This window comes from Pongo pygmaeus, chromosome X, assembly GCF_028885625.2.
Source record: "Pongo pygmaeus isolate AG05252 chromosome X, NHGRI_mPonPyg2-v2.0_pri, whole genome shotgun sequence".
In the NCBI taxonomy this organism is placed as follows: Eukaryota; Metazoa; Chordata; class Mammalia; order Primates; family Hominidae; genus Pongo; species Pongo pygmaeus.
In genome coordinates, this window is record NC_072396.2 from 125582644 (window position 1) to 125654732 (window position 72089).

A 72089-nucleotide genomic window follows, 5' to 3' on the forward strand; every position below is an offset into this window, starting at 1 on the left:
TTTTTTCTGGCGTACATCAAGATTGAGACAGGAAGGTATACTTGCTGTTTGCCTCTTTGGAGTGAGCTATTCTATGGTTTACTCTTTTGCAGAAGATGTAACTCTTTGAGGTCCTGGTTTTGTTCCGGGGTCAGTTATCGGACTTTCGCCTTTGAGCACCCTGGGCTTTGCCGTTCATGCCCTCTGCCTTGCATAGCCATCAAAATAGTCTCAAGATGAACAGGAATCAGCATATGTCTTAATAGTAACTGAGACTTTAGTCTTCTCTTCTTTAGTAAGTTAGTTCTCTGAAGGTTCTTATACTTTCTTTTTAGTTCATAGAAATGTGTGTTTTTAACCAGTACTTTTAGTCATTTTGTAGCAAGGTTTTTTAGTATTTGTGGGATTCATTTTATAAATGAACACACAAACGAATATTGTCAAATCTATAGGTATTTACTCTGTGAGGAATATGAAATTAATCTAATAACCCATAACCTCTCTCCTCATGAGTTTTTCTAATTTATCTGGGAAGGAGTTACAAGTAACCAGAGAATATTCTGAAGTCACATAATAGAATACTGAATTTGAATTTAAATGCTAAGAGAAATTTCATTGTGGATTGGAGAAACCAAAAATAAATTCTTGGAGTAGTTTTAAAGAATTTGGATAGGCAGAAAAGAGAATACTTCCTTCCATCTTGTAGAGACAATTTCATATATTAAACATATTGAGTAATTTTCTGGTTCTAATCTACATTACTGTAAGACATAAAGAAAGATAAATGTATTACTGATGTCTGTGCCATAAGAAACATTGGGAAATAACATCTGAGTATTTTATCTACAGGCTAGAGAGAGCATATAGTTGCATTAATTATTTTCACTTTTAGACAGTATAGCTAAAACAGTTCTGATATGGCTTGGCTCTGTGTCCCCACCAAAACCTCATGTCGAATTGTAATCTCCACATGTTGATGGAGGGGCCTGGTAGTGTGTCCGGAATTGGTGGGCTCCTAGTCTCACTGACTTCAAGAATGAAGCCGCGGACCCTCGCGTTGAGTGTTACAGCTCTTAAGGTGGCGCGTCTGGAGTTTGTTCCTTCTGATGTTCGGATGTGTTCAGAGTTTCTGCCTTCTGGTGGGTTCGTGGTCTCACTGGCTCAGGAGTGAAGTTGCAGACCTTCACGGTGAGTGTTACAGCTCTTAAGGCAGTGCGTCTGGAGTTGTTCATTCCTCCCAGTGGGCTCGTGGTCTCGCTGGCTTCAGGAGTGAAGCTGCAGACCTTCGCGGTGAGTGTTACAGCTCATAAAAGCAGTGTGGACCCAAAGAGTGAGCAGTAGCAAGATTTATTACAAAGAGCGAAAGAACAAAGCTTCCACAGTGTGGAAGGGGACCCGAGCGGGTTACCACTGCTGGCTCGGGCAGCCTGCTTTTATTCTCTTATCTGCCCTCCCCCCCCCCCCCATCCTGCTGATTGGTACAGCCGAGTGGTCTGTTTTGACAGGGCACTGATTGGTGCGTTTACAATCCCTGAGCGAGGCACAAAGGTTCTCCACGTCCCGACCAGATTAGCTAGATACAGAGTGTCCACACAAAGGTTCTCCAAGGCCCCACCAGAGTAGCTAGATACAGAGTGTCGATTGGTGCATTCACAAACCCTGAGCTAGACACGGGTGCTGATTGGTGTGTTTACAAACCTTGAGCTGGATACAGAGTGCCGATTGGTGTATTTACAATCCCTGAGCTAGACATAAAGGTTCTGCAAGGCCCCACCAGAGTAGCTAGATTCAGAGTGTTGATTGGTGTATTCACAAACCCTGAGATAGACACAGCGTGCTGATTGGTGTGTTTACAATCCCTGGGGTAGACATAAAGGTTCTCCACGTCCCCACCAGACTCAGGAGCCCAGCTGGCTTCACCCAGTGGATCCCGCACCGGGGCTGCAGGTGGAGCTGTCTGCCAGTCCCGCGCCGTGCGCTCGCACTTCTCAGCCCTTGGGTGGTCGATGGGACTGGGCGCCGTGGAGCAGGGGGCAGCACTCAGCGGGGAGGCTCGGGCCGCACAGGAGCCCATGGAGGGGGTGGGAGGCTCAGGCATGGTGGGCTGCAGGTCCCGAGCCCTGCTCCGTGGGAAGGCAGCTGAGGCCCGGTGAGAAATCGAGCTCAGCGCCTGTGGGCTGGCACTGCTGGGGGACCCGGTACACCCTCCGCAGCCGCTGGCCCGGGTGCTAAGCCCCTCATTGCCCGGGGCCGGCGGGGCCGGCAGGGCCAGCCGGCTGCTCCGAGTGCAGGGCCCGCCAAGCCCACGCCCACCTGGAACTCCAGCTGGCCCGCAAGCACTGCATGCAGCCCTGGTTCCCGCTCGTGCCTTTCCCTCCACACCTCCCAGCAAGCTGAGGGAGCTGGCTTCAGCCTTGGCCAGCCCAGAAAGGGGCTCCCACAGTGCAGCGGTGGGCTGAAGGGCTCTTCAAGTGCCACCAAAGTGGGAGCCCAGGCAGAGGAGGCACCAAGAGCGAGCGAGGGCTGTGAGGACTGCCAGCACGCTGTCACCTCTCAATCCCACCTCTAAACAGGAGACCTCAACTGCTGTTGGGAATTTGACCGATGACCGCTCTAGCTACTTCCTGCTGGATAGGGGTGAAGAAGGGGCCCTGCAGTTGTAGTGTCCTTCAGAGGGGAACTCTCTAGGCCAGGGGAAGTGCCAGCAGGTCGGTCCAGGGGTCCTTGGTAGAAGTTGTTAGTTGAACTCATTTGGGGTTCCATTTGTAAGACCATCTGTAGCATGATGGCCTCGATTCTAGAGGAAACAAATTGGACAAGAAGGTTAAAAATACAGGGTCCAAAGGCGAGTAACAGCAAGATGGCTGCCACAGGACCTAGAAAGGGGAGAAGCCATCTTGCCCAACTCCAGAGATTGGTATAAGAACTTGAAAGGCGTTGTCTGATTTCAGAAGCCTTTTCCTGTAAATGCTGGGTGGCATCTCGCACTATCCCCTACTGGTTAGTGTAAAAACAACACTCTTCCCCTAAGAAGGTGCAGAGTCCTCCTTTCTCAGCAGTGAGGAGGTCTAGGCCTCCGTGGTTTTGGAGAGTCACTGCTGCCAAAGAGTCTATTTGGGATTGTAAAGTAAGGATAGATTTCGTTATTTCTTGCAAACTGTCTGAGAGGCAGATATGGGTTGAAGATCCACATAAGTAGAATATGCCTTGGCTGGGTAGATAGACATTTACCCTGGCTTTTAAAGGAATAGGGTACACTGTTTTTTCTTTACTACTTCCAAGGAGACCAAAAGATTAGAAAAAGCTATGGAGCTGAAATCTATAAACTAGTTTCCTGAATTGATTAATTAATTTATTCAAAACATATTTACTGGGTGCTTGCTATTTGCTAGGCACTCTTCTAGATATTGTGGAAGACAAAGTTTCTGTCCACCAAAAATAAATCAAACACAGAATATAAGCACTTACTTATAAATGATAAGTGCTAAGAAGAAAAATAAAGCAAGGTATAAGACAGAGTTATGAAGGGTATAGTGGTGGCTATTTTAGTTAGGGTAGTCAAGGACAATCGGTACAGATAACATATCTAAGCATAGACCCGAATGAATGTAGGAAGCAAGGCATCTATATGACTATCTGGGAAAAGAGTATTCCAGTCAGAGAAAACAAGTACAAAAGTCCACTGTGTTTTAAAGATTATTCAAATCAGTTCACTTAGTTGTTCATGAAGGTATAGCATTATTTCCTCTTCAATCCATCTATAGCTGTTCTTTCCAGTCAGCTTAGTTTTAAGACTAATAGATGGAAATATCAGCTAACTCTTTCTAAACAAACTTGCAAGATAATTAGAATTTTAAGAAAATGCACGGGAAATGACTCTTTTAAGTTAATTTTAGTATAATGGTGATAGTTTTACTTATGCAGTTTTGAGTAACACATAATTAACAGGATATGATTTCTGTAAAAGTGCTGAGTAATCAAGAGCTGTTTATTGCTTTATAAACTCTCAAATGATGGAAATTATTTCTTTTAATAAAAAAATGAGGATGTATAATGGCCTATAAAAAGAGGTTAATATGAGCTAGAGCACAATTCAAATCTGTTCTTCAGAATTGATGGTAATAGTTTTATTTCAAAGAGAAGTGGACAATATGACATTCCAGTGACAGAAGCACGTTGATGTTATGGAAGATTTACAGAAAATGTCATCACTGGGATTAGGCAATGTGCTATGGTGTTAACTTCACACTGGATAGCAGATGGCAGTGAGCTTCCATATACAGCACAGTTTGGAGTTTGAATTTCAGGGTGTTTAGAGGCTATCCTTTTTTTTTTTTAATCTGATTCTGTTCACAAGGATGTCCATGTCCAATATTTATAGCATTTCATTATTCTCTATCAGATTTTTCTTTTTTCAGCTTTTATTTTAGAATTGGGGGTACACATGCAGGTTTGTAACCTGGGTATATTGTGTGATGCTGAGGTTTGGAGTTTGAATGAATCCATCACCCAGGTAGTGATCGTAGTAACTGATAGTAGTTCATCAGCCATTGCCTACCTCCATTTCTCTCCCCATGATTAATTCCAAGTGTCTGTTGTTCCCATCTTTGTGTCCATGTGTACCCAGTATTTGGCTTCCACTTATAAGTGATAACACGCAGCATTTAGTTTTCTGTTTCCACATTAGTTTGATTATAATAATATCCAGCAGCCACATCCATGTTGCTGTAAAGGACACAATTTCATTCGTTTTTATGGCTGTGTGGTATTCCATGGTGTATATATACCACATTTTCCTTATCCTGTCCACCATTGATGGGCACCTGGGTTGATTCTATGTCTTTGCTATTGTGAATAGTGCTGCAATGAACATACAGGTACATGTGTCTTTTTGGTAGAATGATTTATGTCCCCTTGGGTATATACCAGTAATAGGATTTCTGGGTCAAATGGTATTTCACCTACAAATAATAGTTATTTGAGAAATCTCCAAACTGCTTTTCATAGTGACTGGACTAACTTACATTGCCAAAAACAGTGTATGAGTGTTTGCTTTTCTGTGCAGTCTCACCAACATCTGTATTTTTTGACTTTTTAACAAAAGACATTTGTTAAATGACTGATGTGAGATGGTATCTCATTAGGATTTTGATTTGTGTTTCTCTGGGGATTAGTGATGATGATCACTTTTTTATATGTTTGTTGGCCGCTTATATGACTTCTTTTGAGAAGTGTATTTTTATGTCATTTTCCCATTTTTAATGGGGTTATTTGTTTTTTGTTTATTAATTTAAGTTCTTTATAGGTTCTGAATATTAGATTTTTTTTGCTATTTGCAAACTTTGCTGGATGCATAGTTTGCAAATATCTTCTCCCATTTTGTAGGTTGTCTGCTTACTCTCTTTCTAACTAAGCATCTCAGGTTTGAAATTCATTTTAAAACTCTTTTTCTTTAGTCTTAGATGATAGCCTTGAAATATGCTTTGAAACTTTTTCTCCCTTTTTCATTATACAGTACCTTGCACCATGCACACCCATCTAATTATATGGTTGCTTAGGAATTCCAGGGGCTAATCTTGGAACAAACCAGAAACAGAGTCCCTGTGGAGTCCTCCCACTTAAGGGGAGTCACATTTAGTCCACCACCATCAGGCCAAAGTCAAGAAAACACCAACAAGACCTCTGGACAAGTAATTACCCAAGATAACCATCAGAACAAGAGACACAGACCTTGCACTCTGTTCCACTCCTGCGTATCTCTTATACCAAGTTTCTCTTTAAAAACCCTGTAATAAAATTTAAAACTTAAGATGATACTTTAGAAGGGTGGTTCACCATCTTCTGGTTTGCTGGCTCTCCAATTAAAGCTTGCTTCTCCTCCCACCAAACGTTGCCTCTCATGTTTGGCTTTTGAGTGGCCTTGATAGTTTCTCTTGCTGTGCAGAAACTTTTTAATTAGGTCCCACTTGTCAATTTTTGTTTTGTTGCAATTACTTTGGGTGACTTAGCTATAAATTATTTGCCAAGGCTGATATTGACAAAGATATTTCATTCCTAGGATTTCTTCTAGGATTTTTATAGTTTGAGGCCTTACATTTAAATATTTAATCCATCTTGAGTGAATTTCTTTTAATGATCATAGGTAGTGGTCCAGTTTCATTTTTCTGGAAACCCACAGCCAACATAACACTGAACAGGCAAAAGCACTCCCCTTGAGAACTGGAATAAGACAAGGGTGTCCACTGTCACCACTCCCATTCAACATAGTGATAGAAGTCCTAGTCAGAGCAATCAGGCAGGAGAAAAATAAAATGCATTCAAATAGCAAAGGAAGATGTCAAACTATCTCTCTTTGCTGACGATATGATTCTATACTTAGAAAACCCTAATTACTCTGCTAACGGGCTCCTAGAAGGGATAAACAACTTCAGTAAAGTTTCAAGATACAAAATCAATGTACAAAAATTAATAGCATTTCTATACACCAATTAACATTCAAGCTGAGAACCAAATCAATAATGCAATCCCATTTATAATGGCCACAATAATAATAAAATACCTAGGAATACAGCTAACCAAGGAGGTGAAAATTCTCTATAAAAAGAAGTACAAAACACTGCTGAAATAAATCAGAGATGACACACATAAATGGAAAAACATCATGCTCATGGATTGGAGGAATCAATATTGTCAAAACAGCCATACTGTGCAAAGCAAAGTACATATTCAACGTTATTTCTATGAAACTACTAACACCATTTTTCACAAATAGAAAAAAAACTATTCTAAAATTAATATGGAACCAAAAAAAGAGCCTGAATAGCCAAAACAATACTAAGAAGAAGAAGAAAAAACTGGAGGCATCACATTACCTGACAACAAACTATACTTTATTCTGTATCTTTTAAATCTTGTGTTCTTAGCTTGTTCCATATTTTGCCCGTTTTGCTTTGAAGTGTTTCAGCTTTCTGTACTTCTGTATGCGTTCTCTTCATTAAGTCTAAAATTTGCTTAAGGGTTAGGAGTACATAAACCCAGATAATTTATAGTACTACTTTGTTATGTCTTTTAACTAATCTAAAACAAGGCTTCTCCATCAACCGGTAATACTCATGCTAAACAAATTAAAGAATAAATAGAAAGTGGTAAGCTCAGATATTTTTCTTGGAGCTTGTTCATAATGGAATAGAAATATATATTGGCAAGTATGCTGTGGAGTCAATATTGCAAAATGGAAAAAAGCACAGATTTCAAAGTCAGTGATTTTAATTCAAATCCAGTCATTGCCATTTTAAAGCTTTGTACCTGAAGCAAGTATAATCAGTTAGGATTCATTTAGCTGCCAGTGACAGGCAGCCACTTCAAAAATGGTTTACATAAAATGATAATTTATTGCATTATTTATTTCTGTTGTTCATAAAATTATATATATTTAAGATGTACAACATCGTGTTTTGATATACATGTACGTAAGGATGATTATTATAGTCAAGCAAATGAACATATTTCCTCACATAGTTACCTTTTTATCATGCTAGCTTCTGAAAACTATTCTTTTAGAGCATTTCCAGTATATAATACAGTGTTACTAACTATAGTGATCATGCTGTATACTAGATCTTTAGAATTATGCATCCTACATAACTTCAACTTTGTACCCTTTGATCAACATCTCCCCATTTTCCCCACCTCCCTGCCTCTAGTAACCACTCTTCTGTTCTGTTTCTATGTATTTGATACTTTTAGATTTTACATATGTAAGTGAAACCATGCAGTATTTGTCTTTCTATGTCTGTCATAGTTCACTTAGAAAAATGTCCTACATTTTAATCCATGCTGAGGTAAATGGCAGGATTTCCTTCTTTTTTAAGACTGAGTAATATTCTACTGTGCACATATGTGTGTATACATTTATGTAAAAATTTTTAACCAATCATTTGTTGATGGACACTTAGGTTATTTTCACATCTCATCTATTGTGAACAATGCTGCAGTAAACATGAAGCACAGATAGTCATTCAAGGTACTGATTTATTTTGGATATACCCGGAAGTGGCATTGCTAGATCACATAGTTTTGTTGTTGTTGTTGTTTTTTATTTGAGATACTCTCATTCTATGTTCCATAAAGGCTGTACCAATTTACATTTCTACCAACAGTGTACAAGGGTTGCCTTTTCTCCACACCCTTGCCAACATTTGTTATATTTTGTGATTTGATAATCTCTCTCCTGACTTGGGTGAGATGATATTGCACTGTGGCTTTGATTTTCACTTCCCTGGTGATTAATAATGGTAAACAGCCTTATATATAGCTGTTGGCAATCTGTATGTCCTCTGTAGAAAAAAATGACTATTTAGATCTTTTGTCCATTGTTTATTTGCTCTGATTAGTTTTTTAGTTTTTAAGTTTTGTGAGTATATAATAGGTGTGTATATTTATGGGTTACATGAGGTGTTTTGATACAGACATCCAATGCATAATAAACACATCAGGGTAAATGGGGTATCCATCACCACCTCAAGTATTTATCCCGTGTTACAGATGATCCAATTATACTCTTTTAGTTGTTTTTAAATGTGCCTTTAAGTTACTTTTGATGATAGTCACTCTGTTATGCTAGCAACCACTAGGCCCTATTCCTTCTTTCTAACTATATTTTGTACCCATTAACCATTCCAACTTCCCCAGCAACACTCCACTACCATTCCCAGCCTCTGGGAACCATCCTTTTACTCTCTATCTCCATGTGTTCAATTGTTTTGATTTCTAGCTTCCACAAATAAATGAGAACATGCGAAGTTTCTCTATGTTTGTATTATTTAACTTAACAAAGTGATATTAAGTTTCATTCATATTGTTGCAAATGATAGGATCTGATTCTTTCTTGTAGCTGAATACATTTGTCCAGACCAATATCCATTGTGTATATATACCACATTTTCGATTTTTCTATCTCTTTTAAAAATTATTTTTAATTTTTGTGAGTAAATAGGTGTATATATTTCTGGGTTACATGAGGTGTTTTGATACAGGCATACAATACATAATAAACACATTATGGAAAATAGGGTATATATCTTTCAAGTTTTTATCCTTTCCGTTACAAACAATCCACTTATGCCCTTTTAGTTGTTCTAAAATGTATACTTACGTTATGATTGACTATAGTCACTCTTTTGTGCTATCAAATATTAAGTATTCATTCTTTCTATTTTCATTGTGCCCATTAACCATCCCCACCTCCCCTCATCCCTCTTCTACACTTCCCAGCCCCTGATAACCATCTTTCTACTCTCTATCTTAATGAGTTCAATTGTTTTGATTTTTTAGATCCCACAAATAAGTGAGAACATGCAATGTTTCTCTTTCTGTGCCTGGCTTATTTCACTTAACATAATGATCCCCAGTTCCATCCACGTTGTTGCAAATGGCAGGATCTCATTCTTTTTGTGGCCAAACAGTACTCCATTGTGTATAAGTAAAACTTTTTTTATCCATTTTTCTGTTGATGGACACTTAGGTTGCTTCCAAATCTTGGCTGTTGTGAACAGTGCTGCAACAAACACGGGAGTGGAAGCACCTCTTCAATGTACTGATTTCCTTTGTTTTGGACATATGCCCAGCAGTGGGATTACTGGATTATATAGTAGTTCTATTACTAGGTTTTGAGGAACCTCCAAACTGTTCTCCATAGTTGTGGTACTAATTTACATTCCCAACAACAGTGAGAGAGGGTTCCGTTTTCTCTACATCCTCACCAGCATTTGTTATTGCCTGTCTTTTGCATATAATCCATTTTAACTGGGGTGAGATAATATCTCATTGTAGTTTTGATTTGCATTTCTCTGATGATCAATGATGTTGAGCACCTTTTCATATACCTGTTAGCGATTTGTATGTCTTTTGAGAAATGTCTATTCAAATATTTTGTCCATTTCTTAATTGAGTTATTAGAATTTTTCCTGTAGTTTTGTTTGAGCTCCTTGTATATTCTGGTTATTAATCGCTTGTCAGATGTGTAATTTGCAAATCTTTTCTCACCTTCCTTTGGTTATCTCTTCACTTTGTTGATTGTTTCCTTTTCTGTACAGAAGCATTTTAACTTGATGTAGTCCAATTTGTTCATTTTTGCTTTTCGTTGACTGTTCTTGTTGGGCATTACTCAAGAAATATTTGCCCAGACCAATGTCCTGGAGATGTTCCCTAATGTTTTCTTGTAGTAATTTCATAGGTTAGGGTCTTAGATTTAAGTTTTTAACCCATTTTGATTTGATTTTTGTATATGGCTAGAGGTAGGGGTCTAGTTTCATTCTCCTGTATATGGATATCCAGTTTTCCCAGCAACATTTATTGAAGAGACCGTCTTTCCCCCAGTGTATATTCTTTGCCCCTTTGTTGAAGATGAGTTCCCTATAGGTATGTGGACTTGTTTCTGGGTTCTTTATTCTATTTTATTGGTTGACGTGTCTGTTTTTAAGCTAGTAGTAACATGCTGTTTTGGTTACTATAGCTCTGTAGTATTATTTGAGGTCAGATAATATGATTCCTTCAGTTTTGTTCTGTTTGCTTATGATAGCCTTGGCTATTGTGGGCCTTTTGTGGCTTCATATAAATTTTATAATTGCTTTTTAAAAAAATTTATGTAAAGAATATCATTAATATTTTGATAAGGATTGCATTAAATGTTTAGATTGCTTTGGGAAGTATAGACATTTTAACGATATTTATTTTTCCAATCCATGAACACGGAATATCTTTCTATTTTTTGTCTTCTTCAATTTCTAGCATCGGTATTTTACACTATTTTTTGTAGAGATCTTTAACTTATTTGGTAAATTTAATTTTGAGGTATTTTATTATATTTGTACCTACTGTAAATGAGATTGTATTGATTTCTTTTTCAGGTTGTTTGTTGCTGGTTTATAGAAATGCTACTGATCTTTGTATATTCAGTTTGTATCCTGGCACTTTACTGAATTTATCAGTTCCAATAGTTTTCTTGTGGATTTTTCCGGTTTTTTTTTTTTTTCAAATATAAGATCGTATCATCTGCAAACAAAGACAACTTGACTTCTTCTTTTCCAGTTTGGATGCCATTTATTTCTTTCACTTGTCTGATTGCTCTAGCTAGGGCTTCCAGTGCCCTGTTGAATAACAGCGGGAATGTGGGCATCCTCCCGAACCTTAGCTAAAAGGCCTTCAGTATTTTCCCATTCAGTAGACTAGCTATGAGTCTCTCATATGTGCCTTTTATTATGTTGAGATATTATATTTCTTCTATACTCAGTTTTTTTGGGGGGGGTTTATCATGAAGAGATGTTGAATTTTATCAAATGCTTTTTCAGCATCAATTGAAATGATCATTTGGTTTTTCTTTTTCACTCTGTTTATATGATTTATCACATTGATTGATTTGCGTATGTTGAATCAACCTTGCCTCCCGGGAATATATCCCACTTGCGTCATGATGAATGATCTTTGTAATGTGTTCTTGAATTCGGTTTGCTAGTATTTTGTTGAGGATTTTTGCATCAATATTCATCAGTCATATTGGCCTGTAGTTTTCTCTTTTTTGATATGTCTTTTGCTGATTTTGATATCATGATAATACTGGCCTCATCAAATGAGTTTGAATATCCCCTCCTGCTGTATTTTTTCAGCATAGTTTGAATAGGATTACTTCTTGGTATTACTTCTTTTTCTTATTTAAATATTTGGTAGAATTCAGCAGTGAAGCCATTGAGTCCCAGGCTTTCCTTTTTTGGGAGACTTTTCATTACAGCATTGATCTAGTTACCTGTTATTGGTCTGCTCTGGTTTTGGATTTCTTCATGGCTCAACCTTGGTAGTTTGTATGTGTCTGGAAATTTATCCATTTATTGTAGATTTTCCAATTTGTTGGCATATAGTTGCCCATAGTAGCCACTAATGATCCATTGAATTTCTGCAATATCAGTTGTAATGTCTCCTTTTTCATCTCTAAATGTATTTGAGTCTTCTTTCTTTTGTTCTTATTTTGACATAGGTTTGTAAATTTCATCTTTTCCAAAAACCACCTTTTTGTTTCATTGATCTTTTGTATTATTTTCCTCATTTAAAACTCATTTATTTCTGTTCTGATCTTTATTATTTATTTTTCTGTACTAATTTTGTGTTTCATTTTCTCCTACTTTTTTAGTTTTCAAGATGCATTATTAGGTTGCTTACCTGAAGTTTTTCTTCTTTTTTGGTGTAGGCACTTACGGCTATAAAATTCCCTTTTAGTACTGCTTTTGCTTTATCCTATAGATTTTGTTTTATTCTATTTCCATTAATATAAGAACATCTTGTTTTATTTTCATATGTTTGTATAGTTTTCAGGAATCTTTTGTTATTGATTTCTAGTTTTATTCCATTATAGTCAGAGAAGATGCTTGATATTATTTAAATTTTTTGAGTGTTTTCATACTTGTTTTGTGACCTAATATATGGCTTATTTTTGAGAATGATCCATGTGCTGAGGAAAAGAATGTGTTTTCTGCTACCATTGGATGAAATGTTCTGTAAATATTTATTAGGTCCATTTGGTCTGTAGTGCAGATTAAGTCTGATATTTCTTTGTTGATTTTGTGTCTGGAAGATCTGTTCAGTGCAGAAAGTGGGGTATTGAAGTTTCCAGCTGTTACGGTATTGGGGAGGTCTATTGCTCTATTAACTCTAATAATATTTGCTTTATATATCTAGGTTCTTAAGTGTTGGGTGCACGTCTGTTTACAATTGTTATATATTCTTGATGAATTGGCCTCTTTATCATTACGTAGTGACCTTCTTTGTCTCTTCTTACAGTTTTTGTGTTGAAATCTATTTTGCCTGACATAAGCGTAGCTACTCCTTCTCTTTTTTGGTTTCCATTGGCATGAGATATCTATTCCAATACTTTTATTTTCAGCCTATGTGTGTATTTACAGCTGATGTGTGTTTCTTGTAGAGAATAGATTATTGGGTTTTTTTTTCTCCATTCGGTCAGTCTGTGTCTTTTGATTGAAGAGTTTAGTCCACTTACATTCAGTGTTATTGAGAAGTAAGTACTTGCTCCTGCCATGTCATTACTTGTTTTCTGGTTGTTTTGTGGACTTCTCCTTATAATTTCTTCTTTCCCCTTTTTCTTTTAGTGAAGGTGATTTTCTCTGTTTGTATGATTTAAGTTGTTGGTTATTATATTTTGTGTATCGTATGTTTTCTGATTTGAGGTTACTATAAGAATTGCAAATACCATCTTATATCTAATTATTCTCAGCTGTTAACACTACTTGCATAAACAAATAAGCAAAAAGAAAAGTAATGACAGTTCTACACTTTACCTTGGTCCCCTAGTTTTTAGCTTTTTTTTCTAACTATATCTTATTGTACTATGTCTTGAAAAGTTGTTGTAGTTATTATGTTTATTGTCTCGTTGTTTAGTCTTTCTACTTAGGATAAGAGTAATTTACACACCACAGTTACAGTGTTATAATATTTTGTGTTTTTCTGTGTATTTACTACTATCAATGAGTTTTGTACCTTCAGATGATTTCTTACTGCTCCTAAACATCCTTTTCTTTCTGAATGAAGTACTTCTTTTAGCATTTCTTGTAGGACAAGAAATGTTGATTATTATATTGATAAAGTCCCTCAGCTTTTGTATGTCTGGGAAGGTCATTATTTCTCATTCATGTTTGAGGAATACTTTCCCCAGATATACTATTCTGGGGTAAAAGTATTTTTCCTTCATCATCTAAAGATGTCATGCTCCTCTCTTTTCTTGCTGCTTTTAGGTACTTTTTTGTTTGTCCTTGATCTTTGGGAGTTTCATTATTAAATGCCTTGATGTAGTCTTCTTTGGTTTCAATCTGCTTGGTGTTCTATAACCTTCTTTTACTTGGATATTAATATCTTTCTCTAGGTTTGGGATGTTTTCTGTTATTATCCCTTTGAGTAAACTTTCTATCCCTATCTCTTTCTCTATCTGCTCTCTAAGGCCAATACCCTTTAGATTGGCCTTTTTGAGGCTATTTTCTTGATCCCGGAAACAAGCTTCATTGTATTTTATTCCCTTTTTTTGCCTCCTCTGACTGCGTATTTCTAAATAGTCTGTTTTCAAGCTCATTAATTCCTCTTTCTACTTGACCAATTCTGCTATTGAATACTTTGATCCATTCTTCAGTATGCCAATTGTGTTCATCACCTCCAGAATTTCTGCTTGATTCGTTTTAATTATTTCAATCTCTTTGTTAAATATATGTGATATAATTCTGAGTTCCCTGTGTTTTTTGATTTCCTTGAGTTTCCTCAAAACAGCTATTTTGAATTATCTACCTGAAAGTTCTCATGTCTCTATTTCTCCCAGATTGGTCCCTGGTGCCTTATTGAGTTCATTTTGTAAGGTCCTGTTTTTCTGGATAATCTTAAAGGTTATGCATATTCATCTGTGTCTAAACATTGAGGAGTTTGGTGTTTATTTTAATCTTTGTATTCTGGGCTTATTTGCACCTGTCCTTATTGGGAAGGCTTTCCAGATAGTCCAAAGATCTTGTGTGTTTTAATCTAAGCCATATCTGCTTTAGGGGCACCCAAGCTCAGTAATGCTGTAGTTTCTGCAGACTCAGAGGTATCAGTTTGATGGTCTTGGAAAAGATGCAGAAGAATTTTTTGAATTACCAGGCAGAGACCCATGTTGTCTTTCTTTACTCTCTCCCAAACAAATGAAGTATCTCTCTCTGTGTTCAGTTGCCTGAAGCTGGTGGTGGAGTAATACATGTACCACTGTGACCACCAATATTATGACGGTGCTCAGTCAGACATTAAGCCAGCACAGCACTTGGTCTCACCCATGGTCCATGCAGCCACTACCTGGCTACTGCCTATGTTTGCTCAAGGCTCTGGGGCTTTACAGTCAGCAGATGGTGAACCAATCCAGAGTTGTGACCTTCCCTTCAGTGTGTCAAGTTCTATCAGGCCCCAGTCAGGTACAAAGGTGTTTTGTGGGAAACAGGCACTGTCGTCAAAAACCTTAGAATTCTACATGGTGTTCTATTGTACTGCAGCTGAGCTGGCACTCGAACTACAAGACACAGCCCTTCCCATTTATCCTTTTCCACAGGCAGAGCAGCTTCGCGTCATGGTCACCAGCACTACAGGCCCACAGAGAGTAGTTTCAGGCTACTGCTGATGTTCCCTTAAGTCTCAAGGGCTCTTTACTCAGCTTGTGGTGAATGCTACTTGTCCTGAAACTCACCTTTCAGGACAGTGGGCTTCCCTCTGACACAGGGCAGGTGCAGAAATACCACTCCAGAGCCAATGCCTGGAATTGGGGGCTCCAAGAGCTTGCTTGGTTCTCTATCCTCCTGTGGCTTAGCTGGTATCAAAGGTGCAAGATCAATTCCCCTTTACTTTTCCTTCTGCTATTCTGCAGCAGCAGAAGTCTCTTCTCTTAGCCACCAAAGGTGAGAATGTACTGTGTCTCACTTGAAGCTAGCTTGTCTCACAGTCTCATCCAAGGCCCATAGCGTACTACTTGGGTATCGCTGCTGGTTCTTTGAGCCCCAAGGACACTTTGGTCTGCAGGTGATGGGTCCTGCTGGGACTGGGTTCTTCCCTTCAAGGCAGTGGGTTCCTTTCTGGCCCCGGATGAGTCTAGACTTGTCATCTGGGAGCTAGGGCCTCGAAAGGGGTTCTGATGACTTTGACTTGTGCCCTATCCTGCCGTGGATGAGCTGGTATCTAAGATGCAAGGCAAAGTTATCTTATTCTTCCCTCTTCTTTCCTCAAGAAGAGGGAAGGGGTCTCTTTTGGTGGCATGAGCTGTGCAGCCTGTGGTTGGGGATTTGGTGGTGCTTTTACTCCCTTAGCTCCTGGCTGTTGTCTCGGTAGGTCACGTGCCCACTACAGCCACTAGCTATGAGCCCAATTCAGCAGTAGAATACACCTAGCAGACCTAGCAGTTGTAGGCTTTTTTTTTTTTTTTCTCTAGACTACCTTTCAAGCTTATTTAGGCCCCAGAGCTCTTTAGCCTGCAGTAGTGAGGCATGCTGGAACTCAAGTTCTAACCACTGGGATGTGCGATTCACCTCTGGATAGAGGAGTTGGTTTAAATGCTCCCTTAATGGGTGGGGATCAGCTGAGTTCAGCGTGGTTTTGTTTTCTGCTGTGACAGGGTAGCACTGAGTTCAATGCAATGTCTCACAATCCCTGTGTTCTCTCTCTACCATGTGGACAGATTCTCTCTCTATGCCACACAACCTTTATCAAAGTATGGGGGAAGGATTGCATTTGTAACTCAAGACTGTCTTTCCTAACCAATTCCAGTCTCTTTCAGTGATAAAAAGTTATAACCAGGTACTATGGTTGCTCACCTAAATTTTTTTTTATTGTTTTATTTTTATGAAGGTGCTTTCTTTGTGTAGATAGTTGTTAAATTTTTGTAACAATTTGTAACAGAAGTCTCCATTGATTGCTGGAGGCACAATCAGTGAAGCCTTCTATTCAGCCATCTTGCTCCACTACTCTCTCTTTTGTCCATCTTTACATTGAGGTATTTAATTTGTGTTTTTAATTTTAATGTTTTAGAAGAATTAATTTGAGTTATTCTTTGACTATTAACTGAGTTCCTAAAATATTTTGGGAAATAGCTTCTTATCAGATATATGACTAATAAATATTTTCTTCCAATTAATAGCTTGCTTTTTCATTTTGTTGACTGTTTCTGTAGCTGTGCAGAAGCTTTTTAGTTGGATATAGTCCCACATTTTTATTTTTGCTTCTGTTGCCTGAACTTTTTATGCCTTATCTTAAAAAAAATTATTGCTGATGCTAATGTCAAGAAGCTTTTCCCTTATGTTTTCTTCTAGGAGTTTTATGAATTTACGTCTTATATTTTAAGTTTTAATCCATTTTGAGTTTTTTTTGTGTGTGTGTGTGTGTGTGTGTGTGTGTATGGTGTAAGATAGGGGTCCAAATTCATTGTTTTGCATGTGGATATCCAGTTTTCCTAATATTATTTATTGAAGGGACTATTCCAATATTACATTCTAGATGTAGTGCTCTTGTCAAAATTTAGTTCATACTATATGCTTGGGTTTATTTCTGGATTCCCTCTTGCTCCCATTGGTCTATGTATCTGTTTTTATGCTGGTGCCGTATCATTTTTATTACTGTACCTTTGTAATATAATTCAAAATCAGGAAGTGTAATGATGCCTCCAGCTTTCTCTTTTCTATGCAGATTGCTTTAGCCATTTGGGGTCTTTTGTGGTTTCATATAAACTTTAGGATTGTTTTTACCATTTCTGTAAAAAATGCCATTGGAATTTTTATAGGAATTGCATTGAATCTATATGGCAGTATGGTCATTTTAACAAATTTAATTCTTCCCATTCATGAACATGGAATTTTTTCCCATTTGTATGTGTCTTCTTCAATTTCTTTCATCAATGTTTTGTAGTTTTCAGTGTACAGATTTTTCATCTTTTTTGTTAAATTTATTCCTAGTATTTTACTCTTTTTGATGCTTTTTAAAATTAGATCATTTTTTGCACTTCCTTTCCAGATAGACCGTTGTTGATAGAAAGAAACACAATTAGTTTTTGCATATTGAGTTTGTATCCTGCCACTTTATTGAATTCATTTATTATTTCTAACAATTTTTTGTTTGTGTCTCATATGGTTTTGCTGTGTCTCCACCCAAATCTTATCTTGACTTGTAGTTCCCATAATCCCCGCCTGTCGTTGGAGGGACTTGGTGGGAGGTAATTGAATCATGAAGACGGTTACCCCCGTGCTGCTGCTCTCATGATAGTGAGTGAGTTCTCACAAGGTCTAATGGTTTTATAAGAGGCTTTTTCCCCTTTTGCTTGGCACTTCTCCTTGCTGCTGCCATGTGAAAAGGACACATTTAGTTCCTCTTCTGTCATAATTGTAAGTTTCCTGAGGTTTCCACAGCCCTGCAGAACTGCGAGTCAATTAAACCTCTTTCCTTTATAAATTCCCATTCTTGGGTATGTCTTTATAAGCAGTGTGAAAGTGTCTTTAGAGGTTTTTTTTTTACATATAGGATTATGTTATCTGAAAACATAATGTTATTTGTTTCTTTCTAATTTGCATTCTTTTTTTACTTGTCTGAGTTCACTTGCTGGTATTTGCAGTACTATGTTGAATGAAAATGGTAAGAGTGGGCATACTTTCCTTTACCAGATCCTAGAGGAAACATTTCAGTTTTCCTCCACTGATTATAATGTTAGCTGGCATTTTAATAAATGGCCTGTATTATATTGAGAAAATTCCCATTTATACCTATTTTATTGAGAGGTTATTTTTTTAATCATGAATGGATGTTGTACTTTAGCAAATGCTCTTTCTGCATCTATTGAGATGATTGTGTGTTTTTTGTCTTTTATTCTAGTAATGTGGCGTATTACATTTTTTGATTTGTATATGTTAAAATAACTTTGCATACCATGGATAAATCCCACTTGGTCATGATATAATATTTTCATGTGTTATTAAATTTGGTTTTTGAGTATTTTACTGAGGAGTTTTACATATATGTTTACCAGATGTATTAGCCTGTAATTTTTATTTTATTATTTTTAATTTTTGTCTGGCTGTGGCATTGGAATGATTCTGCCTTTATAAAATGAGTTGGAAGTATTCACTCTACTTCTGCTTTTTGGAATATTTTAAGAAGGATTGGTATTAATTCTTCTTTTATTCTTTGATTGAATTCAGCCATGAAACAATAGTGTCCTGGACTTTTCAGTGGATTTTTCAGCAGGAAACTTGTAGGTCAGAAGGGAGTGGGTATCCACTGTTGTTTTAACACTTTTGAATTTTAACTTTACAGTGGAATTAAAAATAATTTATCCACCACCATTATAGTAATACAATATTCTGGTTTTGTCTATATAGTTTCGTTTACCAATAAGTTTCCTACTTTCTTATACTCTCTTCTTGCTATTTACTATCCATTCATTTTAAATTAATGAATTCCCTTTAGAATTTATTGTAGGGCAAGACTACTGGTAATAAACTCCCTAAAAATTTGTTTGTCTGATAAAATCTTTATTTCCCAATCGTGTTTGAAGGACAGGTTTGCTGGGTGTAGTATTTTTGGTTGAAAGTTTTTTTTATTCCAGCACTTTGAATACCAAAAGTTTATTACCACTAGTCTTGCCTTACAAGAAATTATAAAGGGTATTCATTAATTTGAAATGAAAGGATAGTAAATAGCAAGAAGAGAGTATAAGAAAGTATGAAACTTACTGGTAAAGGAAACTATATAGACAAAACCAGAATATTGTATTATTCGAATGGTGGTGGATAAATTACTTTTAATTCTACTATAAATTTAAAATACAAAAGTGTTAAAACAACTGTAAGTTAATTATTTAAATGGATATATAATATAAATATGTGTAAGTTGTGACATCTACAGCAAATAAAGTTGGGGGAGGAGATGTAAAAGTAAAGAGTTCTTCTATGCAAGTGAAGTTGCTATCAGCTCAGACGATTTCTGTAAGATATTTTATGTATGCTCTTTTGTAACCACGAAGACAATACCTATAGAAGTTACAAAAATGAAAAAGAGAAAGGATTAAAAGCCTATCAACACAATAAAACAAAGAAGCATAAAAAAATTAAAACAGGAAAAAAAAGCAAAAGACCTATAAGACAAACATAAAAATATAAACAAAATGGCAATAGTAAATCCATCCCTGTCATTTGTTACAACTATAAGTTAATTATTTTAATGGATATATAATATAAATATGTGTAAGTTGTGACATCTACAGCAAATAAAGTGGGGGGAGGAGATGTAAAGAGTTCTATGCAAGTGAAGTTGCTATCAGCTCAAACTATTTCTATAAGATATTTTATGTATGCTCTTTTGTGACCACGAAGACAATACCTATAGAAGTTATAAAAAAGAAAAAGAGAAAGGATTAAAAGCCTATCAACACAATAAAACAAAGAAGCATAAAAAAAAAGCAAAAGACGTATAAGACAAACATAAAAATATAAACAAAATGGCAATAGTAAATCCATCCCTGTCATTTGTTACATTAAATGTTAATGGACTAAACTCCCCACTAAAAAGATAGAGAGGCTGAACAGGTTAAAAAATAAAAAAGAAGAATATCCAACTGTATGCTCTTTATAATAAACTCACTTTAGATTTGAGGACATACATAAGCTGAAACTGCAGGGAATGAAAAATTTATTCCATGTGATTGGCAACCAAAATTAAGCAGGGGTGGCTATACTTTTATCAAAATAGAATGTAAGTTAAAAATTTTCTCTAGATAGAATAAAGCTCTTTACATAATAATAAAAGGGTAAAATTAACAGGAAGTTATACCAATTATATATGCACTCAATATCAGATTACTTAAAGCAAATATTGACAAATCTAAAAGGAGAAATGATAACACAATAATAGTAGAAAAATTTAATTACCTCACTATCAATAATGAATAGAACTTCTAGACAGAAAATTAATAAATAGTGGACTTCAGCAATACTGTAGACTAAATAGACCTGACAGACATATACAGAACTTTTCATCCAACCGCAGAAGAACATACATTTTTCTGAAGCATACATGGAGAATTCTCCAGAATGGATCATGTGTTAGTTCACTAAACAAATCATAAACAAATTTAAAATATCAAAATTATGCCAAGTATATTTTTTGACCATGATGGAATAAAACTAGATACCATTAACATTAAAAAAGGGAAAACTCACAAATATGTGGAAACGAAATAACATAATCTTGAACAATTACTGAGTAAAAGAAGTAGTCAAAAGAGAATCTAAAAAATATCTCAAGGCAAATGAAAACAATTTACTAAAACTTGTGGTATGAAGTACTGACAGTTCCAAGAGGGAAGTTTATAGCAATAAATGCCTACATTAAAAAAGAAGTTTTCAAATTACTATCTTTATACCTCACTAAACTAGAAAAACAAGAACAGGCTAAACCCGATGTTAGCAGAAGGAAAGACATAATTATCAGAGCAGAGATAAATGGAGAACAGAAAAGCTATAGAAAAAAATTAGACTATGAATTGCTTTTTTGAAAAAAAACTCAAAATTGACAAATCCTTAGACTAAGAGAAAAGAGAAAAGACTCAAATAAAATTAGAAATGATAGATTCAACAGTAGAATGGGTGCCTCAGAATTAAAACTAATTATAAGGGACTATTATAAATAATTATATGCCAACATATTGAATAACTTAGAAGAAATGGATAAATTCCTAAAAACATACAATCGACCAATACTGAGTCAAGAATAAATAGAAAATCTGAACAGACCAATAACACGTATGTAGATTTAAGTAGTAATTAGAAACCTCCCAACAAGACAAGCCCAGGATTGGATTGATTTATTGCTTTATTTATATGAGAAATGTATGAGTAGGACTGGCTGCAAACATAGTCTGAGCCAGAGATTAAACTGTGGTAATCGATTGCTTCTGTTTCTTCCTGCATTATTTCAATTCCTCATTCTAATTCATTGACTGTGCCACTTTTGGAAGATTTCATTTTCTAGCTGACATTTTCCATGGGGTTTCTGGTAGCTAGCTCTCTAGGCTTATAACCTCAGAGTTTACAGTTCCAGCAGAAGAGAGTTCTCATTGCCACAGGTTCTGCAAAATGTCCTGGAATTGTCTTTTTGGCTTAATTGGACGAAATGTTCATCTCTGAACAGGTGTCAAAGCCCATACACGTGGCATATGCTGATCAGCCAAGCCTGGGTCACATGTCCTTGCCTGGAGCTGGGGTAGTCTAGCATGTGAAGCGGTGGTTCTCTGTAGGACAAAAGATTGTTATCAAATGTAGAATGGGTCTTGAACAGGTAGAAGAAGCATATTTCCTTACATCACATATAAACCAAGTGCCCAAATACTTTGTAAAGAAATGAATCTTTGGGAGCCTCAAGGTTTTTTCCTAAATGTATGATAATCTATCTATGATAGTCTATTATCACTATGCCTACTTTGAAAGGTAAAGAATACATGGAATACTGACTAAAGTGTTCAGTGCATTTCCTGACACACTATCTTGGTATTATCTGCTTTTGCATCAGATTGGATTTAGAAGACTGGCAACAATTAAACTACCAAGCCCATTATTTAGCCCATTTAATGGTTAAATAATGCAAGTTGGCTGGGCACGGTGGCTGACGCCTGTAATCCCAACATTTTGGGCGGCCGAGGCAGGCAGATCACTTGAGGTCAGGAGATCGAAATCAGCCTGGCCAACATGGTGAAACCTTGTCTCTACTAAAAATACAAAAATTAGCCTGGCATGGTGGTGCACGCCTATAGTCCCAGCTACTCAGGAGGCTGAGACAGGAGAATCGCTTGAACCCAGGAGGCAGAGGTTGCAGTGAGTGGAGATCACGTCACTGCACTCCAGCCTGGGCAACAGAGCAAGAGTCCGTCTCTAAATAAATAAATAAATAAATAAATAAATAAATAAATAAAAACAAGGTTAAGAAGTAGTTCATTCTTCCTCAGTTGATTCAAACTTGTCCGAATAGACAATTTTCTTGGTTTATAAATGTATTACATAATTTTAAATTCAGCGTGCCCTTGTAGAAGGCACTTAGTTGTCAAAGACACATCTGTATGTCCTTTCTCCAAGAGCTTTCATTTATTTTATTTTCAGAATATCTACTAAAGGAAATAAAATTGCTTATAGACTTAACATGGTCTTCATCAAATGTTTCCAATGCTGTGCTTTTGCACTAAAAGTTCAAATAACTGGTCAAAGAAATATGCCTATGCTGATAATTCTTATTGGTGCTCATTTCTAAACATCTGATGTCAAAACATCTCCTAAGAATAAATATGATCTGATCTAAATAAATTAGATACGCTAAAATTATGCTACATATTAATATGTTATAATTTTGCTACAGTGAGCATGATATAAATAGGCTCATTGTTTTACCTTTTCGATCAATGTAAATACAGGATACATGCTGTTTTCTCTGAACTACATTTATATATATATAATCTATATTTTTCTTTACTACCTACTGAGTAAAAATGTCATTCTTAACCTGTTTTCAGTAAGGTATGAGCTTGGAGTTGTTATTACAGGTTTGAAGATAGACTGTGCTGATGTATTTTGACACTCTTTTACCTACTGTTTGATTTTTTAATCAAGAGAACACATTTTCGAGACGGGTGCTGGTGGTAAAATGTAGGTTGTAGTGACACAAGAAATTTCAGAATAGTATACCCAAATAAAATGTGAATTCTTATTCATAGGATAATTGGCACTTTTCTATAACCAGCTAAACTAATACCAGAGTTTGAATGCTATAGACCCTCCTACATATCCTTTTGTTGCCTGCATAGTCTCTTGTAGCCTCTCTTAACCCATTTTTTTTTTGTTGCTATAAAGGAATACATGAGTGAGTAATTTATAAAAGAAGAGGTTTATTTGTCTCACAGTTCTGCAGGTTGTACAAGAAGTATGGCACTAGCATCTGCTTCTGGTGAGGGCTTCAGGCTGCCTGCAGTCATGGCAGAAGTGGAAGGGTAGTAGGTATCATGTGGCAAGAGAGAGGGAGAGAGAGTAGGAAGTGCCAGACCCTTTGTAACAATCAGTTCTCACAGGAACTATAGAGCAAGAACTCACTCATTACTTTGAGAATGGCACCCCTATGATCCAAACACCCCCAATAAGGCCCCACCTCCAACACTGAGGATCAAATTTCAACATGAGATTTGGAGGGAACAAATATTAGAACTATGTCTTTGCCTTCCTTTCACAGCCATAGGTGTGAAAATGAACGAGCTCTACAAAGGAAGGCAAAGATCTACTTTACATGCTAATGGAATTGTGGGTTATAGTTGGCTCAGTGAAAATGTGTGCTACTTTCATTCATTGAACTCATTGCTTTTCAACATATTCCATAATTTCATGTGTGTCTTTATTGCCTATCACCCTTACTGGAATGTTATGTGGTCAGATATGTTTTTCTGAGTAATTGATTGCAAGATCTTCAACCTCTAAAATAGTGCCTGGTATATAATAGGCAGCCAATGAATATTTTCACTGAATAATTCAGTGATTATTATGTACCAATACTCAGGTTGTGGGAGGGACTCTGTGGAAAGATGTCCAGCAGTGGTGGATTGTGCTGAAGCTTGGTAAAGAAGTCAATGCCAGAGATAAAGATATAGAGGTTAACTTTATAGAGATAAGACTGAAGGCACAGGACTGAAAATGACAAACTTATGCATCCCCTAGCATTGTCTAGTATGTTTAAACTTTAACAAATGAATGCATCATAATACATAAAATCCCCTGCAAAGAAAAGAAAGGGTTTTTGTAAACCCAACATAGATACTTGACTAATCTTTGTAGAGTAGAGCTCTTATCATTGACCCATCTTCCCTTGAAATGTCTTTTTTCCCATTGCTGTTGGAAATGTTTTTTTTCCATTCTTGTTGTCTCAAAAGTATACAATAAACTTTTTCAGAGAACATGGAAAGTTTGCTTACATATTCTAGTGTTATGATGTTTAAAATCTTGTCAGTTATAACCTTAATACCATAAATGTTTATGGATACAGCCCATATAAACAAAAACCTTTTGGGATCCTCAATAAATTTTTAGAGTATAAACGACTCCTGAGACCAGAAAATTTGAGAACTGCTGCCATTTGGCTTATAATGCTTCTACCTTCTATTCCCTTCCACTCCTTCCTTCCTTAGACTTTACTGTCAAGTGTTTCTAATCTATTGGAATTTCTCTGAACCTTCCTTAATTTATTATATTGCTTCAGGTACCTGCATATATGTTTTTCTTTCTTCTTGGAATGCCCCTTTTCAGTTTCTTTACTCGTTAAACTTCTGTTCATTCTTAAAAGCTCAATTCTGGAATTGCCTGTTCTATGGTGCTTTCCTAGAATTTTCCTGGCAGACTTAGGTGCTCTGTCCATGATGCTAAGATAGCATCTCCTGCATTCTTCAATGATAGTATGTATGATAATTTATTGGAATGACTTTTTGCATATGTGCTAGTATCCCAAGAAAATTCTTTGAGGATATGAACTATGTTTTTAAAGAATGTTTTCCCCAAGGAACAGCATATTGCTTTCCACATAGCCAGTGCACAATAAACATTTATTGAATTTATAATAAAAAACATATCTAATATTTATGGAGCACTTACTTGCAGGTATCGTTCTACGTACTCTAATATTGTTCTATGTATCTCAAATTAATCCTTACCTCATGAGGTAAGTACAGTTTTCATGTAAAGGAATAATAACATGATATATAACAAGGCTCAATAAATGTTATTACTATTATAGTCATTATCATAATCATCCCCAAGTTGGATTAAAAAAACTAAACATAGATCAATTAATTAACTTGCACAAAGTTACACAGATATTAAGTGCCATAACTTTGGATCCTGGAAGTGTGGCTCTAGTACCAAGGCTCTGAACCACTGTACTTATACTGATTGTGTATAAACAAGTGAATAATGGTGCATAAAAACAATTATGGAGATATCCCCATGGTTTGACAAGTCCAGATTTAACTAATCTGGAGAAAGTACTGCAGCCTCTTTAGCCAGAAAAGGATGGAAAAAAATCATTAAGATCCTGTGAGGTGAAGAATAGTGATATATTATGGGGAAGGAGGTGACAGCTTAATAGGAGATTTACCGCAAGAGAATCAGTTGAAATGAAAATCTGCAGCATTTGCATAGAATCTGACAAAGGGTCAAGTAGGAAATAGATAACCAGTTGCTTTATTTTGGGGAACAGGGAGATAAATACATGATATCATTATATCTTGAGAGTTTGAAACATTGTCCAACCTGTTGCCTCATGACCACGGGCAGCAGATGGCTCTTATCCTGGAGCAACCTAAGAATCAAGACAGAAAAGAACAAATTCAACAGTGAGGAGATCAAGTTTGGACTAAGCACTATTTTGCAGACATTGCTGGGCTCAATGCTTGTAAACGAACTGCATAGGCATGTTTATTAATAGGACAATCAAGTTATATCAAGCATTAAAGACACATATGTGTGACATATAAACAGGGGGTTAACAATAATAATATGAAGTATTGGTAGGTTGAAGTGGCTTTCAGCTGTTCCTCAGAAGTATAGAGGCCCTGTAAAACCCTTTCAAAAGCTGTCAAAGTTGGGAGGGGTGACTGGACAGCGCTTCAAACCACATACTTCCACAGTAACCAAGGGATCTCTGCCTTTATCTTCTCATATAATGGGTTTTTACATGATATTTCAGTTCACCAGAATGGTCTTCCTGCAGCTAAAGTTACTTTCAAAATCATTTAGCTTTAGTCACTAAGTGCTTTCACATAAGTTTTTGGTGATTGTCTTAGCTACTCTTTTCACAGTTGAGAAAACAGATCAGAGAAGTGGGATAATTTGCATTGGATCACAGACTAGTACATTGTGGAGCCGGGGCTCAAACACAGTGTGTTAAATTCCAAGTGCAGTTATTTTTCTGTAACACCAATGATGGCTACCTATGGTGGAGTATGTTTAACATTTAAGGGGAGTGTGGATATAAGGACCGAAGGGAAGAACACAATGCATAGTCTTGGCCCCAGAGTAGGTTCTGTTGACTTCCATAACTATATCTACCCATCTACCAGAATCTGAACTTACATACTTCACTGTCCTGTTTTTAGAATAAATAATAACATATACTCTCTGTACTCCTGATAAAATCAGACTCTCTACTTTTGCACTAGATCCTAACCATTTTCACTTACTCTAGAACATTACTTCAGCAATTATCTTATCTCTCTCCAACATCATCACTTTTTCTTTTAACTTGATTATTCCTCTCAGTATACAAATATACTCTATTTCTCCCATGTTAAAAGAAACCATTCTCTTGACTTCACACCTCTTTTCTCCACTAACTTGTACCCGATTTCCGTGTTCTCTTTTGCCTCAAAACTCCTTAAATTTGTCTGTACATGGTCTTCAAATCCTCTTCTCCCATTTCCTTTTAACCCATTTCAATAAGGCTATTCCTTCCATGACTCCACTGATGCTATTGTTGTAAAGCTCATTGATGACTTTCATTTTCATAGATACAGAGGTCAATTTTCATCCCTTATGTTACTTGTTTCAGTAACAGCAATTTACCCTTCTTGATACACATCTATTATTTGGCTTCCAGGAAACTACACTCTGTTCCTTAGTACCTCATTGGTCATCTGTCTCTGTCTCCTTTGTTTATCCCTTCTATCCTTTTCTTCATGGCATCATAATGTAGTAGAGCCCTTGGACTTAATCTCAGGACCTCTATTTTGTCTACACGCATCCCTTTATTGTTCTCATTTAGCTTCACAGCTTCAACTGCCATCTATGGGCCAAATACAATAATATTTACTTCTTTTCACTCCACACCTCTGCCTCAAACTGTAAACTTACATATTCAACTGTTTACCTAATGTGTCTACTTTAATATCTAATAGGCATCTCAAATGTAACTTGTCCCAAACTGAACTCCTGATACCCCCCCACACACCCAATATCTTTCTTCTCTCAGTAAATGGCAATTCCATCTGCTCAGTTGCTTAGATGAACAACTTGCAAACATTCTTGATTGCCTTATTTAACAGACCACATTCAATAATTCAGGAAATGCTGTCAGCCTTACATTCAAAACATCACCAGAATCCAATTACTTCTTCCAATCTCCTCTGCTATTATTGTTGTCTGAACCACCATCAATTCTCACATGGATTATTTCAGTAGTCTCCTTTCTGGTGTCTCTGGCTTGCATTCTTGCCACTGTATAATATATTATCAATACAATAGCCAGATAATTATATTAAATTGTAAGCCAAATAATATCTGTCTTCTATTCAAAACCCTCCAGTGCATTGCCATCTCTCAGTGTAAAATCCAAAGTCCTTATAATGACTTATAAAGCTCTACTTGAAATGCTCCTATCTGTCCCATACTTGATCTTTTCCTTCTCTCTCCTCATCACTCCTTCTTTTCCAGACGTACTGGTTGCCCTGCTCTTCCTTGAGCACACTGAACCAAGCTAGCTTTTGTATTTGCTGTTCCGTTTTTTTAGAATATTGTTCCCCAAATATCTAATGAGGCTTACCTTGTTGTTTCATAAAAATCTCAATGAGGACTACCCTGTTCACCTCATTTATATTTGCAGCTCACTTCCTCTCCACTTGTAATTTCCTTCATCTATATTTTATTTGTACATATTACTTTTAACATTATATAAGTTACCTGCATTATGTTTATTGTTTATTGTCTATTTATTCCCGATAGAATATAAGCTATATGTGGCAGGGATTTTTGTTGTTGCGTTCATGCTAAATCCCCAGTACCTGGAACGTAATAGGAACTCAATAAATATTAGATAAATGAATGAATCTGGAAAGGCAAAGAAAAATAAGCTAAAGTATGGAACAGAGTCTTACATATGGTAGGCACACAAATAGTCACTTACCCTTTTAATTTTTTTTTTTTTTTTTTGAGATGGAGTCTCGCTCTGTCACCCAGGCTGGAGTGCAGTGGTGTGATCTCGGCTCACTGCAAGCTCCACCTCCTGGGTTCATGCCGTTCTCCTGCCTCAGCCTCCCTAGTAGCTGGGACTACAGGCACCCGCCACCACACCCAGCTAATTTTTTGTATTTTTAGTAGAGACGGGGTTTCACCATGTTAGCCAGGATGGTCTCAATCTCCTGACCTTGTGATCTGCCAGCCTTGGCCTCCCAAAGTGCTGGGATTACAGGCGTGAGCCACCGCGCCCGGCCTGTCCTTTTAATTTTTTAAAATTACTTCATGCGATGAGAACACAACATGAAATCTGTCTTCTTAACACTTTATTAAGTATACAGTATGGCATTGTTGACTATGGTTTTGATATTGTACATCAGATCTCTAGAACTTATTCATTATGCTTAACAGAAATTGTATGCCAGTTGATTAGTAACTCTCCATTTCCTTCATTCTCTAGCTTCTGGCAACTACTATTCCATTTTTTGACTTTATGAAATTGACTATTTTAGATACCTCATATAAGTGCAATCATGCATGTTTATCCTTCTGTGACTAGTTTTATTCAAACAGCATAATGTTCTCAAAGTTCACCCATGTTGTTGTATATTGCAGAATTTCATTTTTTAAGGCTGAATAATATTCCAATGTATGTATGTATGTGATGGTTAATACTGAGTGTCAACTTGATTGGATTAAAAGATAAAAAATATTGATTCTGGGTGTGTCTGTTAGGGTGTTTCCAAAGGAGATTAACATTTGAGTCAGTGGGCTGGAAAAAGCAGACCCACCCTTAATCTTAGCAGGGCACAATCTAATCAGCTGCCAGCACTACTAGAATATAAGCAGGTAGAGAAATGTGAAAAGAGAGACTGGACTAGCCTCTAAGCCTACATCTTTCTCTCATGCTGGATGCTTCCTGCTTTAGAACATGGGACTCCATGTTCTTCTGTTTTGGAACTCGGACTGGCTATCCTTGCTCCTCAGCCTGCAGACGGCCTATTTTGGGAACTTGTGATCATGTGAGTTAATACTTAGTAAGCTTTATATATATTATATACATATATTAGTTGTGTCCCTCTAGAGAACCCTGACTAACACAGATTTTGGTACCAGAAGTGGTTCTAGAGGAGCAGAATATTAAGGATGCAGTTCTTTTGTTGGTTTTGGGGTTTCTGTAGTTGGCTGCTTAATATAATTAGAGCCAAAAATGCTAAGGGCTCTACTTCTAATAGTGTGGAGAACACTGATAGTCCTTGGGATGAACTGTTTAGAGAGTTATGCAAGATAAATGCATTTGACACTCTTGGTTTATTGCTTGTGAGAGGCAAGGAGTTTAGTGACTCTATACATAATACCTTTGACCATATGTGGAGAACCAAGGAACATAATGAAGCTGGTTGGTTGCTCATAACTTAGGTGGACAAAGTGATGGAAGAAAATGATGAACTCAGGGATTCTATCTCCCAGCTTCAGAAGCAAATACTGAGCCTCAACTCTGCTAAGATTGCCCTGAGTGAGAGTCTTACCTCCTGTGGAGAAAGAGCTGAAATTGTAGAAAAACAATACAAGCTTTTAACATGTGAGTGACTGACCTGCAATGAAGGGTACATGCACAGCCTCATGAGGTATGTACTGTTAAAATGTGGGCATTGATTGCAAAAGAATGAGACCCTGCAACTTGGAATGGGGACATGTGGGAGGACACTGATGAAGCTGGGGACACTGAGTTTATAAACTAGGATGAACTTTTTTTTTTTTTGCCAGAAGAAACAGCTTCCCCATCCCCAGTAATGGCAACATCCCCTCCCACCCCATGCTGCCATCAGCCTTTCCACCTTTATCTGAGGAGATAAACCCTGTGCTGCCTGAGGCAACAATTATGGCCTCCCCTGAGGCAGTTGCCAGGCAAGAGAATGTTGATTCTTCTCAGGAGCCACCCCCAACACCTCTGTTTGCTTCTAGACCTATAATTAGACTAAAGTCCCAGCAGGCCCCTAGAGGTGAGGTTGAGAGTGTGACTCATAAGGAGGTGTGCTACACTCAAAAACAACTGCTTGAGTTTTCTAATTTATATCAACAGAAATCTGGAGAACAGGCATGGGAACAGATATTAAAGGTGTGGGTTAATGGTGGAAGGAATGTAGAGTTGGATCAGGCTGAATTTATTGATTTAGGCCCACTAAGTAGGGACTCTGCATTTAATGTTGCAGCTTGGGGAGTTAAGGTTCTAATAGTTTATTTGTTTGGTTAGATGAAATATGGATTAAACATTGGCCCATTGTGAGTGAGCTGGAAATGCCTGATCTCCCTTGGTTTAATATAGAGGAAGACATCCAAAGGCTTAGGGAGTTTGGGATTGTGGGATGGATTAGTCACTTTAGACCTACTCATCCCAGCTGGGAGGGTCCAGAACATATACTTGTGACCCATGCCTTGTGAAATAGATTTGTGAGGGCAGCACGTGCATCTTTGAAGAGCCCTGTAATTGCTCTTCTCTGTATGTCAGATCTAACAGTGGGAACCACAGTCACTCAAGTACAAAATTTAAATACAATGGGAATAATTGGATCTCAAGGTGGCAGGGGCCAAGTAGCAGCACTCAACCATAAAAGGCAAGGTGGGCATAGCTACCATAATGGACAGCAGAGGCAATGCAGCAATCAGAGTAACCTGACTCATGTAGAGCTCTGGCATTGGCTAATTAATCACAGTGTTCCTTGAAGTGAAATTGATAAGAAACCTACTGCATTCCTACTTAATTTATATAAACAGAAAACTTCTAGGTCAAATGGACAGAAGACTAATTTGAATTATAAAAACAGAGAAGCATGGCCCCTCAATCAATTTCCAGACTTGAGCCAGTTTACAGACCTAGAACCCCTTGAATGAAGGGGAGGTTGTGTCTCCTTGAGGAAGGACCCCACTACATTACCAAAAATTTATGCAGTGAATCTTTCTCCCATCCTTCCCCAGGGAGACCTCTGGCCTTTTGCCAGGGTAACTGTGCATTAGGAAAAGGGAAATGGTCAGGCATCTTGGGGACTACTGGGCAGTGGCTCTGAGCTGACATTGATTCCAGTGGAGCCAAAACGTCATTGTGGTCCTCCAGTTAAAGTAGGGGCTTATGGAGGTCAGGTAATTAATGGAGTTTTAGCTCAGGTTCAACTTACAGTGGGTCCAGTGGGTTCCCGGACTCATCCTGTTGACATTTCCCCAATGCCAAAATGCATAATTGGCATAGACATACTTAGCAGCTGGCAGAACCCCGACATTGGCTCCCTGACTGGTAGGGTGAGGGCTATCATGGTGGAAAAGGCCAAATGGAAGCCATTAGAGCTGCCTTTACCTAGACGAATAGTAAATCAAAAACAATATTGCATCCTTGGAGGGATTGTGGAGATTAGTGCTACCATCAGGGACTTGAAAGATGCAGGGGTGGTAATTCCCACCATATCCCTGTTCAACTCACCCATTTGGCCTGTGCAGAAGATAGATGGATCTTGGAGAATAACAGTGGACTGTTGTAAGCTTAACCAAGTGGTGACTCCAATTGCAGCTGCTGTGCCAGATGTGGTTTCATTGCTTGAGCAAATTAACGCATCTCCTGGTTCCTGGTATGCAACCATTGACTTGGCAAATGCCCTTTTCTGCATTCCTGTCCATTAGGCCTACCACAGGCCATTCACCTTCAGCTGGCAAGACCAGCAATATACATTTACTGTTCTACCTCATGGGATTATAAACTCTCTGGCTTTGTGTCATAATCTGATTTGAAGAGAACTTGATTACATTTTGCTTCTGCAAGATATCACACTTGTCCATTACATTGATGACATTATGCTCATTTGATCCAGTGAGCAAGAAGTAACAAACACACTGGAGTTATTGGTGAGACATTTGCATGCCAGAGGTTGGGAAGTAAATCTGACTAAAATTCAGGGACCTTCTATTTCACTAAAATTTATAGGGGTTTAGTGGTGTGGGGCCTATTGAAATATTCCTTCTAAGGTGAAGGATAAGTTGCTGCATTTGGCCCCTCCTACAACCAGGAAATTGGCACAATGCCTAGTGGGCCTATTTGGATGTGTTACTCTGGCCCATTTATTGAGTGACACAAAAGGCTGTCAGTTTTGAGTGGGGTCCAGAAAAGGAGAAGGCTCTGCCACAGGTCCAGGCTGCTGTGCAAGCTGCTCTGCCACTTGGGCCATATGATGCAGCAGATCCAGTGGTGCTTGAGGTGTCAATGACAGATAGGGATGCTGTTTGGAGCCTTTGGCAGGCCCCAGTAGGTGAATCACAGAGGAGGCCTCTAGAATTTTGGAGAAAGGCCCTGTCATCTTCTGCAGATAACTACTCCTCCCCTTTTGAGAGATAGCTCATGGTCTGTTACTGGGCCTTGGTGGAAACTGAACATTTGTCTATGGGCTGTCAAGTCACCATGTGACCTGAACTGCCTATCATGAACTGAGTGCTTTCTGACCTATCTAGCCATAAGGTGGGTCATGCACAGCAGCATTCCATCATCAAATGGAAGGGGTATATATGTGATCCGGCTCCAGCAGGTCCTGAAGGCACAAGTAAGTTACATTAGGAAGTGGCTCAAATGCCCATGGTCTCCTCTCTCCCCTGCATTCTCTCCCCCAGCCTACACTGATGGCCTCTTGGGGAGTTCCCTATGGTCTGTTGACAAGGAAGAAAAGACTAGGGCCTAGTTCACAGATGGTTCATGATTTACAAGCACCACCTGAAAGTGGACAGCTGCAGCACTACAGCCCCTTTCTAGGACATCCCTAAAGGACAGTGGTGAAGGGAAATCTTCTCAGTGGGCAGAACTTTGAGCAGTGCACCTGGTTGTACATTTTGCATGGAAGGAGAAATGGCCAGGTGTGGAATTATACACTAATTCATGGGCTGTAGCCAATGGTTCGGCTGGATGGTCAGGGACTTGGAAGAAGCATGATTGGAAAATTGGTGACAAAGAAATTTGGGGAAGAGGTATGTGGATGGACCTCTCTGAGTGGTCAAAAACTTGAAGATATTTGTATCCCATGTGAGTGCTCACCAATGGGTAACCCCTGCAGAGGAGGATTTTAATAATCAAATGGATAGAATGACCCATTCTGTGCACACCACTCAGCCTCTTTCCCAGCCACTGCTATTATCACCCAATGGACCATAAACAAAGTGGCCATGGCGGCAGAGATGGAGGTTATGCATGGGCTCAGCAACATGGACTTCCACTCACCAAGGCTGACTTGACTATGGCCAGTGCTGAGTGCCCAATTTGCCAGCAGCAGAGATCAACACTGAGAGCTCGATATGGCACCATTCCTCTGGATGATCAGCCAGCTGCCTGATGGCAGGTTGATTATATTGGAACCCTTACATCACGGAAAGAGCAGAGGTTTGTCCTCACTGGAACAGACACTCCAGATATGGGTTTGCCCTTTCTGCACGTAATGCTTCTGCCAAGACTACCATTAGTGGACTCAAGGAATGCCTTATCCACCATCATGGTATTCCATACAGCATTGCCTCTGACCAAGGCACTCACTTTACAGCTAAATAAGTGTAGCAGTGGGCTCATGCTCATGGAATTCACTGTTCTTACCATGTCCCCCATCATCCTGAAGTAGCTGGATTGATAGAACGGTGGAATGGCCTTTTGAAGTCACAATTACAATGCCAACTAGGTGTCAATATTTTGCAAGGCTGGGGCAAAGTTCTCCAGAAGGCTGTGTATGCTCTGAATCAGCATCCAATATATGGTACTGTTTCTCCAATAGCCAGGATTTACACATCCAGAAATCAAGGGGTGGAAGTGACACCACTCACCATCACCCCTAGTGATCCACTAGCAAAATTTTTCCTTTTTGATTTTGGGACACTATGTTGTGCTGACCTAGTGGTCTTAGTTCCAGAGGGAGGAACGCTGCCACCAGGAGACACAATGAGTCCATTAAACTGAAAATTAAGATTGCCACCTGGACCCTTCGGGTTCCTTCTACCTTTAATCAACAGGCTAAGACAGGACTTACAGTGTCAGCTGGCGTGATTGACTTGGACTGTTAAGATGAAATCAGCCTACTACTCTACAACAGAGGTAAGGAGGCGTATGCATGGAATACAGGAGATCCGTTGGGGTGTCTCTTAGTATTACCATGCCCTGTGATTAAGCTCAATGGGAAACTACAACAGCCAAATCCAGGCAGGACTACAAATGACCTAGACCCTTCAGGAATGAAGGTTTGGATCAGTCCACCAGAAAAAAACAAACAAACAAAAAAAAACATGACCTGCTGAGGTGCTTACTGAAGGCAAAGGGAATACAGAGTGGGCAGTAGAAGAAGGTATTCATCAATAGCAGCTGCAACCACGTGATCAGCTGCAGAAATGAGGACTGTAATTGTTAAGTGTATTTTTCCTCCTTTTGTTGAAAACATGTTTGTGCATGTATACACTTGTACTAAGAAAATATCTTCATTTTATTTCCTTTCTCCTATATCATGTGACATAGATTTATTGACTTCATGTCAGCATTTAAGTATTGTTAACATTATGTAATAGTATTTGGGTTGGCGATTGGTGCGTTTCCGGTTGTATGAAGAATAGTTGTATTATGTTAAGTGTAATTATGACCTTACTATTGTCTTTATTTGAAGATTATGTATGATCTCAGGAGATGTGTATGGGTTCAAGTTTACAAGGGGTGAAGTTGTTATGGTTTATAATGAATGTCAACTTGATTGGATTGAAGGTGTTGATTGCCTCTGAGGGTGCTGCCAAAAGAGTTTAACATTTGACTCAGTGGTCTGGGAAAGGCAGACCCACCCTTAATCTGATTAGGGCACAATCTAATTAGTTGTCAGCACAGCTAGAATATAAGCCGGCAAAAAAATGTGAAAAGAGAGACTGGACTAACCTCCCAGCCTACATCTTTCTCCCGTGCTGGATGCTTCCTGCCCTCGAACATGGGACTCCAAGTTCTTCAGTTTTGGAACTCAGACTGGCTTTCCTTGCTTCTCAGCCTGCACATGGCCTATTGTGGGACCCCGTGACTGTGTGAGTTAATACTTAATAAACTCCCCTTTACATATATATATATAGTTCATTAGTTCTGTCCCTCTAGAGAACCCTGATAAATATAATATATATACCACAATTTCTTTATCCATACATTCTTTATCTATACATCTTTATCCATACATTCTTTATCCATACATTCTTTATCTATACATCCACTGAAGGATGTATAGGTTGTTTCCATATTTTGCCTATTGTGAATAGTGCTGCAATGAACATAGAAGTGTTAATATCTCTTTGACATACTGATTTCATTTTTTTGAATATATATCTAGAAGTGGAATTGCTGGATCATATGAATGTTCTGTTTTTATTTTTTTAAGAAACATTGATAATCTTTACCATGGTAATCTTTATCATGGAAGCTGCACTGTTTTGCATTCCCACCAATAGTGTACAAGGGCTCCAAATTCTCAACATTCTTGCCAACACTTTTTTTTTTTTTTTATAATAGTCATCCTGACAGGTGTGAAGTGACATATCATTGTGGTTTTGATTTGCATTTTTGTGTTGATTAGTCATGTTGAACATTTTTTCATATACCTGTTGATCATTTGTAAGTCTTTGGAGAAATGTCTATTTATGTCATTAGCTTATTCTTAGATTATTTTTTGTTTCTACTGAGTTACAGGAGTTCCGTATACATTTTGGAGATTAATCTCTTATCAAATATACAGCTTACAAATATTTTCTTCTATTCTGTATGTTGCCTTTTCATGCTGTTGTTTCCTTTGCTGTGTAGAATCTTTTTAGTTTGATTTACTCCCACTTATTCAAAATATGTCAGTATTTCTGTAAATAAATGGCAATCTACATTGATGACAAAGTATTTAGAATAAGCGGCATTAACATAGAGTGTGGATGGTAAAGGTAGACTTCCTAGAGGAGGGTATGAAACCTGAGAGTTCTTACTCTAACTTTCACTTCATGTTGACTGGCCTTGTTCTGTGATATTTCCCTTCCTGTTATGTTTCGTGCTTCCATTTCCTGATACTTCTCATGGGCATGTTTAATCATAAAGGCAAGAGTCTTTAGAGGTAGTCTTGTTTATGCTCCTTGCTGACAGAGCTGTAAACTCAAAATATACCTGGAGAAGGTGAAAATCTACTTTTCATTCCCTAATTTTTATCTTAGAGGATTCTTTGCCCCTTTGAAAGTGCTGGGGAAAGAGAAGTGAACTCACAACATCATTTACATTTCTAAGTTTATGTCCACAATGGTAAAATTTATCTGATAAATAATAGGACATGAATTTGGTCCTGGGTTATTCTTAGTGAAATAACCTATGCTAAAAAGACTGTTCTAAAACGATTTTCTTCCTTTGAAAAAACATGGGATGATTATTTCAGTTTCTGGAGGGTCTCTGTGGTTCTGAGACAAATGAAATCCTCTGGGCTATAAAAATGCCAAAGTTGGCCCTAAAATATATTCCGCTATCATGGGAGTGTTTAGTCTCAGAGTTGGAAGGAATATCAGAAATTATAGAGTTCACTTCACAAGAAAGTTTTAGGGATAATGTTAGATTATGTATTTTTAACCCCTTAAAATATTAAGGAAATGAAAGTTGAGTCAGGGCCAAAGTTTTACTAGTAATTTACTCGTGTATGTCCCATATATAAAGTAATAGTAGTATTAGGGTGAGTAAGAATGACATCAGATACTCTCCATTTTCTAGTGCCCAATCTGATGTCCAGCTGGCTCAGGAGTGAACACTTCCCCCATAGGATAGTGATGCACTATGCACTACAGTGAAATTTGCATTCTTTTCTAAAGCAGTGAACACTGATCATCATATCTAGTAAGGTAGAGATCTAGAAGGCTCAGAAAAGAACATAGCACTGTAACTTCTCTGCTCCCTCTATCAGAAAATGCTGCTACTGCAATTGTGTAATGACAAGAGATGTTAGAACAGGATCTGTTGACACCTGGATTTTTGTTTAGTTCCTATGTACTGAGATACATATATTAAAGATACACTTGGTTTGAAATTATAGTAATTTGCATTGCTTGCTCTGCTAATTAATTACCTCAGGAAATCCAGTCTTTTTACTTAATCAGAACATTCAACCTCCTTGAAAGAGCTTGACATAAAGTCTATGCTGCTTTCTTCAGGAAGAATGTGATTTTTTATTTATTTCTCAAGCCCAAGAAATTAAATTTATTCTTTTCCAGTTGACTCTATTAAAGGTACTGCTTGTATTTATGGTCTGAATGAACCATAGACAATTTATAAATTAAAGTTGTTTAAACCTTTTCAGGATGATGGTGGAGACAGGATACGTTTTCTCATGTTGTCAGCATTTAGATAATTTTCAGGGAAGATATATAGGAGATATAAAATCTCCTATATATATATACCTCCTATATATCCTGTATATAGATGTCATATATATCCTATATATGTCATATACATATCCCATATATGTCATATATATCCCATATATGTCTCATATATATATGTCTCATATATATGCTATATATGTCATATATATATCCCATATATATATTTCTCTTCCGTGGTGGACTAATATTTATTTTTTGATTGCCAGTAATGGGGATAGATTTTTCTTTGTATGGAGAGTATTCTCTAAGAAGATATCATCTCATGCTGGTTCAGTTAGTACTGAGTGCTCTGGTATAAGGGGATATATAAAATGTGGAATTTCTTCCAACTCTGTTAGACCCCAAGAACAATATGTTAGGAATTTATCCTTAATGATAGACATGAGAAGGAATATAGAAATGGTACAACAAAAAAGTAGTGCTTATTATAGTAATTGGTGCGTGAGAGCATTTAGTAAGTACTTGTTGAATAGGTGAATGAAGTCATATGATTAACTCAAGTATTTACTGAGTTCTTAATGATTGTCACCATGTAGTTGGTTCTTTATTTATCAGGAAAAAAATTACACACTGAGGCTTTTTTCATTGGATTGGGTAAGCAAACCTAATAAAGGACCTTCAAACAATTATACAACAAATAGCAAGTAGTACAAATACAAATCATCTGGCTAATTCAAGGCCCATATAAGTCAGTTTGCATGTTTGAGACGATGTAGAGAATGCATCTAGGTATCCATGAGATTCAGGGGCTGAATTAGCTGGATATTTTGGTTTAAGATTATTATGAATTGCTCAGTCTGTTCTGACTAAGGATAGGAAATAGAAAAATGATATGGTATCATTCCTGATAGCACTGTCCTATAATTGTTCTTCTCAAGCCCCACAAATCGATCAGTTCAAAATGAACATCTCTAATCCAAAAATATAAAATGCTCCAAAATCCAAAACTTATTGAGTGATGATGTGATGCCATAAGTAGAAAATTACACAAAGTACTTAACAAAAACTTTTTTCATTCACAAAATTATTTAAAATATTGTATAAAATTACCTTCAGCTATATGTGTAAGGTATATATGTAACATAAATAAGGTTCATGTTTAGACTTGGGTCCCATTCCTGAGATATGTAAAAATGTATACACAAATATGCCAAAATTCAAAAAAATCTGCAGTCTAAAACACTTCTGGTGCCATGTGTTTCAGATAAGGGATACTCAACCTCTGTATGCATACTATGTATATGCATATATTTGTTAGACATTTTACCCTATGCCAAACTGTTTATTACACATTTTACCCTGTGCCAAACTGTTCTTTGTCATTTTCTCCTCTATTACCAATACTATTTTTGAATGCATTACTTTCTGATGAAGTGATTATGGAATACCTGTAATCTGCCATGTTATATGTCCTGTTCACATCAAATATTTTTAGTTCTGTTTTACTGGAAATTTTAAGGATGTGGAAATATATTTATACATGTAGGTTCATAGTAATGCACATTTTAATTGTTTCCAAACTAACTCTTTTTCAAAATATGCTACAAAGAGTGTTTGTTCGTTTTTAATTCTTATGGGTACATATTAGATTAACGTATTTCTAGGGCAAATGAGATATTTTGATACGGGCATACAATGTGTAATGTAATAGTCACATCAGGATAAACGGGGTGTTCATTACCTTAAGCACTTATCATTCTTTGTGTTATAAACATTTTAATTAAACTCTTATAGTTATTTTTAGATGTACAATAAAGTGTTCTTCATTGTTAGTCACTCTGTTGTGCTATCAAATACTAGATCTTATTTATTCTCTCTTAAATTTTTATAACCATTGACAATCCTCAATTTCTGTCACCCCCACAACACTGCTCAGCCTATGGTAACCATCTTTCTATTCTCTATCTCTGTTAAGTTTAATTGTTTTAATTTACAACTCCTACAAATGAGTGAGAACATTTGAAGTTTGACTTTCTGTGCCTGCCTTATTATACTTAAGATAATGTCCTCCAGTTCCTCACATGTTATTAAAATTACAGGATCTCATTCTTTTTTAATGACTGAATAATACTCCATTGTGTATATATACCACATTTTTTATATACATTCATCTGTTGATGGATGCAGGTTGCTTCCAAATCTTGGCTTCCAAATCGATCGCTGTATCATGTGGTAGTTCTGTTTTTAGTAATTTGAGGAACCTCCAAACTGTTCTTCATAGTGGTTGTACTAATCTATATTACTATCAAAAGTGTATGAGGGTTCCCTTTTCTCCACATCCTTTCCAGCATTCCTTAATTATCTGTCTATTGGAAAAAGCCATTTTAACCGTGGTGAGATGATATCTCATTATAGTTTCAATTTGCATTTCTCTTATAATCAATGATGTTCAGCAGCTTTTCATATACCTGTTTGCCATTTATATGTCTTTTTTTGAGAGAAATTCCTATTGACACTTTTGCACATTTATTTACAAAATTTTATTTTTAATTTTTGTGGGTGCATAGTAGGTATAAATATTTATAGGTTATATAAGATATTTTGATATGGATATGCAATGTGTAATAATCACATCAGCATAAATGAGGTACTCATCAGCTGAAATATTTATCTTTTGTATTACATGCAATCCAATTATACTCTTTGATATGGTTTGGCTCTGTGTCTCCACCCAAATCTCATCTTGAATTGCACTCCTATAATTCCCACATATTGTGAGAGGTGCCTGGTGGGAGATAATTGAATCATGGGGGGCAGGTCTTTGCTTTTCTCATGATAGTGAATAATTCTCATGAGATCTGATGGCTTTATAAGGTGGAGTTTTCCTGCACAAGTTCTCTTTGCCTGCCGCCATTCACTTAAGATGTGATTTGCTCCTCCTTGCGTTCTGCTATGATTGTGAGGCCTCCCCAGCCATGTGGAGCTATATATAAGTCCAGTTAAATCTCCTTCTTTTGTAAATTGCCCAGTGTCGGGTATATCTTTATGCAGTGTGAAAATGGACTAATACAGTAAATTGGTGCCAGGAATGGGGCGTTGCTAAAAAGATATCAAAAAATGTGGAAGCAACTGGAACTGGGTAACAGGCAGAGGTTGGAACAGTTTGGAGGGCTCAGAAGACGACAGGAAAATGTAGGAAACTTTGCAACTTCCTAGAGACTTGTTGAATGGCTTTGCCCAAAAGCCTGATAGTGATATGGAGACAATAACCTCCGATTCCATTGATGTTGTTGCAAATGACAGGATCTCATTCGTTTTTATGGCTGAATAGTACTCCATTGCGTATATGTACCACATTTTCTTTATTCATCTGTTGATGGTCAATTAGGATGTGTCCAAATATTGTCTATTGTAAATAGTGCTACAAAAAACAAGGGTTCCATTTTCTCCACATTCTCACCACAATTTGTTACTGCCTGACTCTTTAGATCAAAGGCATTTTAACTGGGGTGAGATGATATCTCATTGTAGTTTTCATTTGCATTTCTCTCATGATCAGTGATGTTGAGCACCTTCTCATATGCCTGTTTGCCATTTGTATGTCTTCTTTGGAGAAATGCCTATTCAAGTATTTTGTCCATTTTTAATTGGATTATTCATTTGTTCCCATATAATGATTTAAGCTCCCTATATATTCTGGTTATTAATCCCTTGTCAGATGAGTAGTTGGAAAGTATTTTCTCCCATTTAGTGGATTGTCTCTTCCCCTTGTTGATTGTTTCCTTTTCTGTGCAGAAGCTTTTTAACTTGAAGTGATCCCACATGTCCATTTTTGCCTTGCTTGCCTGTGCTTCCGGGGTATTATTCAAGAAATCTTTGCCCAGTTTAATGTCCTGAAAAGTTTCTTCAAAGTTTTCTTTTAGTAGTTTCTGAGTTTGAGGTCTTATATTTAAGTAGTTAATCCATTTTTATTTGCTTATGATAAATGGTGAGAGATAGTGGTCTGGTTTCATTCTTTTGCACATGGATATTCAATTTTCCCAGCACCATTTTTTGCAGAGACTGTCCTTTCTCCAATGTAACTTCTTGGCAACATTATCAAAACTGAAGTTATTGTAGATGTATCGATTTGCCTCTGGATTTCCTAAACAGTTCCACTGATCTATGTGTCTGTTTTTATGCCAGTACTGTCCTGTTTTGGTTTCTCTAGCTCTGTAGTATAAAGTCAGGTAATGTGATTCCTGCAGTTTTGTTCTTTTTGGTCAGAATCACTTTGGCTATTCTGGGTCTTTTGTGTATCTATACAAATTTTAAAATTGTTTTTTCTATTTCTGTTAAGAATATCATAGATGTTTTGGTAGAGATTGCATGAAGTCTGTAGATTGCTTTGAGTAGTATGTAGATTTTTACTCTTCCAGTCCATGAACATGGAATTTCTTTCGATTTTCTTGTTTTCTTCAATTTTTTTGCATCAGAGTTTTATAATTTTTATTGTAGAGGTCTTTCACTTATTTGATTAAGTTAATTCCAAGGTATTTTATTTATAGCTACTGTAAATGGGATTTTACTCTTTATTTCTTTTTCAGATTGTTCATTGTTGGCATGTAGAAATGCTACTAATTTTTGTACATTTATTTTGTATCCTATAACTTTCCTGAATATGTTTATCAGTTCTAACAGGCTTTTTTTGGTGGAGTCTTTGAGTTTTTCCGTATGTAAGATTATATAATTTGACTTTTTCCTTCACAAGATGGATGTTCTTTTTTTTTCCTCTTGTTGGATTGCTCTAGCTAGGGCTTTCAGTACTCTGTTGAATAACAGTGGTGAAAATGTGGGTCCTTGTCTTATTTCTGAACTTAAAGGAAAGCTTTCAATTTTTCCTCATACATATGATACTAGCTATGTGTCTGTCATATAGGTCCTTAATTATGTTCAGGTTTTCTGAACATATTTAGAAACATATATATATTCTGAACATATAGAGAAAATTATGTTTTCTCTATATCCAGTTTGAGGGTTTTTATCATGAAGAAATGTAAAATATTATCAAAGGCTTTTCAGCATCAGTTGAAATGATCATTTGGTTTTGTTCTTTATTCTGGTTATATAGTGTATCACATTAATTGATTTGCATATGTTGAACCGTCCTTCCATCCCTGAGATAAATCCCACTTGGTCATAATAAATAATTTTTCTAATGTGTTATTGCATTCAGTTTTCTAGTATTTTGTTGAAGATGTTTATACAGTATGCTTCAGTATATTGGCCTATAGTTTTTTTTTGTTTGTTTTGTTTTTTTTTTTTTTTTTAAGTGTCTTTGTCTGGTTTTGGTATCTCAGAATGAGTTTGGGGCCGGGCACTGTGGCTCACTCCTGTAATTCCAGCACTTTGGAAGGCCGAAGCAGGTGGATCACTTGAGGTCAGAAGTTTGAGACCAGCCTGGCCAACATGGCAAAACTCCCGTGTCTACTAAAAATACAAAAATTAGTTGGGCGTGGTGATGCATATTTGTAGTCCTAGCTACTCGGGAGGCTAAGGCAGGAGAACTTCTTGAACCTGGGAGGAAGAGATTGCAATGAGCCGAGATTGCACTACTTCACTCCAGCCTGGGTGACAGAGCAAGACTCCATTTCAAAAAAAAAAAAAAAAAAAAAAGGAGTTTGGAAGTATTTCCTTCTCCTCTGTTTTTCAAAATAGTTTGAATAGGATTAGTATTAGTTCTTTCAGTGTTTGGTAGAATTCATTATTTAAGCCATTGGGTCCTGGGAATTTAATTTTTTTTTTTTTTTTTTTTTTTGCTGGAAGGTATTTTATTACAGCATTGATATTGTTACTTCAGGTTTTCGATTTCTTCCTGGTTCAGTCTTTATAGGCTGTATGTATCTGGAAATTTATCCACTTCTTCTAGATTTTCCAATTTATTGGCTTATAGGTGCTCATTATAGCCACTAATGATCCTTTGAATTTCTGCAGTATGAGTTGTAATGTCTCCTTTTCTATCTCTGATTTTATTTATTTGAGTCTTCTTTTTTTTTTTCTTAATCTGGCTAAAGATTTTTGTGTATCTTTTTAAAAAGCAGCTTGTTGTTTTATTAACCTTTTGTATAATTTTCTTCATTTCCAATTCATTTTTTATGCTCTGATCTTTATTATTTCTTTTTCTCTACTAATTTTGTATTATTTACTTTTGCTTTCCCAGTATTTAAAAATACATCATTAGATTTTTTAATTTGACATATATCTTCTTTTGAAGTAAGCATTTAAAGCTATAAATTTCTCTCTTAATACTGCTTTCATCGTATCCCATAGGTTTTATGTTTTTTTGTGTTGTAGGTATGTTGTGTTTTCATTATCATTTGTTTTATGAAAACATTTAATTTTCTCTCAATTTCTTTATTGACCCACTGAATCAGGAGCATATTGTTTAATTTCTATATGTTTATATATTTTCCAAAATTTCTCTTGTTATTGATTTCTAGTTTTATTCCATTGTGGTCAGAGCAGATGCTTTATATTATTTGAATGTTTTAAGGCTCTTTTTGTGATATAAAGTATAGTGTATTCTTGAAAATAATCCATGTGCTGAGGACAAGAATGTTTATTCTGCCGTCATTGGTGAAATGTTTTGTAAATATCTATTAAGTTCATTTGGTCTATAATGAAGGTTAATTCTGATGTTTCCTTGTTGATTTTCTGTCTGGAAGGTCTGTCCAATGCTGAAAGCGGGGTTTGGAATTATCCAGCTATTATTGTATTGGGGTCTGTTAACTCTGATAATATTTGCTTTATATATCTTGGTGCTCTAGTATTGGGTACATATATTTATATTTAAAATTGTTATGTCCTCTTGCTGAATTGACTCCTTTATTTTTATATGGTGACCTTCTTTGTCTCTTTTTTTAGTTTTTGTCTTGAAATCTATTTTGTCTAAGTATAGCTACTCCTGCTCTTTTTGCTTTCCATTGGCATGGAATATATTTCTCCATCTTTTTATTTTTAGGATATGTGTGTTTTTATAGGTGAATTGTGTTTCTTATAGGCAACAGATCATTAGTTCTTGTTTTATTATTCATTCAGCCACACTTTGTTTTTCAAATGAAGAGTTTAGTTCATTTATATTCAGTATTATTATTGAGAATTAAGGATTTACTCATGCCATTTTGTTATTTATTTTCTGGTTCTTTTCTAGTCTTTTTCTCCTAATTTCTCTCCTTCCTCTCTTTCTTTTCTTTGGTGTTATGATTTATTTTCTTGATATTTATTTTTTGTGCATCTGGTATATGTTTTCTGATTTGAGGTTAACAAGAGGCTTACAAATTTTATTTCATAACCTATTATTGTAAGCTGATTAAAACTTAATACTGTTTGCATAAAGAAGCAAAAAGAAAACTAATAAAAGCTGTACACTTTACCTCCATTCTCTGCATTTTAACTTTTTATTATTTCTGTGTATATCTTGTTGTACTTCTTCTGTCTTGAAAAGCTGTTATAGTTATTATTTTTGATTGGTTCATTGTTTTGTATTTCTACCTAATATGAGTAGTTTACACATCACAGTCACAGTGTCATAATATTCTGTGTTTGTTTGTGTACTTACTATTATCAGTGAATTCTATACCTTCAGGTAGATTTTCATTGCTCATGAACGTCCTTTGGGTTTTGATTGAAATACTCCCTTTAGTGTTTCTGGTGTTGATGAAATCCCTCAACTGGTTTTGAGGTCTGGTGTTGATGAAATCCCTTAACTTTTGTTTGTCTGGAAAAGTCTTTATTTCTCCTTCATGTTTGAATGATGTTTTTCCCATATACACTTTTTTAGGATGTAAGCATTTTTTTTCTTGACCAATTTAAATATGTCATGCCACTCTTCTGTGATCAGTAAGGTTTCCACTGAAAAGCCTGTTGCCAGATATATTGGCGATCCATTGTATTTTATTTGTTCTTTTCTCGTGCTGCTCTAGGATCCTTTCTTTATCTTCGACCTTTGGGAGTCAAAGATATATTCCAGTGCAGCTAGAATATAAAGCAGTTAGAATATAAAGCAGGAAGAAAAATGTGAAAAGAGTAGACTTATCTAGCCTCGTAGGCTACATCTTTAGCCCATCAAACATTGGACTCTAAATTCTTCAGTTTTGGGCCTTGGCTGGCTCTCCTTTCTCTTCACCTTCAAATGGCCTAATGTGGGACCTTGTGATAATGTGAGTTAATACTTAATAAACTCCCTTTACACACACATACACACACACACACACACACACACACACACACACACATATATATATCCTATTCTGTCTCTCTAGAGAACCCTAATTAATACAGTAGGGGACATTGTATCTGGCCACTTTCCCTGTTTCATTTTTGTCGTCAGTCCTTTGATTTTTCAAATGGGAGAAAATGTCATAGTTATGACTTCCAAAGTCTCTCGCCCCTCTAAAATCTGGTAAAGAAAGAGGTGGATTTTAATTTTTATAGGATTGTATTTTATCTTGCTTTTTGGTTATTCTGATATGTCTTATTGGAGTTGATGGATTTGCTAATCAAGCATTTTTTGAGAAATATAAATGACCTAATTTAATACAGTTTTTATGTTAATATGCGTTATTTATAAAGGATTCAGTTTGAATAATTCAATTTGCAGCATGAATAGTTCAATTTCCACGTATGATATAATTTGGGATACAGTTTAATACAGTTAAGAAGTGTCATAGAACCGGTGAAGCCTTTGGATATCAAAATCCAACAAATATTTATAAAAACATATAGAGCTCTTCCCTTAAAAAGCATAAAAATGTACCTAATAAACAGCAAGTAAAAGTGGCATTAAAAGTTGAAGTGAGGAACACTTCTGTTTATTGACTTTGGAGGGAACCAGTTATCTAGTCAGAAAAAAAAAGTTATCTAGAAGTTAAATTTTCTATACAAGTACATTTAACTATGTCTTAATTTTATACATTTTTCATATATTGCTCACTTACAAATCATATATTAAAGAGAACGCTATTAACTGTGAATTCTATGCTTTAAATCATGCAGTGTACTATTATTTGTTTAGACTTACGATTGCATTTATGAGTCCAGATGGCAGTTGCTATAAAAGGCAATTTGCCAAAAGTGTACCTAATTGATATTCATTTAATGTGCACAGAAGTCACATGACTTTATCGTTATACTCCCCTATAATATTGCCTTTCAGATACTCTGCGTACATACTTCGTGCTAATTCATTTTTCTCAGCATGCACGCTCTTCCATGAAATTTTCCTTATTTACACATCTACTTACTCCAGTTCCTGGCTTTTAATAAAGTCCAGAAATGCATCAATCAGGGAAAATCACCAAATTGTTTCTTATGCACAAAAGCTGGTTGTTGATTGTAGTTATCTCAGTTAAAAGCCTTAGAGGATTTGAGGCTTTTTATGCAGCATTAAGGATACTTGGCTGCACACAATATTACAATTATTAAATCCTAGGAATTCTACATTGAATAAGAAAAAAATGTATATGTCTTTCAGGAGCTTATGCTTCACATCTACAAGGTTGCTAGTGGCAAATGTAATCCACACAAGCTATTTATATAAAGAAGATAATTTGACACATGGGGGTTTAATAATTTTTAATGTATTTAAAGGCATTGACTAACTCAACAGCATATAAATATACAGTTCTGAAGAAAGCTCTCTTCTCTGGATACTACATCAAGGACAAAGATTGAGAGGTTTACCTTGAAAGTATTATTGAACATGTGGGGAAGGATACTTTGCTGCACACAGTATTACAAATATTAAATCCTAGAAATTCTACATTGAATAAGAGAAAAATGTATATGTCTTTGAGGAGCTTATATTTCACATCTGCAAGATTGCTAGTGGCAAATGTAATCCACACAAACTATTTATATAAAGGAGATAATTTGACACATTGGGGTTTCATAATTTTTAATGTATTTAAAGGCATTGATTATCTCAACAGCATATAAATATACAGTTCTAAAGAAAACTCTCTTCTCTGGGTACTACATCAAGAACCACAATTGAGAGGTTTCCCTTGAAAGTATTATTGAACATGTGGGAAATTTGGGTCCCTTGAGATGGAAGACACTTTAACTTTGGACTCTAGTATTACTTTAGGAAGAATGAAAAAGATGAAAGAATTCCTAGAGAGTGGGAATAACATTGTAGGAAACTAAGGCATATAACATCAAGCTGCCCTTCTTTAAAGCAACTTATTAAAAAGTCTCTGCTTATTAATAGACAGGGTTCTCTGATGTTCCTTATAAAATATGGTCTGAGTATCAGTGCAGATCATGTATCCCTTCTTCAAAATGCTTGGGATCATAAGTATTTCTGATTTCAGATTTTTTGGGGGGGATTTTGGAATATTTGCATTATATAGTCATAGACTGCATAACAACCTTTTGGTCAACAGTGGACCACTCTATAATGATGGCCCCATAAGATTATAATGGAGCTGAAAAATTTCTGTTGGACAAGTTATCATTGGATTACTATTTCTCTACACTACTAAGTATAGTAACATGCTGTAAAGGTTCGTAGCCTAGGAGCAATATGCTATACCATATAACTTAGGTGGATAGTAGGCTATATCATCTAGGTTTGTGTAAGTACACACTATGATGTTCACAGATCAACAGAATGGCCTAACAATGCACTTCTTACTATGTATCCCCATCAATAAGAGATGCATGCCAGTACTTAACAAGTTGAGCATCCCAAATCTGAACATCTGAAATCCAAAATGCTTCAATGAGCATTTCCTTTAAGTGTCATGTCAGTACTCAAAAAGTTTCGAACTTTGGAGCAGTTTAGATTTGAGAGATTTGCGTTTCGTATAGTCAGCCAGTAATAACATCCCTTATAGAGGATGTCTTGCTGTGGAAGATATTCTCAGCAGGAGGACCATTAATTTCCTCCAGCTCATGGAACAACTGCCCTGTAGATTTCAGTTATCCCCAATATTCCTCACTTCCTCCACCCGTGTTAGCCCATTTTGCATTGCTATAAAGAAATACTTGAAACTGGGTAATTTATAAAGAAAATAGGTTTATTTTGGCTCACAGTTCTGCAGACTGTATAAGAAGTATGGCATCAGCATCTGCTTTTGACAAGAAAGCTTTTACTTATGAAGGAAGAGAAGGGGAGACAGAATGTCACATGATAAGAGAGGGAGCAAAAGAGAGGGGAGGAGATACCGGGCTCTTTTAAAAAATCAGATATCATGGTAGCTAATAGAAAATTCACTCATTACTATGGGGAGGGCATCACGGCATTCATGAGGAATGCACCCCCCATAACCCAGATGCCCCCCACTAGGCCCCACCTCCAACATTGGGGATCAGGTTTCGACATGAGATTCAATGGGAAAAAATACTTAAAATATATCACCTTCTGAAACTGATTCTGTTTTGAGGTCCATGAACATTTCCTGTGTGTTTTTTTTTTTTTCTGATGAAACAAGAATATTAGCAAAGTGATTCTCAGGCCCTCTTAAATGCTTAAATTTGATTATTAACACAAGTATCATGAAATTGTTGGGTTATAAAATGATAAGGCTTTATTATGTGCCACAGCATATTCCCTGAGTCATTTAAGACCTCAATAAGAAACACTGTATTAGTTCGTTCTTATACTGCTGTGAAGGAATACCTGAGACCGGGTAATTTATAAAGAAAAAGGTTTTAATTAACTCACAGTTCCACATGGCTGGAGAGGCCTCAGGAAATTTACAATCATGGGAGAGGGCACCTCTTGACAAGGTGGCAGGAGAGAGAATGAGTGCCCAATGAAGGGGCAAGGTTGTTATAAAACCACCAGATCTCGTGAGAACTAACTTACTATCACGAGAGCAGGATGAGGGAAACCACCCCCATGATTCAGTTATCTCCACCTGGTTCCTCCCACGACACGTGGGGATTATTCGAGCCACAATTCAGGATGAGATGGGGGTGGGGGGGAACACAGCCAAACCATATCAACAAGGAACATTCATAGTACAATTATTTGAGGAGGGCTTATTTATGAAGGGAATATTCATAAAGACATTGACAGGGTATATGGGAACCACAAGATTCAGTGTAAGAACCAAGAGAAGTTGACACTGTTACTATCCCTAATCCTGAGAGACAGAGAAAGACAGTGGTTAATGAAACTCAAAGGGAGAGAGGTTTACATAAAGCCCACTGCTTTAAAGAGCAGTCACTTTCTCATGAGAGGCACAGCCAAAGTAAAACCTCATAAGAAGGGAACCAGAAAAATAAATACTCAACTTCACTCTTCTCTCCCTCTGGTCTTTGAGCATGCCCTATTGGCTCAACCCAGCTGAAAGCCATAGGGCAGGGGAATTCAATGTGTAGTCCACACAGATCAGTCTCCTGAGGAAGAAAGCCAGATAAAGAAGAAAAAAAAACCCAGAATCCAGAAGTGTAAACATGTCAGATATATTTATTTAACATATATGATGTGCCTTACATCATATATGATAAAGAACCTATAGGTTCCTTATATATGTTATTTCCTTTAATTCTCATAAAACCATGAGAGAATATTTTATTAGACCCACTGTACTGACGAGAAGGTGAAGCATAATGAGTTTAATTAATTTGACCTAAGTCACACAGATAATCACCTCAAGTCTAGTCTCATAAATATATGTATTTCTCTATGAAACTTATTATTATTGGCTAGGGTTTATTGAGAGCATATTGATTTTAATTCTATGACTATCCTAAGAGGTAGCTCCTGCTATTGCCATTAGACAAATAGGGAAACTGAGACACAGAGAGAATGTAATAACTTACTCAATATTATAGAACTAATAAGAGACAACAGCAGGAATTGGACCCAGGAAGTCTGATTCTAGAGCTCAAGTTGTTTGTTAACCACCACAATATAGCATCTGCTGACTTCTCATGTTTTTTTCTAAACTATTCTATTAGATTTGGTTTGTTTATTCTTTACATTATGAAGCATCAGTTAGAATAGTTTTTTGTTTGTTTGTTTGTTTGTTTGTTTTGAGACAGAGTCTTGCTCTGCCACCCAGGCTGGAGTGCAGTGGTGTGATCTTGGCTCACTGCAACCTCTGCCTCCCGGGTTCAAGCAATTCTCCCGCCCCAGCCTCCCAAGTAGCTGGGATTACAAGTGCGTGCCAACATGCCCGGCTAATTTTTGTATATTTAATAGAGCTGGGTTTTCACCATGTTGACAAAGCTGGTCTTGAGCTCCTGACCTCAGGTGATCCGCCCGCCTTGGCCTCCCAAAGTGCTGGGATTACAGGCGTGAGCCACCGAGCCCAGCTTAGAATAATTTTTATGACCCTTTTTCTTTTAACTTATCTCCTGTCCCAGTCTTTAAATGAAAGAAATATCTACCTGTAAATACTTTGCCCCACTTCTTCATACCTTTCCGAAAGCAGGGAGAAATTCTTTCCTCTACCTTAGTAATAATAGCTTTCTGCTCCTGTGTGGACCAGACCAGTATTTTACCTCTAGGATTCTGGAACTGAGTTTCTGATCTGTACAATTACAATGGCAAGATGATCTTATACATGGGCTGGTAATGAAAAATACCTAAAGTTTCATATTCTGATGCAAAATATACCATTTTCTTTCAGAATTAAACCCTGAACTACCAACATCACCACAACAACAAAACACTAGAGTGGGTGTTTCTAAATCTGTTTTAAGAGAATTAAATAAGTCCTAAATAATATTAAATCATAGATCTCATGCTAAGTGATATTTTGTAATTTGTATCATTTTTAATACCTAAATAACACGTTAACTTTAGAAGATACAGATAAATGGCAAGAAGAACAAACAAAGATCTCTAGTTTTACAGCCTAGAGATAAGATTGTTTACATTTTGATGGAACTTTTTCTGGAATATTATCTAGTATATTCATTTGTATGAATTTATTTAGATGGAGATTTATAATACTTTTAAAATAATTTTTAAAAGCATGAGTAATATGTGCTCATTGCAGAAGAAAATTCAATAATATAGTTAAACAAAAAGAATCAAACTAGAAACCAACACAGAGAAAGCTAGTGTTAATGTTTTGGGGAATTATTCTACATTATTTTCTATGCATATATTTATGCATATATTTATATATACTGAAAACATTTCATAGAGGTAGAATCATGCTGTCTGTTGTTTTCTGGTCTGCATAATATTCTTCTATTTGAGGGTACTGCCTCAATTTCTTTTTTTCTTAAATAAATATATTTAAATACATGAAGACATAAATATGTGAATATATATTTATTATACTTGTTAAAATAAATGTATTTTAAATACACTAATACATAAATATGTGAATATATATATATATTTATTATACTTTAAGTTCTGGGATGCATGTGCAGAACGTGCAGGTTTGTTACATAGGTATACACGTGCCATGGTGGTTTGCTGCACCCATCAACCCATCATCTACATTAGGTATTTCTCCTAATGCTATCCTTCCCCTAGCCCCACATCCCGCAACAGGCCCCAGTGTGTGATGTTCCCCTCCCTGTGTCCATGTGTTCTCATTGTTCAACTCCTACTTATGAGTGAGAACATGCAGTGTTTGGTTTTCTCTTCTTGTGTTAGTTTGCTGATAATGATGGTTTCCAGCAACATCCATGTCCCTACAAAGGATGAGAACTCATCCTTTTTTATGGCTACATAGTATTCATGGCATATATGTGCCACATTTTCTTTATCCAGTCTATCATTGATAGGCATTTGGGTTGGTTCCAAGTCTTTGCTATTGTGAACAGTGCTGCAATAAACATACGTGTGCATGTCTCTTTATAGTAGAATGATTTATAATCCTTTGGGTGTATATCCAGTAATGGGATTGTTGGGTCAAATGGTATTTGCAGTTCTAGATCCTTGAGGAATCGCCACATTGTCTTCCACAATGGTTGAACTGGCGTGAGATGGTATCACATTGTGGTTTTGATTTGTATTTCTCTAATGACCAGTGTTGATGAGCTTTTTTTCATATATTTGTTGGCTGCATAAATGTCTTCTTTTGAGAAGTGTCTGTTCATATCCTTTGCTCATTTTTGATGGGGTTATTTGTTTTTTTCTTGTAAACCTGTTTCTTTGTGGATTCTGAATATTAGTCCTTTGTCAGATATATAAATTGCAAAAATTTTCTCCCATTCTGTAGGTTGCCTGTTCACTCTGATGATAGTTTCTTTTGCTATGCAGAAGCTCTTTAGTTTAATCAGATCCCATTTGTCAATTTTGGCTTTTGTTGCCATTGCTTTTGGTGTTTTAGTCATGAAGTCTTTGCTGATGCCTATGTCCTGAATGGTATTACCTAGGTTTTCTTCTAGGGTTTTTATGGTTTTAGGTCTTACATTTAAGTCTTTAATCCATCTTGAGTTAATTTTTGTATAAGGTATAAGGAAGGGATCCAGTTTCAGCTTTCTACATATGGCTAGCCAGTTTTCCAAACACCATTTATTAAATAGGGAATCTTTTCCCCATTGCTTGTTTTTATCAGGTTTGTGAAAGATCAGATGGTTGTAGATGTGTGGCATTATTTCTGAGGCCTCTGTTCTGTTCCATTTGTCTATGTATCTGTTTTGGTACCAGTACCATGCTGTTTTGGTTACTGTAGCCTTGTAGTGTAGTTTGAAGTCAGGTAGCATGATGCCTCCAGCTTTGTTCTTTTTGCTTAGGATTGTCTTGAATATGTGGGCTCTTTTTTCATTCCATATGAAATATAAAGTAGTTTTTTCTAATTCTGTGATGGAAGTCCATGGTAGCTTGATGGGGACAGCATTGAATCTATAAATTACTTTGGGCAGTATGGCCATTTTGATGATATTGATTCTTCCCTTCTATGATCATGGAATGTTTTTCCATTTGTTTGTGTCCTCTCTTATTTCCTTGAGCAGTGGTTTGTAGTTCTCCTTGAAGAGGTTCTTCACATCCCTTGTTGTATTCCTAGGTATTTTATTCTCTTTGTAGCAATTGTGAATGGGAGTTCACTCGTAATTTGTCTCCTTGTTTTTCTGCTATTGGTATATAGGAATGCTTGTGATTTTTCCACACTGATTTTGTATCCTGAGACTTTATTGAGTTGCTTATCAGCTTAAGGAGATTTTGGGCTGAGAGCTCAGAGAAGTTAGTTATTACCCACCTTCTGAAGCCTACTTCTGTCAATTCGTCAAACGCATTCTCTGTCCAGTTTTATTCCCTTGCTGGCGAGGAGTTGTGATCCTTTGGAGAAGAGGGGTTCTGGTTTTTGGAATTTTCAGCCTTTTTGCACTGGTTTCTTCAAATCTTCATGGATTTATCTACCTTTGGTCTTTGAAGTCAGTGATCTTCAGATGGGGTCTCTGAGTGGACGTCCTTTTTGTTGTTGTTGATGCTATTCCTTTCTGTTTGTTAGTTTTCCTTCTAACAGTCAGGCCGCTCTGCCGCAGGTTTGCTGGAGTTTGCTGGAGGTCCGTTTCAGACCTTGTTTGCCTGGGTATCACCAGCGGAGGTTGCAGACCTGCAAATATTGCTTCCTGTTCCTTCCTCTGGAAGCTTCGTCCCAGAGGGGCAGCAGCCAGATGCCAGCCAGAGCTCTCCTGTATGAAGTGTCTGTCAGCCCCTACTGGGAAGTGTCTCCTAGTCAGGATAAAGGGGGGTCAGGGACCCACTTGAGGAGATAGTCTGTCCCTTATCAGAACTCTAATGCTGTGGTGGTAGATCCACTGCTTTCTTCAGAACTGCCAGGTAGGGACATTTAAATCTGCTAAAGTTGTGCCCACAACTGCCCCTTCCCCCAGGTGCTCTGTCCCAGGGAGGTGGGGTTTTATCTATAAGTCCCTGACGTGGGCTGCTGCCTTTTTTTCAGAGATGCCCTGCCCAGAGAGGAGGCAGTCTGGCCCTGGCCGCCGTGGCCTTGCTGAGCTGGGTTGGGCTCTGCCCAGTTTGAACTTCCTTGTGGCTTTTTTTACACTGTGCAGGTGAAATCGCCCACTCAAGCCTCAGCAATGGTGAACGCCCCTGCCCCAACCAAGCTCAAGCTCCGAGGTCAGGCTTAGACTGCTGTGCTGGCACAAGAATTTCAAGCCAGTGGATCTTAGCTTGCTCAGCTCTGTCGGGGTGGGACCCACCAAGCCAGACTACTTGGCTTCAGCCCCCTTTCCAGGGGAGTGAACATTTTTGTCTTGCTGGTGTTCCAGGCGCCACTGGGGTATGAAAAAAAACCAAAACCAAAACCAAAACAAAAGAAAACAAACCTCCTGCTGCTAGCTCAGTGTCTGCCCAAATGGCCTCCCAGTTTTGTGCTGGAAACTCAGGGCCCTGATGGTGTAGGCACTGGAAGGAATCTCCTGGTCTATGGGTTGTGAAGACCATGGGAAAAGCGCAATCTCTGTGCCAATTTGCCAAAGTGCATGGCACAGTCCCTAATGACTTCCCTTGGATTGAAAAGGGAGTTCCCCGACCCCTTATACTTCCCAGGTGAGGTGATGCCCCACCATGCTTCAGCTCACCCTCCTTGGGCTGCACCCACTGTCCAACCAGCCCTGATGAGATAGATGTACCAGGTTCCTCAGTTGGAAATGAAGAAATCACCTGCCTTCTGCATCGATCTCCCTGGGAGCTGCAAACCAGAGCTGTTCCTATTCAGTCATCTTGCCAGCAACCCCAGTATCTTATTTTTGATGTTTAGATTGTTATTTTCAAAAATATTTTATACGTAGTTTTGATAAACATCTTTATAGTTAAATATTTGTGATTTTTCAAGGTGATTTTCTTAGGCTAAATCTCAGAAGTAAAATTTCTGTGTTTAAAAAAGAATGGGCACTTTTAAGCTTTTGATTCATATTTTAAAATTACCTCTCAGGAAGAGTTACTAATTTACATTCCCATTGGTAGTATATGAGAATACTTATTTTTCCATGCACTTATCTATACTGAATATTATTTAAAAAGAGGAAAAATAACTAAGAGAAGAAAATAGTATTTTAATTTTTGTTCATATTTCTTTTTTTACCTATATAGAAAAAGGTTTTCTATAGGTGGTGTGTGTGAATTATCTGTTTATGCAAGTGAAGCTATTTAGTCACAAAATATTATTTTATAGAATGAGTCTGTGTAGCATTTAGAGGAGGCTAGAAAAGGGAGACAAATGGATCTGCATGGGCAAAGGGCCATAATTTTAAAAAGTATTTGTCATAAGTTTAAGTAGTTGTAAAGAATGTAATTTCAGTGATAGTATAAACTTCTACATTTTAAAATAAAACATTCATTTTCCTCTTTTAAATGTTTCCAATGGAATCTAAATACTGTATTGATTTGATTCCTATATCATTTATTTTAAAATTACATAAATTAGTTCAAAATACATTAACGATTGTAAAGTTTACATCATTACTTTTTCTCCTTTAGCTCATTTTTCCATTCTACTTTTCCTAGGGTATTTTATCTTAATATGATTTAATTCTTAAAAACTAAATTGATAATCTAATTATATTACTTTGGTAAATTATGTGTGTGTATATATATGTATATATACAGATTTTTAGAATCCTCTATGTCTGTAAAGCTCTAAGTGTTGAATTTTTTTCTTCTGGAATGAATTATTACAAATTATTAATACATAATTTATCAAATCATAAGCATATTAATATTTTGGCAAATTAAAATATAAAATGTTATTGGAAATGTATCTCAATAAAATGATAGCTGTTTTTCAATATTTTAATATTCTAGATGAATTCCATTTTTTATAAGAATGAGACAGATTTTATCATCAATTTTCAAACATTTTATTTAATTTTTAAAATATGTAAACATAGGAAAAACTTATCATACACAACTAAATTGGCACGAAAGGAATTTTTCATAACAGCGTCTCTTAATCTTTTGAAAACATTTTGAGTTACCTGCCAAAAATCACTTATTGATTTATCATCAAAATTATTTTTAATGATCTCTCAGCTAGCAATTCAGTAGGCCCTGCTTCAAGTTTGTTAAAAGTAAAGAATTAGACACTATTCAAGTTGCACAATGATGTTACTCAGCCATTAGTCATTCATTTTGTCAACTTCATTAACATAATTTTAAATTGCCTCTTTGTTTGACACACTATAGTTTTTTCCATCCTGTAATGCACTGTAATAAAATTGCTGATGGCTGAGAGCTGTGCTTTTCTTTGATAAAGTCGGAGAAGGGGATTGTGAATGGGGTTGGACAAAGAGAATCTGTCAATTGCTGGTTAGCAGGTGTAGTCTCAGGTAGACAACTATTAGGAAATAATTCATGTGAAAGTTGAAGGTCTGAAATTATCCTAACAATTTTCATTCTTTCACACATTATTTGAAAAGCTTTGCATATTCCTCCAGGAGCATATGTACTGTGATTTATGAACTTTGATTTGACACAATGTACCTTTGCTTCATCTTCATTAGATTTCTTTCCTCCAATAAAATTTTGAAGTCTTCCATGGCAAAGACATTTGTTTATACTCTCTTTTCACCTGGCAGGATTGTGGGCACATAATAGGGATACAATAAGTACAAATGATCTTCAACTTAACAATAGTTTGACTAGCAGTATTTTTTTAGTTTTATAATGGTTCCAACAGTGATATGTATCCAGTGGAAACCATATTTTGAGTACCCATACACTCATACTGTTTTTTACTTTTGGTACAATGACCAATAAATTACATGAGGTATTCAACACATTATTAAAAAATAGGCTTTGTGTTAGATGATTTTTCCCAACTGTAGGCTAATGTAAGTGTTCTGAGAATGTTTAAGTTATGCTAGGCTTAGCTATAATGCTCCATAAGTTAGGTGTGTTAAATGCATTTTTGACTTATGATATTTTTAATTTATGATGGGTTTATTGTGACATAATCCCATTGTGAAGTTGAGGAGCAACAGTATTGCATTAATCTGAATAGGTTTTTTTTTTCTATGAAGTAAGAAATGAGCTAAATATAAGAATAGTGGAGGAAAAACTCGATACAGTTCTAGGGGACAACAGGTTTGCAGAAGAGGAGCCCAATAAATACGGAAAATAAACAATAGGTTACAATCAATCAAGGGCATATTTTTATTTGAGTCATGACCAAACATTTCCTTTTTTTGTAGTAAAATCAGTTGTAACTATAAATAACTTATGTTTTTTACATTGGACAATGTGGTTTTGAGCCAATCTTCTGCTTATCTCTATACCACTCATATTACAGGACTTTTTTCTTAAATATTTCCTGACTACCCCAGCCTTCTTTCATCTCTCTTTCTCAACTATTTATAACTTGTATCATATAATTTATTCTGTAATTACATACTGAACCTATATTTTTTGATATTTTGTCTTAAGTTTGTTTCATTTCCCCAACTAGATTGAGGGCAGATAATAAGTTTTATTGCATATGGTAAATATCTTGTTAATATTTGTAGTGTGATTAAAAGTCCTTCAAAAGTTTAGTATAGTGGCTTTGAAGGTTGAGAAAAATGAAGTGCTTAGAAATACAAGTCATAAACTACAAATAACTTGATTGAGAATCAGACTCATTAACACCTCCCTCTGCTTTTTGTTTTGTATTCTTTAAGCATCTTTAGAAATTATTTATTTTACTATCAATTAAAAGAATAATATTCTACTGTTTATGAAAAGAGGGATGACAATGGTCTTGATTACACTGTCATTTAGCAACTATATAATTACCAAATATAGACCCAGGTCTGTCACATATTTTGGTCGTTGTAGCTAAAGACCCATTAGGTTGTTGCTACTATTAAATTTTCAATGTTATAAAGTCTTCCATCCTAATGTAAGAGCTAATAACCTTGAAACCATTTTCTCCTATAGTTTCCCCTTAATATAATCATTTATGTTTATTAGTAGGGAAACATTTTCCCACATTGTATCTTCTTCCTTCTGACTGAGACATCCTGTGGAGTTATAGCAAATCAGGAAAATGATCAAACTTTTAAGTTACGAGTTTCCAGAAGTGTAAACTTCTATTATACTCCTATGATAAGCATTTTCTCTCTTCTACTAAATCAGTGTTTCTCAATAGGCTTGAATTCAATATAATAGGTTTGGATTTTAAAAGTTAACTTTCTTTAAATTTGGTTTTATAATAATCTTGTATTTACTTAAGGCTAATCAGAGATAAAACAAGTGCAAAATAAAGACAGTGGCTCTAAAGCAAATGAAAGAGGGAGTTGATTTACTTATGACCCCATTCTTGAAAATCATTGCTCTACTTTGTAAACTAATTGAAATAATCTTTTTCCCATAAGCCGAGCATTGTCAGGCACAATACAGGCATTGGGAAAATGGTTTTTGAATGCTCAAATTAAAAGTGCAGTGACTGTTTATTACTACAATTCATCGTAGATTCGCCTATAAATTGGTAATAGAGCATATCTAGCTATTGATAATGATACTTTAGAACTTTATTTGAAAGGATAAAATGCTCATGGCATACTGTTGAGTAAACAAAGCAGATTAAAAACATGGTATTATTGGTATAATTATATATATATCTATATATATTATACACATATGTATCTGTGAGTTTGTATGGTTTAAAATATCAGGCTACATATTTAGATATGTTAAACTAGTTATACATTCCGATGATGAAATCTAGGTCAAATACCATAATTGCATTTTGATATTCCCTGGATTTCCTTATCTACCATAGTCTTGCTGTTACTTGAGGAAAGGTTGTTGTCAATTATCCCCATGCTGCTGTTCACATGATAGTGGGTAAGTTCTCATGAGATCTGATGGTTTTATAAGGAGTTTTTCCCTGTTTGCTCAGAACTACTCTTTGCTGCCACCTTGTAAAGAAGGACATGTTTGCTTCCCTTTCCTCCATGATTGTAAGTTTCCTAAGGCCTCCCCAGTCATGCGGAACAGTGAGTCAATTAAACCTCTTTCCTTTATAAATGACCCAGTCTCAGGCAGTTTTTTATAGCAGCATGAGAATAGACTAATACAGGAAATTGATACCACAGAGAGTGGGGTGCTGCTGTAAAGATACCTGGAAATGTGGAAGTGACTTTGGAACTCTGTAACAGGCAGAGGTTGGAACAGTTTGGAGGGCTCAGAAGAAGACAGAGAAATGTGGGAAAATTTGGAAATTCCTGGAGACTTGTTTGCTGGCTTTGACCAAAATGGGGAGAGCGATATGGACAATAAATTCCAGGCTGAGGTGGTCTCAGATGAAGATGAGGAAGTTGTTGGGAATGGGAGTAAAGGTTACTCTTGCTATGTGCAGAGACTGGCAGCATTTTGCCCCACCCTAGAGATCTGTGGAACTTTGAACTTGAGAGAAATGATTTAGGGTGTCTGGAGGCAAAAATTTCTTAGCAGCAAAGTGCTGAAGAAATGACAGAGCATAAAAGTTTGGAAAATTTGCAGCCTGATGATGGGATAGAAAAGAAACACCCATTTTCTGGGGAGAAATTCAAGCCCAATGCGGAAATTTGCATAAGTAACGAGGAGCCAAATGTTAATCACCAAGACAATGGGGAAAATGTCTTCAAGGCATGTCAGAGACCTTCATGGCAGCCCCTCCCACCAAAGCCCTGGAGGCCTAGGAGGGAAAATGATTTTGTGGGCCAGGCCCCGGGTCCCATGCTGGGCCCAGGGCCCCACTGCTCTGTGCAGCCTTGAGACATGGCGACCTGTGTCTAGTTTCAATGCCAGCTATGGCTTAAAGGGGACAACATACAGCTCAGGCCATTGCTTCAAAGGGTGCAAGCTCCAAGCCTTGACAGCTTACACGTGGTGTTGGTGGGAGCACAGAAGACAAGAATTGAGGTTTGAGAACATCTGGCTAGATTTCAGAGGGTGTATGGAAATGCCTTGATGTCCAGGCAGAGGTAAGCTGCAGAGGTGAGCTGTAGAGGTGGAACCCTCATAGAGAACCTCTGCTAGGGCAGGGCAAAAGAAGAATGTGGGGTCAGAACCCCCACACAGTCCCCACTGGGGCACTGCCTAGTGGAACTGTGAGAAGAGGGCCACCATCCTCCAGACCCCAGAATGGTAGATCCACTGATAGCTTACACTCTGCACCTGGAAAAGCCACAGACACTCATTGCCAGCCTGTGAAGCAGCTGGTAGGAGGGCTGTATCCTGCAAAGCCACAGGGGTGGCACTGCCCAAGGCAGTGGGAGCATACCTCTTGCATCAGCGTGACTTGGATGTGAGACATGGTGTCAAAGGAGATTATTTTGGAGCTTTAAGATTTAATTACTCCCTTGTTGGATTTCAGACTTGCATGGGGGCCTGTAACCCCTTTGTTTTGGCCATTTTTTTTTCCTATTTGAAATGGGTGTATTTACGTAATGCCTCTACCTCCATTGTATCTAGGAAGTAATTAACTTGTTTTGTTTTTACAGGCTCATAGGTGGAAAGGACTTGCCTTTTCTTAGATGAAACTTTGGACTTGGACTTTTAAGTTAATGCTGGAATGAGTAAAACTTTTGGGGACTATTGGAAGGGCATGACTGTGTTTTGAAATGTGAAGACATGAGATTTGGGAGTGGCCATGGACATAATGATGTAATTTGGCTGTGTCCTCACTTAAATCTCATCTTGAATTGTAGTTCCCATAATCCCCATATGTCATGGGAGGGACCCAGTGAAAGGTAATTTAATCATGGGCACGGTTATCCCCTATGCCGCTGTTCTCATGATAGTTAGTAGGTTCTCACGAGATCTGATGGTTTTATAAGAGGCTTTTTCCTCTTTGCTTGACACTTCTCCATCCTGCCATCATGTGAAGAAGGACATGTTTGCTTCCCCTTCCGCCATGATTGTAAGTTACCTGAGGTCTCCCAGCCAGGTGGAATAGTGAGTCAATTAAACCTCTTTCCTTTATAAATGACCCAGTCTCAGGCAGTTTCTTATAGCAGTGTGAGAATGGATGAATACATTGCGTCTACTTTCTTGATTTATCTCCAAATGCCTTTCTTCTATATTGATTACTGATAGTTTGCTTTTCAGCTTCTTGTTTTTTGATCAATTTTTGTTTTATCTGTTTACCAGTTTTTTTTATTGTTATACTTTAAGTTCTAGGGTACATGTGCACAATGTGCAGGTTTGTTACATAGGTATACGTGCTTCTTATGGGTAACTGTATGCTCAGCTCTGTATTGATTTTCTCAAAATGCTCACTCATTCTCATAACTTCAAATATCATCTTCATATGAAGGGCTTCTGAGTCCTTTGCCCAAGTCCCCAACAATATGTCTTTCTTTCTTACTTCCAAATTCTGTCTTTCTATTTGTCATTCTTCCAGTCTCCATGTGGGACTACTGGAAATAATGTAGATTGTTATTTTATGATATTTATCTAGTCCATGAATTCTGCCATTTCTTAGACCCACTACTTATTCTGTATTCTACTGCTATATTTTTAATCAAGGTCCTACCACCTATGTTGATTGCTATAAAAATATTCACATTGTTTTTTGAGAGTGCTTTCCCTCCATCAAGCTAGCAAACCCATAATTCTCCAATAACACCACTTTGCTTATACATCTAGGCTTTTTTCACCTCATGATCCATACCTGTAGAATGCATGAGTGAACTGGGAAGCTTAGCTATGCCTGTCTGTGTACCAGATCTTCTCCAGATCTGAGTAATTATAATTGAGTATAAACTCTGGTATATTTTTCTCTTTGACCTAAATTTTTTGCATAAAATGAGATCTGAAGATAATAAGCATAAATATCAAAATTTTATAGGAACATGAACACTTAGATGAAAATTAAGTGTCTTACTTAATAAGCTTGAATTTGTTTTTGCTAATCCCTGCCAAATTCAGTGCTGGCTTATTTCCCTAGTGTAAGTAGAAAAAGATCAGCTAACAATGTTGGACACTTTGGCAGGGTTAAAAGTATTTGACATATATATATATTTATATATTATTTATATATTTATGTAGGTTTATATAATATATATTTATGTGTTTGTGACATATATAGATATATAAGCATATAAATATTTATATATAAGTATATACATGTTTATTTATTTTTGAGACAGAGTCTTGTTCTGTTGTTCAGGCTGGAGTAAAGTGGCATGATCTCGGCTCACTGCAATGTATGCCTCCTGGGTTCAAGAGATCCTTCTACCTCGGCTTCCCAAGTAGCTGGGACCACAGGCACGCACCACCATGCCCAGCTAATTTTTATAATTATTTATAGAAACAGAGTCTCACTATGTTTTCCAGGCTGATTTCAAACTCCTGGGCTCAAATGAGCTGACCACTTTGGCCTCCCAAAGTACTGGGATTACAGCCATGAGCCCCCATGCCTATCCTATATTTATTTTTTATTCATACATTTTAAAGCTTCTTGCAGGTTGATCAGTGACTTTAGAGAGCCCCTGACTTCCTCATATAGTTTTTCAGAGAAATCATGTATTTAATCACAGTAACTTAACAATAGTGAATTGTAATAGCCAAACCTCAGTTCTTTAACCTGTTAAGAGTTTATTACTCATTGATGAAGCATCCAATTTGGAAATTCAAGCTTGTGTGACTCATTTGCGTGACTCAGGAAGCATGATTCTTTCCTTCTAGTGGCTCCAACATTCCCTAGGGCCTTGAGGTAGTTGCTCTATTCTTTACATCTATCTGTGAGTGAGAATGATGAAAGAACATGGAGGATTACTTAAAACATTTTAACAACCAGGCCTGGACATGTCATATATTATTTTTATATACCTTTTACTGGTCACAACTAATCAGATGGCTTCACCTAGAGGGATTGAGAAGTATAGTTCATATGCCCAGGGTGGGAAAAAATGGGTTTGGTGAACATTGAGCCACTCTCAGTTACAGATAATGTTAATTTGTCTTCTAAACAATCCGAATTTACACTTTAATTTCTGACTCATGTTTCTAGTTGCCTACATTTCATAGGAAGGAAAATATATCTATTAGTTCAACATAAATATCTTGGGCTAGAATAATCAAATTGCCTCCACATGTGTACACTGAATGCTCTGATAGTAATGTTTTTGGTAATGGTAGAGGAGGTTGGGGAGTGAAGATGAGTGTTGAATAAGTTAATCACAAAGTAAATGTGAGCTATTGATAAAATATGGCTGTTGAAAAACAATTTTTGAATTCAGTAAAAGTAGTTTGAACATATATTCGCTATGTCTATATGTCTCAAATATTAGTATTTTTTCTTTTTAAAGATATAATTCACATAGCATAAAATTAACCCTTTTAAAATTTATAATTTAGTGGTTTTAAAAATAACTGCATAGTTTTAATTCTGGAACACTTTTCATTAGCACAAAAATGAACCCTTGTACTTACCAGCACTCTCCCCAGTTATTTTCTCTCCCTCACCCCTCATAGGGATTTAATTTAATCCATAGATCACTTAAGGAGCATTGTCATTTTATCAGTGTTACCAGTCTTCCTATTTATGAACAGTAGATGTCTTTCCATTTGTACAGATGTTCTTTTATTTCTTTTTACTATATTTTGTAATATTCAGTATATGTTTTACAATTCCTTTAACATATTCCTAAGTATTTTGTTCCTTTTGATGCTATTGTAAATGAAATTGTGTTCTTAATTTTCTTTTCAGAATGTTCTTTTCTAGTGTATCAAAATTTACTATTGTATTTTGCTTTTGTATTATGAAATTTTGGTAAACTCGTGTGTGTATGTTCATGTGTGCATTTTCATGAGTTTTCTGGTAAAAACCTGAGAACCAGCTAGACAAATTTTAAAGGAGTTGTAACATGTGAACTTGTATATTATTAATTCTAATAGCTTCTTTGTGAATTCCCTAGGATTTTCCTGATAAAAGTTTACATCATGTACAAATACAGATAATTTTATTTCTTCCTTTCTAATTTCTATACCTATTTTTTATTTTATTTTATTTTTTTGGTTTTCAATACCATTCTTTATTTTCTTTCCAACTCTTTTTTTTTTTTTTTTTTTGAGACAGAGAGTTGCTCTGTCACCAGGCTGGAGTGCAGTGGCACAATCTCAGCTCACTGCAACCTCCGTCTCCTGGGTTTAAGCGATTCTTCTGCCTCAGCCTCCCAAGTAGCTGGGACTACAGGTGTGCGCCACCATGCCCAGCTAATTTTTGTATTTTTAGTAGAAATGGGTTTTTACCCTCATTCCACTATCCACCCATAACTAGGCCCCAGTGTCTGTAGTTCCCTTCTTTGTGTCCATGTGTATAAAAGGTTTGGCTCCCACTTATAAGTGAGAACATGCAGTATTTGGATTTCTGTTTCTGTGTTAATTTGCTTAGTATAAAATGGTCTCCAGCTCCATTCTTGCTGCAAGAGGCATGATTTCACTTTGTTTTATGGCTGCATAGTGTTCCATGGTGTACATATACACTCATTGATGGACATCTAGGTTGATTCCATCTGTTTTCTATTGTGAATAGTACTGTTATTAACATACAAGTGCATGTGTCTTTAAGGTAGAACAATGTATATTCATTTGGATATATACCTAGTAATGGGATTGTTGGGTTGAATTGTAGTTCTGTTTTAAGTTCTTTTAGAAATTTTCAAACTTTTGTACACAATGCTTAAACTAGTTTACATTCCCACCAGCAAAATATAATCATTACCCTTTCTTTGCAACTTCAGGAGCATCTGTAATTTTTTGACATTTTAATAATAGCCATTCTGACTGGTGTGAGATAGTATGTCTTTGTGGTTTTGATTTGCATTTCTCTAATGATTAGTGATATTGAGAATTTCTTCATATGCTTGTTGGCTATGTGTATGTCTTCTTTTGAAAAGTGCCTGTTCATGTCCTATGCCCATTTTTAAATGGGGATGTTTGTATTTTGCTTGTTAATTTGTTTACGTTCCTAATAGATGCTTGATATTAGATCTTTGACAGATGCACAGTTTGCAAATATTTTGTCTCATTCTATAGGTTGTCTTTTTATTCTGTTGATAGTTTCTTTAGCTGTACTGAAGCTCTTTAGTTTAATGAGGTCCCACTTGTCAATTTTTGTTTTTCTTCCAATTGCTTTTGGCGTTTTTTCAATGAAATCATTTCTAGGGCTTATGTACCAAATGATATTTCCTAGGCTTGTTTCCTAGGGTTTTTAGAGTTTTAGTTTTTACATTTAAGTCATTAATCCATCTTGAGTTGATTTTTTTATATGGTGTAATGAAGGAGTCCAGTTTCAGTATTCAACATATGGCTAGTGAGTTATCCCAGCACATTTATTGAACAGGGTACCCTTTCTCCATTTCTTTTTACTGTTGACTTTGTCAAAGATTTGATGTTTACAGGTGTGCAGCTTTATTTATGGGTGCTCTACTCTGTTCCATTGGTCCATGTGTCTTTTATTTGTACCAGTACCATGCTGTTTTGGTTACTGTAGCCTTGTAGTATAGTTTGAAGTCAGATAGTGTGATGCTTCTGACTGTTCTTTTTGCATAGGATTGCCTTGGCTATTCTGGCTCTTTTTTGGTTCCATAGAATTTTAGAGTAGTTTTTTTTTTTTTTTCTAATTCTGTGAAAAATGTCATTAGTAGTTTGATACAGATAGCATTGAATCTGTAAATTACTTTAAGCAGTATGGCCACTTTAACAATATTGATTCTTTCTATCTATTAGCATGGAATGTTTGTCCACTTGTTTCTATTGTTTGTGATTTCTTTCACCAGTAGTTTGTAATTTAGTCCAATATCTTTGAAGTACATTGATGCAAACATCTTAAAAAAAACCACAAAAGCAAATCCAAGAGCACATCAAAAAGCTAATCTACCATGATCATGTAGGCTTTATTCCTGGGATGCAGTATTTGTTCTACATCTGCAAATCGATAAATGTGATTCATCAAATAAACAGAACAAAAAACAGAAACCACATGATCATCTCAATTGACACAGAAAAGGCTTTTGATAAAATTCAATATTCCTTCATGTTAAAAGCCCCCAACAAACTAGTCATCAAAGGAACATACCTCAAAATAATAAAAACAATGCATGACAAATCCATAGCCAATATCATTTTGAGTGGGCAAAAGCTGGAAACTTTTCCATTGAGAACTGGAATAAGACAAGGATGCACATTCTCACCACTCCTATTCAACATAGTACTGGAGGTCCTAGCCAGAGTAATTGGGAAAGAGAAATAAATGAAAGGCATCCAAATAGGAAGAGAGGAAGTCAGGCTCTCTCTCTTTGCAGACAATATGATTATATGCCCAGCAAACCCCATAGTCTCTACACAAAGGCTTCTGGATTTGATAAACATCTTCAGCAAAGATTCAGCATACAAAATCAATGTGCAAAAATTAGTCACATTTCTTTTTTTAGAAAAATTTTATTTTATTTTAATTTCCGGGATACATGTACAAAACGTGCAGGTTTGTTACACAGGTAAATGTGTGCCATGGTGGTTTGCTGCACCTATCAACCCATCGCCTAGGTATTAAGCTCAGCATGCATTAGCTATTTATCCTGATGTTCTCCCTCCCCTTGACCCCCATAGGCCCTGGTGTGTGTTGTTTCCCTCCCTGTGTCCACATGTTCTCATTTTTCAGCCCCCACTTATGTGTGAGAACATGCGGTGTTTGGTTTTGTGTTCCTGTGTTAGTTTGCTAAGGATAATGGCTTCCAGCTTCATCCATGTTCCTGCAAAGGACATGATCTTGTTCCTTTTTATGGCTGCATAGTATTTCCATGGTGCGTATGTACCACATTTTTTTTTATCCAGTCTATCATTGATGAGCATTCGGGTTGATTCCGTGTCCATTCTGACTGGCATGAGATGGTATCTCATTGTGGCTTTGATTTGCATTTCTTTAATGACCAGTGATGTTGGGTTTTTTTTCATATGTTTGTTGGCCACATAAATGTCTTCTTTTGAGAAGTGTCTGTTCATGTCTTTTGCCCACTTTTTGATTGAGTCATTTGATTTTTGTTATAAATTTGTGTGAGTTCCTCGTAGATTCTGGATATTAGACCTTTGTCAGATAGAGATTGCAAAAATTTTCATTCATTATGTAGGTTGTCCATTCACTCTGATGGTAGTTTCTTTTGGTGTGCAGAAGCTCTTCAGTTTAATTAGGTCACATTTGTCCATTTTTGCTTTTGTTTCCTGTGCCTGTGTCTTGAATGGTATTGCCTAGATACCTTCTTCTAGGGTTTTTATCCTTTGGGGTTTTACATTTGTGTCTTTAATCCATCTTGAGTTAATTTTTGTTGAAGGTATAGGGAAATTTTCTGCACATGGCTAGCCAGTTTTCCCAGTACCATTTATTAAATAGGAAATCCTTTCCCCATTGCTTTTGTCAGCTTTGTCAAAGATCAGATGGTTGTAGATATGTGGTCTTGTTTCTGAGGTCTCTATTCTGTTCCATTGTTCTATGTGTTTGTTTTGGTACCATTACCATGCTGTTTTGGTTAAATTAGTCACATTTCTACACATCAATGACATCCAAATTGAAAGCCAAATCAAGAATACAATCCCATTCACAACAGACACACACACACACGTGCACACACACGTGCACACACACACACACATACCCTAGGAATACAGCTAATTGGGGAGGTGAAAGATCCCTATTATTTATTTTTTTACTTTTTCTTGCCTATGTTGCTGTAAATTAGAACTTTTCATACAATGTTGAATAGAAGTAGCAAGAATAGACATGATTGTTTTGTTCTTAATATTGGAGGGAAAGGTTTCAGTCTTGCACTATTAAGTATGATGGTGGCTGCAATTTTTTATGGATGCCATTTAGCAGATTGAGAAAGTTCCTTTCTATACTTAGTTTCTTCAGTATTTTTTTATTATGAAATGGTGTTGTGTTTTGTGCAATGCTGTATCTATATCTATTGATATATCATGTAGATTTTGTCCTTTATTCTATTAATATAATATATTGCATTGATAAACTTTACATTAATAAAACCTGGAACTCCTGGAATAAATCCCACTTCATCATGGAGTACAATTCTTTTACTATGTGGGTTAATTTGATTTGCTAACATTTTGTTTAGGACTTTTGCATCTATGTTAATGGAAATATTGGTCAGTAGAAATTGTTTTTCTTTTTTTTTTTTTCTGGTGTTGGTATTAGGGTAAGTGTAGCCTCATAGATTGAGTTGTAAAATGTTTCCTCCTCTTATATTTTGGAAGAATTTGTAAAGGAATGGTGTGAATTACTTTTTAAACAGTTGTTAGAATTTACCAGGGAAGACATCTGGTTGTAGGTTTTCCTTTGTGGAAAACTTTTTGGTTACTAATTTAATCTCTTTAGTTGTTATTGGTCTACTTAGATTTTCTCTTTCTTTTTGAATCAGTTTCAATACTTTGTGTCTTTCTAGGAATTTTTCCTTTTCATCCAGGTTATCTAATTTGTTTGCATATAATTGCTCATAATACTCCCTTGTGATCTTTTTAACTTCTATACAGTAGATAATAGTGCCTCATTTTTATTGTTGTTCAGTCTAGCCTTTTGTTGTTGAGTCAAGCCAAAGATTTGTCACTATCTGCTAATTTTTTAACCTATTACTTGCTCAATCTAGTTAATGATTTGTCAATATTTATTCTAAGAATTATTTTTTCTAATTTTTATTTCATTTATCTCTGCTCTAATTTTTATTATTTTCCTTATTCTGCAAGCTTTATATTTAGTATGCCCTTCTTTTTCTAGGTTTTAAGGTGGAAAGTTAGGTTATTGATTTGAGGGTTGTTTTTTCTTTTTTAATATAGATAATTACATTCTTCTCAAACATACGTAAAACAATTTTCAAGATAGACCTATAAATAATGTGTACACTTCTGTTGTGAGATAGAGTCCTTCTATAGATGTTTGGTAGGCCTAGTTAGTTTATGTTGTTGTTCAAGTCTTCTATTTCTTTGTTAATCTTCTGCCTGACTGCTCTGTTTACTATTAAAATGTAGTACTGAAGTCTCCAACAATTACTGTTGATTTTTCTCTTTCTCCCTTCAATTATGTTAGTTTTCCGTCATAAATTTTAGGACTCTCTTGTTAAGTGCGTATATGTTTATAATTGTTATATATTCTTCATGTAGTCCTCCTTTTAATATTCCGGTGTTTTTTTGGTTATTGTTTACATGTTATCTTTTCCATGCTTTTACACTTAACTTATTTGTGTCTTTCATCTAGAGTGTGTCTATTCCAGAAAGCATATTGTTATATCATGTTTTTGTTTTTTTAAAAATTTAGTTTCATTCTGCCAATCTGTTCTTTGCTTGGAGTGTTTAATCCATTTACATTGAATGTAATTACTGATAAAGTAGGAATTACATCTTCCATTTATTCTTTGTTTTCTACATGTCTTTATTTTTTGTTCATCTATTTTTCCCTTATTGCCTTCTTTGGGTTAAATAGACATTTTCTGAACTACCACTTTAATTTATATTAGTTAGGGTTATCCAGGGAAACAGATCCAATATGATGTGTTTGTGTATGTGTATATATAAGAAGACATATATTTTTAATGTATTTTTACATATATATAAAGGGATTTATTGTAAAGAATTGTTCATATGATTATGAAGGCTAATCCCAAGATTTTCAGGGTGAGTCAGAAAACTGGAGATCGAGGATTGCTGATAGTGTGGTCCTGGTTTGAAGACTGGAAGATTCGAGACCCAGAAAGAGCTGATGTTTCAGTTCAAGCCCAAAGGCAGGAAAAAGACTGATGTCCCATTCTGAGGGTTGTCAAACAGGGAGAATTATCTCTTACTTGGAAAAGAATCAGCCTTTTTGTCCTGTTTAGGCTTTCAACATGTTGGATGAGGCCCACCCACTTTAGGCAGAGAAATCTGCTTTACATAGCCTACCAAATTGAAAAGTAATGTCATACAAAAATACTCACATGAATAGCCAGAGTAATGTTTGACCAAATATCTGGGTGCACTATGGCCCAGTCAAAGTGACAGATAAAAACAACCATCACATAATTGCTTTGTCATTTATTTTGCTATGATTTTGAGTTATTTTCTTAGCGGCTTCTTTGGGGGGTTAAGTTAACATCTAAATTTATAACAATCTAGCTCAGATTAATAATAATAAAATTTCACTTGTATACAAAGCTTTGCTTCTATATAGCTCCATTTTACTAGAAGATAATAGTTATGAACCAAGGAATATATTTATTCTGTCTTTTATATTTATACATGTAGTGACCATGGAATATTACCTATGTAATTTAACCTATAGGTCGTGTATGTTACCTATGCCATGGAATCTGGTTTTGTTAATTCTTCAATGTGGATTCAAGGTAGTGCCTAGTGTGTTTAAATTTTAGCCTGAAGCTTTCCTGTTTGTATTTCTCATAAGTTAAGTCTGCTAGTGATGAATCATCTTAGCTTTTATTTGAGAATGTCTTAATTTGTCTTTCATTTTTGAAGGATCGTTTTCCTGCACATAGAATTCTTGGTCTTTTTCTTTAAAACAGAGGTCCCCAAGCCCCGGGCCACACACTGGTAGTACGGGTCTGTGGCCTATTAGGGACCAGGCTACTCAGCAGGAGGTGAGTGGCAGGAGAGTGAGCATTACTACCTAAGCTCTGCCTTCAGTCAGATCAGCAGTGGCATTAGATTCTCATAGGAGAATCTAACCCTATTGTGAACTGTGCATGTGAGGGATCTAGGTTGCTTATTCCTTGTGAGAATCTAACTAATGCCTGATGATGTGAGGTGGAACAGTTTCATCCCAAAACCATACCCGCAACCCTGTCTATGGAACAATTATCTTCCACAAAACCAATCCCTGGTGCCAAAAATTTAGGGGGCCGCTGCTTTAATACACTGAAATTGTCATATTCCCACCTTGTGTCCTGCATGGTTTTGAATGATAAATCAGCTGTTAGTATTAGTGAGGATTCCTTGTATACAATGATTCACTCCTCTCTTGCTGCTTTCAAGGTTCTCTCTTTGTCTTTCCAGTTTGATTATAATGTGTGTCTGTGAGTATCTCTTTAGATTCATCTTACTTGGTGTTTATTGAGCTTCTTATGTGAGTAGATTCATATATTTCATCAACTTTAGAAATATTTTAGCCATTATTTATTCAAATATACATTCTGCCCTAATGTATCTTTCCTCTCCTTCTGAGACTCACATTATGCCTATGTTGGTATGCTTGGTGGTATCTCAAGGGACTCTTAGGCTTCGTT

The 72089-nt window shown here is 36.4% G+C and overlaps 1 non-coding gene and 1 pseudogene across 1 annotated transcript; one reads left to right on the forward strand and one right to left on the reverse strand.

The window, feature by feature from the left end:
* Positions 1-14755: 14755 nt before the first annotated feature.
* LOC134739022 (uncharacterized) lies at positions 14756-35833 on the forward strand (annotated as a pseudogene).
* A 28788-nt stretch (positions 35834-64621) lies between these two features.
* Positions 64622-64683, reverse strand: LOC129025534 (U7 small nuclear RNA). The gene has a single exon (XR_008497284.1). It is a non-coding gene; the product is annotated as a U7 small nuclear RNA (small nuclear RNA).
* Positions 64684-72089: the final 7406 nt, after the last annotated feature.